The sequence below is a fragment of the Dipteris shenzhenensis genome, chromosome 10, assembly GCF_047967505.1.
Source record: "Dipteris shenzhenensis isolate YYH24624 ecotype China chromosome 10, Dip_SZ_1.0, whole genome shotgun sequence".
Classification (NCBI taxonomy): domain Eukaryota; kingdom Viridiplantae; phylum Streptophyta; class Polypodiopsida; order Gleicheniales; family Dipteridaceae; genus Dipteris; species Dipteris shenzhenensis.
The window spans coordinates 17,224,193-17,278,150 of record NC_141605.1 but is presented as its reverse complement, the minus strand read 5'-3'; the positions used below and the strand labels follow the sequence as shown (position 1 = coordinate 17,278,150).

General features: G+C 40.0%; 2 protein-coding genes across 2 annotated transcripts; one reads left to right on the top strand and one right to left on the bottom strand.

Moving 5' to 3' along the window:
- Positions 1-7,493: 7,493 nt before the first annotated feature.
- Positions 7,494-12,868, bottom strand: LOC147897489 (costars family protein). The gene is made up of 2 exons (XM_087380573.1): positions 12,608-12,868; positions 7,494-8,111 (listed from the first exon to the last, which is right to left on the bottom strand). Exons 1-2 carry the CDS (start codon positions 12,686-12,688, stop codon positions 7,947-7,949), a joined length of 246 nt encoding a protein of 81 aa, XP_087236699.1. The 5' UTR covers positions 12,689-12,868; the 3' UTR covers positions 7,494-7,946.
- Positions 12,869-34,442: 21,574 nt separating this feature from the next.
- Positions 34,443-36,181, top strand: LOC147897488 (fructose-bisphosphate aldolase, cytoplasmic isozyme 1-like). Its single transcript, XM_087380209.1, has 2 exons — positions 34,443-34,564; positions 34,967-36,181. Exons 1-2 carry the CDS (start codon positions 34,537-34,539, stop codon positions 36,013-36,015), a joined length of 1,077 nt encoding a protein of 358 aa, XP_087236335.1. The 5' UTR covers positions 34,443-34,536; the 3' UTR covers positions 36,016-36,181.
- The last annotated feature ends 17,777 nt before the right edge of the window (positions 36,182-53,958 follow it).

Below are 53,958 nucleotides of genomic sequence, written 5' to 3'. Positions count from 1 at the left end.
CAATGTTCTATGCCCTGGATTTGCTACGAGACTTCCCTTTTTCTTGGGACTTCCCCCTGAACTGTGATATGCCCCTTTGCACATTTAAGGCTGCATCCTGCTTGTTGCCATCCATAGACTTCCGTCTAATCTCCTCGGCCAACAAGCTACCTACAACATCATCAAATTTCAGTACTCCACTAGGTGCAGAGTTATTGACAGCTGTACAGAAGGTATCCCATGAGGATGGCAATGAACATAAGAGAAATATTGCCTTAGTCTCCGCATCAAAATTCATCTTCTAAGCCTGAAGCTAGCTGAAAATAATGTTGAATTCATTCAAGTGAGAAGCAATGGAGACCCCTTCCTTCATCTGCAGCTCAAACAACCTCTTCATGAGGTAAACTTTATTAGAGGCAGTTTCCTTTTCATAAGTGGCACACAGTTTCTTCCACAAATCTTCCGTAGTCTGCTCATTTCTGCTCATTTACTACTATGAAATAAACTGACTCTGCAAGATGAAGTCTAATAGTAGATTTTGCTAATGCATCCAACTCATTCCAATCATCCTCAGACATATTTGCAGGCTTAGCTTCAATCCCTACCAAGGGTTTAATCTGCTTCTTTTGAATAAGCACATCCCTTATTTGTTCTTTCCACAAAGAAAAGTTTGTCCCATCAAACTTTTTAATGCTAAAAAACTCCTTTTCAGACATGGAAGAGGATGCCATGATGCAAATGAAGCAAAAATCCCAAATGCTAGTGCCTACAAGAGAGAATCACACCAAATACCAGGTGCATCCAAATGTGTATGCCACAATAGAGTGAAATATCACCAAAACTCATGTCTCAAAGCATCTGACTCATGTGCATATACTATGCATCCATATGAGCAAATCTGGCCCAAAAGAAAATGCCAACTGCAATGGCAATCCAAAATGCCAATAAGTGCCAAATGGCTCAAGCATAAACACTGTCCATGGGCATATGCATCAATAATATCTCATCCAAGAGAGCATAACACTATCAGTGCATAACTGCAATGTGTCAAAGCTGTCCCTCAGCATAAAACAGCATCCATGTGCAAAGCGTCCATAAAAATAGCATCCCACAAGGCAATATGGGCCTATCAACGCATCCAATAAGGACCGCAATGCATCCAAATGGCCTATAAATCATCCACTGCAACCCAATGCACACCACGAATGAGCGCACACTACTCAAACTACTGCAACCAGAGTGATCTGCATAAGGTATGCTCAAGAAATCATAGTCCCACGGTAATGACCGCTACTAAAAATAAAACCTGAGATGCCTCAAAACATGGGCGCCATTGCATAATCGGACTCAGCAAGAAAATCTGCAAATATCTCTCTTCTGTCAGAACTCCAAAATCCCAACCGATGAGTGAGAAATGGGAGTCAACACTTATCCACTGCCATGTGGCATAAATCTAAGGTTTCAAAACCTTAGAATGAAAAATGCATAACAGAGAGACAAAATCGAATACACAGAGATCTATAACTCTGAAAATCCTCCACCGAATCGCGTAAGAACTGACAGGTAGGGGTTTTTGGGCGTCCGAAACGCAATGGGACAGACGGTTTTGAAAACCGTGGTCTCAATCACTGTGTCCAACACACGGACTGAAAAACGTTTTTGGGAATAGAGTTGTTTGTAAACTCCACCGAAGTGCGAATGATGAGTAACATAGAAGTTTTAGGACCTCCTGAGTCCACCGGAACTTACAGATCTGCAAGTGGTTACTCCAAACTTGAGTTTCAACACCCGGGCAGAACTGACACAGTGAGTCAGAAATCCAATGAAATGATCCCAGATTTAAGAATGAAGGTGTTTCTAAGCTCCTGAAGTGAAGTGGACACCAAAAGCAAGCAATAGTTGCCTCTACAAGTCAATACAGAGTCTCTGTCATCGAACAGAACAGGGAAAAGCTCAAAAAACGACTTTTTCTTTGAAAACACTTAACAGGCTCTCAAAACCACTTCACAAAACCAAAGTGACTTTTCCAAAGGTTCCTCCAAGGTCTTTACATACTCAGATGCAAGTAAAGTCACCCACAAAGCTTCCCACAGAGCTTCTCCTTCCTCCCACAGAGCTGCTGAGCTTTAAGCATTCACGCACACTCAGCTAGATCACCCGGGCTCTGATACCAGTTGAGAGTGCTCTCAACGGAAGCAAGAACAGAAGAGGGAGAGAGAGAAAACATAGAGCCACACAAGTTTTGGTGGGTGCAAAGCACCCTAATCTTCTTTTTCATTCATTTATATATGTGTTTGAGTATTGTACATAACCGGGGTAAAGGCATAGTGACCTTTAACCCCCACAGCAATGCCCAGGCCATAGTCAGGGAATCAAAGCTCATGGAAACATAGAGTATCGGGGATACACTAGTGTATGAAGGACCAGCATAGACAAGAAAAACTAAATCTTGCCTTGGATGGAGAAGAAGAAAAGTTGATGGAATACAGAGATTGCATGGCTTGGTCCTACAAGGAAATGAAAGGGATTTTGCTTGAAGTTGCAGTACATACCATACCAATTAGGGAAGGATCCAATCCTAAGGTATGTGGACCCTACATGACAAATCCCAAGTACGGCACCCTTGTCTATGAAGAACTAGAAAAGGTACTAGATGCAAGTTTCATTTATGAGATCGAGCATATCGCGGTTGGGCGTCACCAATAGTGATTGTTCCTAAGAAAAACAAGAAGCTCAGAATATATGTGAATCTCAAGAACGTCAATGCAGCAACAATCAAAGATCACTAGCCCCTACCATTGACTGAAATAGTTTTAGAAAGGGTAGCTGGGTTTGAAGTGTATAGCCTCTTGGATGGAATCAACGGGTACAACCAAATACAAATTGCACCTCAAAATCAGGCAAAGATATAATTTGCCACATAATGGGGCATTTTTGCATACAGAGCCATGCCATTTGGCTTATGCAATGCCCATCCACTGTTCAAAGGGTCATGTACATTGCCTTCAAGGAATTTCTCAAAAAGTTCCTACAAGTCTTCCTTGACGACTTGTGCATGCACTCAGTTAAAAGGATCACTTTTGCAATGCCTGGAAAGTGTACTGAAGAAATGCATGGAGTATGGAATCTCTTTGAATCCTCTAAAATGCCAATTCTTGGTCACACATGCAGTAGTCTTGGGACACATAGTCTCTTGATATGGAATTGCAACTGACATGGACAAAATAAAGATCATCATGGAACTTCCCCCCCACTAAATGCAAAGGGTGTCCAAGTTTTATAAGGCTCATACTTAGGTATTCCATGATTGCAAGACCCCTATATAAGCTCCTAGTAAACTTCATCTGGACAACCAAATGCGAACAAGCATTTGAAACCCTCAAGTGGAGATTGATCATAGCCCCTGTCCTAATGGCACCAAATTGGGACATATAATTTCATGTACATACTAATGGTTCCAATTATGCAGTAGGGCGTGTGTTACGTCAACTTGGCAAACACAACAAAGACTACCCAGTATACTTTGCAAGCAGGTAGCTAAATGATGCGAAAATGAATTACACCACAATTGAAAGAGAAGCTTTGGCAATGATCTACAACGTGAAGAAATTTCGACATTATATATTAGCTCTACTAACTTTATCTTCTACACAGATCATGAAGCCTTATTATTTCTTGTGAATGGGCCATGTACCATAAGCCGGATCACTCGATGGCTTCTATTGCTACAAGAATTCAATTTCAAAATCATGGGGTAAGAAAAGGAGCTCAACATTTCATTGCTAGTCACATGTCATGATTGAGAACAAGAGAAGAGCTAGAAGGAATAGAAGATGACCTACTAGATGCCACATTATTTCAAATTGATGCTGTGCCTGATTGGTGTGCAGACATCCTTGGGTACTTAATGACAAGAAGACCACCCCCTGAAATGAAAGCAGTGGATACCTGAAAACTAATTCTAAAAGCTCCACCCTATCAACTCATGAAAAGAAAGACTCTACCAATTAGAGAAGCCATATAGAGACTAGATTAGTTTCCTGCCATGACATGACGATAGAAAAACGAAGAAGGAAGGCATGGTTTGACAGAAATCTTAAAGGGAAAGACATCAAGGAAGGTGACTTGGGTTTTCTATACAATGCCAAAGTCCACAAAGGCAAACTAAAATATCTAGGTCAAGGACCTTATAGAGTCAAAAAAATGAATCCCATTGGAGCTGTGCTGCTAGAAATACTGGATAGAGTCCAATTCACCACAACAATAAACGGGAGCTGATCGAAGCGCTACTACTTCAACATGCAATCCATCCCTGGCCCCAAGTCTTCCATAGGTAGGATTAGTTAGAAGAAATCGAGGCAGATAAATTGATTATGTAGGATGCAGGTGCAGAACATCTTGATGCCCAAACCAACAAAGAGCTAGCAACAGATGAAACAATATAGCTTGTATGGCCATGAGTCTCAACATTTACCATATCAGTCGATGCATATAATTGTAGTCAAAGGGTCTAGGAAATATTTTTGAGAAGCTACAATCCTTCTTACCAACACCTACTATGACAGAATACATTTGTCAATTCATAACATCATATAAAAGCAGAGAGTTGGAGAAGGATAAGTATGGCATAGTAACGTATAATGAAAAGCCCTTATAGATCTATTTTAGTAGATCCACTAGCAGGAAGCTTTCTCATTCCTAGAGGCACAAGAAGAGTATGCAAAGAAACATTTGGATGCAAGATTATCTGAGATTTAGGATTTATTCCCACCTAACACAAAGTCACAAAGTGGGGGGATACGCCATGATATAATTCTGAATCCCATATGCAAAGAGGCACCAAAGTTTTTGGCTGACATTTTCAATCATACAGGAGAGAAAAATTACATGTCAGTAAAAAATCTTACACTCCTTGGTAGGAAAAAGCTACAAGACTGGGCTCAACACATATCCTTGCTACTAACCAACTATGTATCCACTACACAATGGCAAATACTACATTGCCCATATTGGGTTTGCAATACAACAAGAGGAAGACTCTACACCCCTCTCAACACAAGATATAGAAGACTTTGAAAAATTGATATTATCGTTGGAATGGGAATTAGAGCCTCGACCTACTCTTAATGTGGATAACATGGATGGATGACAATCGTTGACGACTCCACAGCAGCTCTAGAGTCACAACCCCCATATGTCTCTAGTGGCACCATACAACAGCTTATTGTTCAAGAAATAGATCAAAATTACACATGGGTGCATGGGAGTCAATTGTATGTCCAATACAAGCAAGGCAATAGCACATTCTATATCATACAGCATCACAGTCAATAGTTACAACAATGGTCACAGCAGTTATTTCTACCATGGCATCAGATGAGAAGGAAAGAGAAATGGGAAGACAGATGCTCCCATCACTCCAAACCAAGTTGCAAAGTGTCAAGACTGAAATTCATAAGCTCAAGGAAATCATGGTAGAGAAAATGTAGCAACAACTTCTTGCACAAAATGCTTTAGCAAAAAGTAGAAAGGATGCCTTACAAGCCACTGTTTTTCTCCAAGAAAAACACCTACAGCTATCTGATGCCTTGAATAGAAAGGAAGAGATCGATTTATTGCTCTCCCAAATGCAAGTCACTTGATATCTAGAAAAAGAAACGGCACAGTTAAATGCAAGCCTACTCCTTAAAGAGGATGAGCTCCATGCCACAATAGACATAAACAATGAGCTGCAGAACAGCCTCAAAGAAGGTAAACATCAAATTCAAGCACTAGAGAAGGAATGCATAGCATCAAGGGAGACACTTGTGAATGACAAAGAAGAACTGGATGCTCAAGAATAAGAGATAATCAAACTCTGCGTGCTTAATGATCAATTTCCAAGGTAGCCAAAAGCAGCTCAACAGTTCTCTAAAGCTTGCATACACCTCAACACAGGGTAAGTATAAATAAAAGTGCATAGAGTTGCAAAATCAAAAGGAAATAATTTCAAAGTTGGAACTCAACTACTAAGTCAAGCCGATGATGATGCGGAGGGGTTAGCACAAGATCTATTGCCACAAGGCATCACTACATTATACCAAAAGCTTGTTGCAATCCTCCAGCAAGAGGATCACCTTGAAGGAAGAATACACATATGTGGATTCACAAAAAACTTCGCGACCCTCTAAAATCTTATGCAAGGCATAAAGAGAGAAACTGCCAAACTTGAATGCGTCGTTTTAAAATCGGGGCAATAGAGGCCTCCAAGCAAAAGGAGGCTCAACTCTACATATTTCTTAGGACCTAGAGATTGCCAGTTCAAATATTACATCCTGAGCTTGAAGTATTTGCAATAATTTATAGAGGTGTACAATGGATTGAAGATATTGAGCTTTCTTTGTATTCTTTATGCACACACATGTACACGTAATTAGTATACACTTCCACAAATCCTTGGCAACCTTCTTTTGAGAGCACTTCAAAATATCGCATGGCGATGTTTCAAAATCGATGCTAGTGGATCCAATTGGCTTTGTCAAAAGCTTTAAGTGGAATATGGGTATGTCCTTTTACCATCTTGTGGGGATGCCCTCATGGAAGGATGAGTAATGTGAAAGAGGTAGATTGCGAGGTAGGTAGCATTTCAAGGGATGAATATAACAAGGAGTGGGGATTATTGAAGATGTGATTCAAAAATGTGTGCCTCAATTTGATGAATCAATATATATTCAATCACATGACGTGAGAAACCCAAAACACAATCCAAGGCTTCTCCTTTTATGGAACATCCTTAACGATGTATAGAATTTGGTCGTGACACATGAATCATGAGAATTCCACAAAATAATCCAACACGTCCCATTGTATATAATATGCTTGAAAGACGTATGATTTGATTAACACAATCTTAAATTTTTTTGCCATATGATACATGCTTACAATTTGTATGTTTTAACCAGACATAGAGTAGCAAGAATAAAATACAATTCAAGACTTCATACCATATAGTATGTGCCTAGAAAAAGTATGAATTGATCATACATGAAGCATGAAAAAACTACAAAATAACCCCCCGAGTAGCAAGAATAAAATACAATTCAAGACTTCTTGTCATATACTATGTACTTGGGAAAAGTAGAATTGATCATACATGAAGCATGAAAAAACTACAAAATAAACCCCCCCTCCCAAACCCCCCCCCCCCCCAAAACTTCAAGCCTTACACAAGATACTTGAAGATTTAATCGTGTTAAATAAGTATGACAAAACATAACATAATCTAATTGAACAATGTGCTTGAAAGATGTATAGTCAATCACATGTAAAACCACAATGTACTCCAACATCTATTGCCATTGAAGGCTTGAAACAGGTATGCTTTGATTGCATACGAACCATATACATCATTGCTTAAAAGATGTATGGTTCATTTACAAAAAGCATGCCAACTACCTTTGCCCCCCCCGCAGTTCTCACACACACTAAGAGTTGAAAAACTACTGTAATAGAATTCAAGATTTACTAGGGGGATTCTTTTTAGTGACTTTTTAAAAGCAACAAGCATGTGAGTGTCTGTCCCTTGCAGGCACCAAATAATTATGATCATGAATGAAAGACAGATTGCACCCACCACGTAGTTTCATTTTCCTCTCCTAGATGACAATTTTGAACCATATCCTTTGACTTGTTTTTATTGCCTAAAAAAGAAGCTTTTAGTATTTTGATGAAACTCATGGTGGATAACATGACTGCATGCTCCAGATTCTTGCAAAACACATTTCTTATAATTTTTATGGCATAATGCCATCTGAGCTAGCTCTGAAAAAGTATATAGGTCTATGTATCATTGCGTGCAGAACTGTCTGTACACACATATGCATGTACAATGGCCTTGAATCCATGTTGGTGTTTGTTATTCCAGCAGCCCATCCAACAAGTCCAACAGCTTCCGTGAAACCAGAACTCTGTAGAAGAATGATTGAGCCTTATGCTTTCAATAGAAATATATCCACATTGTCATGAACCCCTTGCAGGAGCAGCTCACCATCAAACTTCACGATCTTCCTTTTTTTGGCTGCCCTTAGAGTACCCACAAGGGCCTCAAACAGATTTGCACACTTCTCATCATTGAAAAGCACACCAAACTTCACCTATGAAGAGAGCACAAAAGATGTTAACAATTCGAGATTCCAGGCAACAAAAGCATCTCACTTCTTAGCACTCTACAAAGACCAATGTTCAGGTGTGTCTCTGTTTCTGCATCTAAAATGTTCTATTTCATGACTAAAATCTTTTTCTAATAAGTTCATTTTCCCAATGTTAAAGCACGGACCACAATATATTTATATACAAACCATGGTATTCCAGTCACGAACTGGAGGAAGTTCAAATTTACCTGGCTGCTTCATGGTTATGTTAAAACACAGACCACAATATATTTATATGCAAACCATGGTATTCCAGTCACGAACTGGAAGAAGTTCAAATTTACCTGGCTGCTTCTATGGTTATGTAGACAACTTCGCAAAATAAACGATTCCAACTCTCGAGACATCAATTTCCAGCAACAGAATTCTGTCTTCCTAAACAAGTTAGATACTGATCCAATGCAACAAATATGATGGTTTCCTGGCTTAAATAATAATGAGTCTTGAAAGAGAGAATGATCTGACACACAATCTACCTCAGTAACCATCACAAGTGCTTCCTTTAACACCTATACAAGACGTCCAGTGCATTGCCCAACCAAACATACTGCTGCAAATCTTATCACCGACTTTGGATAGTAGTGATGCATCCAGTACTAAAAAGTACAAAGTTGGTTATGGCTGATACTAGACCCAAACAGTACTAAGAACATAAAGATGACCAGGAGTAGGATAATCAGATCATAGAGATGCCTCCCCTGTGAGGATGTTGCTGCAGTAGGAAAACAACATTGGGAACATAAAAAGAAGAATCAGTTGTCTGCAGAACTTATCGGCCTTCACTGGGCAGAGTATCAATCAAGAAGATAGATTGTGCAGATGCTTAAGGTTGCACTCTGAATGCATCAGCTCCCTCCCAATATGCTCTCATGTTTTTTTTCATATGAACTTGTTTGATTTTACTTCTCTTGACCCTTGAGTGACCAAGTAGTAAGATGGCCAACAAAAGTTGCAAACCTGGAATGTGATGTCCTGCAGAAACTATGCATGATATTCTCCGTAAACAGAACAATTATAGGAAGTAAAAGACTTGTTTTAAGAACAAACAACAATATGCATAATATGCTTGTTGAGCAAAGCAAGCACCACATTACAAGATACGTGTTTGCCAAAAAATATAGATCTTAACCCATTTTGAGAAACATGTGTGCACTAGTTTAGTTAAAGGCTAGATCTGTCTCCTTACTAAGAAGAAGCTAACTCCTTTTTATAAGCGTTGGTTGAGAGAGATCTGTTGGGCCAATGAATGTTTCATATCTCTGCATGCAGTTTTCTAAAATTTAAGAATATCAAGTTCCAGCACATATGTGTGTGTGTGTGTGTGTGTGTGTGTGTATACATGTGATCAACTCGTAGCTAAGGCACATTGCATGGTTTGGAGATACATGGCACCAAGCCATTGATAGCCCAAGCATATGCTGATGACTCTTTTTTCTTTCCCAAGAATACAGAAAGGGATCTCTCATGCCTTATGCATGCTTTATTGTTATTTGGTCAGGCTGCTGGTCTGAAAATAAATTTTCAAAAATCTAAGCTTCTTCCACTTCACGAGAAAGCTTGGCATCATATCTTATGGCCAGGGGAAATAGTCTTACCCCCACAGCATGTGTGTTACCTTGGGTACCCTTTGGGATGGAAAGTCACTGCCAATGGATTGGGTCTGAAAATCGGAAAATTGGAAGCTGATCACTCGGCCTCTACATGTCCACTATCGTATTGTGCAATCCATTTTGATTGCTTATATCCAGTTTTACTTGCCTTTGACGATGTTTGCAAAGCAGGATATCTCTTGCTTTATGTCTCATATTATGGAGCTTTTCTGGTAGTCTCGTTACCGCCGGAAAGCCCCTGCGGCTGCTTTCAGTGGATCATCTTTGCTCGCTTAAAATGCGTGGGACTCTGAATAATATTGACTTGCATATTCTAGCTCAAAAGGGGAAAATGATTTATAATTCATGCAGGGTGACCAGCCATGGATTTACATTACGCCACACCTGGTTTAATAATAGTATACTGCTGCCTTTGGTCATGACAGCCCACCCAATGGGACTTTATTTTAGGGCACATTGAAGGCAGAGTCAAGGGATGCCCTTTTGTCACTACATGCTTTCTGATCGGAAGTATATACTTTCCCACCTTAAGTGCAATGGACGGAATACTCTTGCAGGAATTTCGTTGCATGCTGAGAGCCTTCATTGATCAAAGGTGTTCTCCACCCCGCTGGCTTTACAAGAACCTCACCCTAATTTGCTTTGGTCGAAAGGCATATGCTTTGTGAATGATGTCCGAGATGCTACTGGTATCATGATTTCTTTTCCTACAGCTGTCAGGCAGGATTTGGGGCAGCATTACAGGCCTCTATGGTTTTTATTATCACAGATGCTCCATGACTTTCAGCCAATACCTCGTCTTGAGATTGTGGACCACCTCAAGGTGTCTTGAGATTGTTGACCGCCTCAAGGACTGGGTTCTTCAAGGCTGGCAGTACTGTTAGATGATATCACGGTTGCACCTTTGTACAAGGTCTTGCTGCCTCCCCCTTGGGTTTCGCTTCATGCCAATCGCATCTGGTTCATGAGATGCACCTCTCGATGGTGGCAAAAAAGATTGCAGCACATTCGGGATTCCAAACCTCCCCTTCGGCAAAAATTCTTCTTATGGTGGGTTTTGCTTGGGGTTCTTCTTTGGACAGATTTTAGCTCATGTCGTATTGCTCCTGCCACTTGTTGACATGTCTATCTATTCGGGAGTCCTCATCTGTTTTGGCATTGCCCAGAGTCACATGATTTCTTGCTTCTTGTACAGCAACGACTTCAGGCTCGTTTCCCAGGTGCTTCCTTTGGCAAATGGGCACTTTGGACTTTATGGAAGGACCGCAATCATTGGGTCTTTGGTGATCCCCCTTTGGCTAAATATCACTTCTTCTGAGCCTCTCTACAACAATCATTTCATAATTGTCTGCACACTCTGGTATAGATTATCCTGCCTTCTTGTCATATAATGACATCTTCTGATGTTTGTAGCTGGCTGTCCCTTCCTTTGGGACTGTCCATTGTAATATATGACAAATGGATTTCACCCCCCAAAAAAAAGTGTGTGTGTGTGTTCATATACATATCTATATACATGTACATGTCCGTGTGTCTTTGTGAGTGTATGCACGCGTTCAGGAAACTAGATGCCAAAGAGCTCAACCATGTTTATGATCAGGGAATGTTGGTCATCCTACATGCCTTAAAAAAGTGGCATCACTACTACTACCAGAGATCATAGAACACTCAAATTTTATCTTCCGCAGCCCAACCTATGGCAAAACAAAAGTAGTGCAGTCATTCTAAGAGATGGTTGGCTTTAGTGCAGTCATTCTAAGTAGTGATGTAGTGAAGCACAGATGCTTAAAAGGGTCAATAATCATTGTTAATTATTTCAATTATCACTAAAGAAACAAATCTGATAGCAGAGCCATTCTAAGAAATGTAGGTTCGGGAGTATCTAGTGTTTCCATTCACAGGTTCACAGACTGCTTGCCATGCATTAAAGTTCTCCAATCTTACAATTCTTTTAATAAAATGAGCGAAAGAACAAAGAGAGAGGAAAAGAGAGAACGGAAGAAGGGAAACAAATGCCTCTTTTGTAGGGATCGTGTGCAACAGTGTTGGCCAAAACTTACACAGAGAGGTCAGATTAGAAGAGTTTAATAAAAAAGCCAGGTAAAATTAAGGAATCTGTTTTCATGGAACCCCTCATTCTCCTCTCTTTGATGTCCAACCCTTGACTTTCTCTCTGCCCCCGCTGCTACTTCCTTATTTCTAATTCCTATTTCTGCCTACGTCTGTTCTTGTTGAAGGCATTTGCATGTCTATCTATCAGACCCAAACATCACTATAAACCAAATCATCCAACTGCAAAATCCATGAACTCTGCTATAAAGGAGCTCTGTTATAAGCGGTACATCACTTCAAACGTTCTTTGGATGCCCCGACTGGAAGTCATATTTGTCAAGGTTTTCTCATCCAGTCTCTATCACATCCACTGACAGTCCTTTCAAAGAAGCTTAGACCTCTTACCAAATGCAATGAAACAAGGAGGGCACGGGGGGGGCACGGAGCGCTGCTACCTGGTTGTGGACTAAGATAGTCTCTATCACATCCACTACCAGTCCTTTCAAGATGGTTAGACTCTTACCAAATGCAATCAAACAAGGACGGGGCGCTGAAACGTAAGAAGACCCTGAAATATGATTTGACAGCAAAACGAAGGCCGACCCAACTACACCCTTCTCTCTCTCTCTCTCTCTTCTCTTTTTGTTTCACACACACAGGCACACAACGTGCGCGTGGGGAAGCTATTCGACCGCGCCTACAGAAACTGTGCAAAGCATTGCAAAATGCACGACATTGCCCAATTCTCTTGAGGTGAAAACGTTACGAGATGCTCACAGAGTATGTTCCATCGGCCTGGGAAACGCCCAGGCGCTTGATCTCTTCTTTGAGGCGCTCGATCTCTTCGTCCACATTCATGGTGACGGCCAAAGGCAAGCTGATCAGACGTCAACGCAGGTTGGCCAAGCAACACATTTCGCTTTTGCCATGGGGAATGTGCTTCTTTTATAGAATGACATGAAAAGAATAACACAAGCATGCTATCATGCAGCTTAGCATCTAGCTAGCTGGTTAACATTTCGACTTGGTTGGTCCATTCCTGTGGTTGGAATCTCAAATTTGCTGTTTTGATCAGGAATCTGGCGAACACTGATCATGACTTCATCTTAGAGAGGACTCCCACGATATGCACATGCTCCAACCCGACAAATTTCCCATTGCTAGGTGCTTCAGGTTGGCACCATTATTGCCTTGAAGAAGACCACTGAACTAGCCTTGCTCCATGGGCATTCAAGGGCTCTTGAATGCAAGAAGGAAAATACCATATATATGAGATCCTAGAGGAAGGGAAGTTTGGGAGGTGTCAGACTACAAAAGAGAAGGCCTTAGGTGCATAGTCTAGCTTACCAAAGGATGCTTGACATTGCCTGTGAGTATAAGTAGGAATGCTCTCTTATTACACATGTGGTAAATGCTTGCATTACAAGTGTGATGGTGGGCCAAGGATAATGGCCTTACTTTCTTTGGCAATGTCATTATCAAATTGTTGATTAGGTTAAGCCAAACCAAAGTTTGGACTAGTACATGCATATTGGATACATGTAAAAAAAGGAGAAACAAAATGTAAAGTGCAAGAAACGAGGCATTTTAGAAAGAGAGAAAAACATCCAAAAATGCTCACAAGGACACAAAGATGCTTACTCACATGCATCAAAATAAATGTAACTATTTCACATGTGTTAAAATGTGTTTCAATGACTCAAACCTAATGTATTTAATCTAATGAACTGGACAATAAAGTTGAAAAGAAGCAAACAATGAAAATATAAAAGAAACAAATGTAATTATTATTTGTATACTATGCTGTATTGGAGATAAAGATGAATACATATGGGATGATAGGCTGTAATCCTATTTCAATTCCTTTGGAGCAGAATGTGAAGTTGAGCGCAGATGCACGTTACTTGCTCTGAAGGAAATTTAAAGTATTTCAACTGAGTTACCAAATGCAGACTTGTTTGCTTGCCTATTAGCTGTGTAGATATTGAATATGATGAGTTGATGCAATATCTTGCTAAGGGAACCTTTTCGGAGCATATGACCAAGGATAGGCATGGACAGTTAGCTTTGCAAGCATGGCATTACACCTTGATTGGTGGTATTTGTATCGATAAGGAGCTGATGGCATATTTATGCGATGGGTTTTGCCACATCAACGAGAAGTAGTTCTTATCGAGGCCCAATTCGAACCCACTGGTGGACATTTTGGCGGAGATTTCACAGCTTGGAAAGTACTTCAAGCTGGGCTGTGTTGGGAAACCTTGTTTAAAGACTCTTATGCTTGATGTGCCAAATGTGATGTATGCTAGCGATAGGCCAAATGCTTCCAAAAGATGATATATCTCTCTGTCCAAGTCAACCTTGCAAAGCCTTCTAGAGATGGGGCTTAGATTTTATGGGTCCGCCGTTCAAGACCACCCAATATACACATAATAAATATGTCTTGGCAACCATAGACTATGCAACCAAGTGGGTTGAGGCCAAAACAACGAGAGAGAATTTGGCCCATAGCATGGTCAAGTTACTCTTTGAGAATATCATATGCAGATTTGGATGCCCAATCAAGTTTGTTAGTGACCAAGATACTAACTTGTATTTGAATCCTTGACTAAAGAATCCTTGGTATTACACTGTATTACCTGCATTGCAGTGGTCAAAATTAGTCTTCTAATAAGCTCATCAAGCTCATTATTAATAAAACAAGGAGTACCTATCGGTGGGATTGGGACACCAAGCTCCATGCATCCTTATGGGCTTACCACACTGTGTGCAAAGTCACAATAAATTTAACCCCTTTCAGAATGGCTTTTGGATTGGAAGCAGTGGTTCCTCCAAAGTTCCTGATACCAAGCCTTTGGGTTGTTGCTGAGCATCACATTTGTGAACCAGAAGTTATTGAGAGATGCTTGCACTGAGCTTGCACTAGTTGGCAGTGATGAATTACATCCCCAACACTCTAGTCATAACAGATAATTCATCATCAACGTAAAGCTTGGCATGACTAGCACATTGTGCCCAAACACATTAAGAAAGAAATGTTGGAACTTCTTTACAATGCCAAGCTCAACTAGTTAATGTATATGACAATGGGACATTTGTTGGAACGTGGGGGAGAATAGATGCACTATGGCAAGAGGAGTGAGAACACAAAAGATGTAGCAATGGGTGTTCTATTCATTGTGAGAGGGAAGTCCCTCTTTTATAGAAATGGAGAGAGGGTGTCCTAAATCAATGGCACCTCTCCTACATCAGTGGAGGTATCTCCTAAATCATAGGAACTACACAACCATAGGCACCACCCCATGTGGGGGCCTTTGCATTACATCATCACCTGTGTCATGGTTTATGGCACTAAATGTGCCTCTTCTACACACACACACAACCATATGACTGCTAGTGGATGCACACATGCACCTAGCAAGCCCTTGATCACATATATCCCAACATACCCCCCCTCAAGGGTTCGCCTCTTGCTATGTCAAGGATACATCTAGTCACATAGTTTCTCATGCCATCTCATGGTGGTTAAGAATAAATCTATGGCTAGGATCTCATGCTAGCAAAGGTGCCCAAGGGTCAAGGTTTACAAAAATGGGATAGACCCCCATAAATGGTTATCTCTCTTGCATGTACAAGGATTAATCATAGGCTTTTGTGTGGACCTAGTTTCTCATGTCTGTAAGAGGTACCATGGGAGCAAAGACATATCACATGGTCTACATCATATGGTGACTAAAGGTGATTTACAAAGACTATATGGACTAAAGCAGAACCATAACATTATTTTTGAAGTACTAATCCAGGCAGAGAACCTCGAAATTGACTACATGACCAAGTGATGACCAAAGTTCAAAATATTAGACTTCAGAAAGCCCAATCTGCATCTACCACAAAATTTGATTCTTCATTTGCTGATGGAGTTCTTCCTTTAGCCAGATTTGCTTTATTGTTGATGTAGCCCTTCTTCACAAGATATGCTTCACTTTCCTTGGAGTTGTAGTAGGAGTCATTTCTCTCCTCTTCCAAAAGAGAAGCTTCAATATCCACCAAGTTGGATGTAAAAGTGTTGCTATACTCTTCATCTAGAAGACTTTTGAGTAAAACTTGTGCACCAAATACCTTTCCAAGTTATACCCAAGCTTCATGTGAAGTCTCACACCCATCTATGTGATGAATGTATGAGTCACTAAGCCCCAATGCTATGATAGCAAGGGCCTTTTCATATTTTACTGTCCATGCTATTTCACCTTTTCTTGTTGAAGGTTTCTTCTTCTTTCCACAAGCAATATTCCATAGACCTTTTTCATGAGAATAAATTTGGTCTGCCAAAAGTATGGAAAGAATGACCATCTATCTTACTCATGTTAGCCATTAGGAAGGTATTACCACTTACAAGGAATTGTCTATTCCTTCACAAAATAGCATTCAAACATATTCAATTCAAAATATATCATAAATGCATCACGAGCATTTACCAAAACTGTCAAACTACTGCACGACGACAGTGCTCCAAAGATAAGACTGAAAAATGGCTTATATCACTTCCAATGGTCAAACATCCAAAAGACCAAAGATAGCTGAGATAATAATGAAACTTTCTAGCACTTAACCATATTCAATGGTTCATATTAGATGCATATATCACTGTTACCCCCAAATAGAATAGTATGAAGTTGGAGGATTCAATTGAAGCTGAAGATAAAAGCTTTGAGAGGGCTTTTAAAGGCAAATGGAAGTTCTTATTGACGGCTACTTCCAACAGAGAGGAATGGCAAAATTTCGTGTTGTGTCACCGTGGAGAGATGCGCTTATTTCGACTAGTTTTTTGACGTTTTCTCCTTTTTCCAGCAAGCATTGGTGCTCAAATTTCATCAACAGCAAGCTCATAGTGTCATCCAACTATGACTAAGAGGGTTTTGCAAAATTGTCTCCCAACAGGCGAAATTTTGAGCTAGATTGGCGAGCAAGAATGAAGCGGCATGGCTGCTCATAGTAAAATTCCGTCAATCCCAATGGTGAAGGGGTGCGCCTAAAGTGGGAATGCTAGAGCCAGAAGCATTTTGTAAGTTAACGGTTGGATCTAGAGAAATTGATGCTGCAAGATTCATGTAGAATTGGGAAAAATGGGAGAGATATGGAAGAAGGTTGAAGAAGATGATGAGGTGGCAGCCTAGGAGTCTAAAAGCTCACGGAGGATCATGGCTCTGATACCAAATGTTGGAATGTGGGGGAGAATAAATGCATTGTGGCAAGAGGAGTGAGACAAAAAAGATGTAGCAATGGGTGTTCTATTCATTGTGAGAGGGAAGTCCCTCTTTTATAGAAGTGGAGAGAGGGTGTCCTAAATCAATGGCACCTCTCCTACATCAATGGAGGTAGCTCCTAAATCATAGGAACTCCATAATCATAGGCACCACCCCATGTGGTGGCCTTTGCATTACATCATCACCTGTGTCATGGTCTATGGCACTAAGTGTGCCTCTTCTACGCACACACACAACCATATGACTACTAGTGGATGCACACATGCACTAGCAAGCCCTTGATCACATATATTCCAACAATAGTACAACTTGTGGATCTCCAAGGATAGGTGATTCCTAAGTAAATCAATCGGAGTAGAGTCAAGCCTTACCAAGTGCAAGTGCGTTTGGTGGCTGCTCTCGGGTCCAACATACAACCTACTCAATGGACACATCAGTGTAGTGGGGTAATTAATGACCATATTGTGGTGAATCATGGGATCAATGTGGGTTTTATAGAGTCCAAAACTGCCATTATCTGTCACTTAATCATAGCCTGGGAATCTAAGGAAATCATTGTAACATGCAAGCTAAAACACATCAAGACCATGAATTGCTTCTCATAGTTGCCATACTACTTTCTCTATTGCATTACTTTCTACTCTCCACTTCATCGTCTTGGTTCTTGCTCCTCCCGTATCCTCGATGCAATGGCATATACGACTTCCTCTGACTCCTCATAGCATGAATTTTCTCAGTCCAACCCCATTATTTCCACTTCTCACATAGTCCATGCTGCTTCCGCTCTCACTCCCTTTACTTTGCGATGAGTTTGTCCATCTTTCCAATCACCACATTCCATTGATCCTACTCAGGAGCCTCTTTGCTTATGGTTGTGGTGGAATCACATAGGTCTCGGTCATTACCACAACCCAAGTTTCTCGTCCGTGTCTTTGTTTGCTTCCATGATAGTTGCTGCCTCCACCCCTATTCTCTCTACTTCAATTTCTGTTGCTATCACTATTGAAGTCTCTTTGTTGATATTTGTTACCACTACTACTACAACTTCGATACCCATTTTTGTTGTTGAGTCCATCCCTACTTCTAAACGAGTTCCTAAACTTGAGCCAATTTTGGCTTCTGTCGGTTGCCACTTCTATGCCTCTCGCTACTACTACTGAGCCCTTGCATCCTTTTCCTAGGTTCGATGTGGATATGGTGGTTTACTTAGAGACCAACACATCTAATGTAGCCAATGGTATTGCCACTACTGTCATTTTCATTGAGTTTGTCATTGTTACCGAGGTACCTCATATGTATTCACCCCCATTAGTTTTTAATGGCTTGATCCATGCTACTGATTTCTTGGATGTGGGCTTGGAGTCCCCATTCACTCAGCCTCTTCAATTGGGGGACCACCCTCAGATGGGCAGAAGAATCATGTCCACATAGGTTAGCTTCTCCCCACCAGATTCTTCAGGGTGCTAGGGAGCCAATGAAATTTTCTTTGGTGATGACTCCTCCTTGTCCATGGACTAGTATGCAATGCTATAAGTACTATGTACCATGTGTCGTGCTACTAGGTGCCTCCAAAATTCATCAAGATTGCGCAATGAGAATATGTTGCAAGCAATTAGGTGTAGCAGGCCAGTCATACTCACCTCTCAATGGACTACGGTGCATTGTGGGTCAAGTTCCAAGCATTGATGAACAACTTAAGGTAGAGCACATTGCCATATAGCTTTAGTAGGATGAGGACAATAAGGTGCTCTCGCTAAGACTAAGCAGCGGATCAATACTCTCAAGGACAGGAACCGAGGGAGGCAGCAGTGCATGTGATATCTTGAAGCTACTCAAGCATTAGATGAAAGGGCTACTGTATTGGTGCATCTGCAAGCCAAGAAATGTGGAGTTCATCAATAAATTTTGTAGTGTGAAGATTGCCTCTTCACTCTCAAGCGTATTGAGAAGCCAATTCAGCCACCTCCTAACGAGCATCGTGCTAAGAGATCGAGAAGGGACCTAGAGGAGGACGATGATCAAGTAGGCCAAGGAGGGTCAACTTCTGACCCCCAATGAAGGCGAAAGCCTTCATTACCCCAATCATGATGATGCACGTTCCTTTCACACATGCTTGCACTATGTTTGCTTACCACACTTAAGTCCTACGTCTCTCACTGGAATATGACCCAAGGTCCTAAGCTACACTTATACTACAAACAATGACACCGATACATTTGCAGGTAACAAAAAGCCTCAGAACCTTGCATACTAAGAATACCCTGCTCTTCCTGCAGAAGCCGTGGGAAAGAGCCACCAACCCCTTTGCTCTTCTCAACTCCCATGTCCTTGAACGTTTGGAAGGTCCCAACTATAGATTATGAAAAGGAAAAATCCATATAATACTTGAGGAGAAAGAGCTTTGGAAAATTGTCACCAGGGAGGAACAAGATCACAACGGCCCATCCTTGTAGACATCGGTAGTGGTTGGACCATTCCAATCTCAAGTCACGAAGCCTGTAGTGGCTCCAACATCCTGGACACTACTCAGCTCATCAATTAGCCACAGCCCTACAAATCACCACCTAATGTATCTTGGATACAGCAACGTTTTGAGAAAGGGAGCATCGAGATGGATTAATACTCTACTTGACACTTAGAGACATCTTGATAAGCCAAGTCCAAGAATGCAACACAACATGCATCAAGCATGGGAAATGCTTCGTGAGACTTATAAGGAGTGCAATGTTGATAGCATCCTCACTCTCTAGTGTGTCCTCAACTCTGTCAAACTAAAGAAGAGTGACCCCCTTGCCCCACATCTTGAGAAAATCAAGCACTTGGCTCGACAAATGGAGGCTAAAGAAGCACTCGTCCCTATGAATCAACTCATGTTCACCATCCTCGGAAGTCATATGATCCAATGATCATGACCATCGATAAACATGGGGAAACTCTCATGGTTTCCAAAGTACTAATCACCTTCTTCTAGAAGAGGCCCATATGGAAACGCATGACTCATCTTAATGGCTCTCATCTCATTGATCAAAACATCGGTTTCAAGAAACCCTATTTGTCTAGGAAGTCTAGACAGCCCAAGCAAGGATCCGGGGACCATCCACACAACACCAAATGCACCAGTTGTTGAGATGGGCCACCAAGTTTAGAGGGAATTTATTATTATACTGATGATGTAAGACATCTCGCACGAGACTTCCCCAAGGGTGGAAGACGTAAAAATGAGGAAGAAGGTGCATGTAGATCTTGTTCAAGCCAAAAGTGGCTCTGACATTCCCAAAGCACTGATATCCCCACTTTAAAGAGGAAGCACCCATAACACTTAAGTTTTCTGTCGCATCCCAATGGGATGAAAAAATATTCAAGCTTGCTCAATTAGCACTTGCACCTAGACTAAGGTGCCAATGGCCATGTGTGTTTTGACTTCCATGCATTTTCTTCATACCTTGACCTCCATTGGGAGCAAAATCTCATGATTCCTGACAATGGCTCCATAAAAGTCATTGAGGAGGGCATGATTCATATCTTGCTTACCATAGGAGAACAAACCATGATTTATTATGTTTGCCACGTTCCCCATTTGGTTAAGAATTTAATGTCCATCAAAGTCCTTGACATTCGTGGCCTAGAAGTTCTATTCCAAGGAGGGCATTGCTTCCTCATGCATTATCACTTTGTTTTTTCCACCAGCACTGAAGCGGTGGATTATACAAGATAAATGCCACCACTGACTGCAACACAAGCCCTTGCAGCAACAAGTCCCAAAGCTTGCCACAATGAGATGTGGAACCATTTTTATAGCCATCTGAGTACCTCCAAACTTGATTGATTGGTTGGCAAAAGTTTTTGATTATGACAAGGGCATCGAGTTAGCACTATGTGGGGGACCTGTGTACTGGAAGGATCATCAAGAACCTTTCCAATGACATGGTGGAAATCAAGTAGTAGGTATACTCAACCTTTTATATAGGGATGTGCATGGACCCTTTCCAACACTTTCCCTTGGAGGCTCAAGTTATTTTGTCACCTTCATAGATGACCATTCTTGCTTCACATTTTATTGTTTTCATCATGCACAAAGATGTTCTTGACAGATTCATCAAATCAAAAGCATATCTGAAGAATCAAACCAGAAGGTGCATCAATGTCTCTGATTTGATCATGGTGAAGAGTACTACAGTCACCAATTTATATGGTTTGACACTGGCACCAGAATCCATAGAGAGTTCATAGTTGCTCAAACGCCAGCACAAAATGGTATTTTTGAATGTAAAACCAAATCATTCTTGAAATGGCTCAGTGCATGTTGCATCATGAATCGGTTTTGGCTTTTTCTTTGGGTTGAAACTACATTTGACGGTAGTGTACCTCCTAAACCATGTCCCTATAGCACCCATTGGGTTGATAGATGCCCTATCTGTCCATCTTCCTATTTCCCTGCCACCACAGCCTTAGGACACCTGCCCTCTCTTTAGCCACACTGCTTTGCTGCTGTGATCCTCACACCTCCATCCCTGTCATCTATACCCCTTTCAAGCACCAATGCCTCCAAAGATCTTGTCTTATGTCATACTGCCCCATATACCAACACAGACCCCCATCAACACCTAAGCAAGGCCCCTGTCATCTCTTTCTACCCCCCTCTACACCCAACTTTGACTTGCCACTTTGCAAATACAGCACCTCAACTATCCTCTTTGACATAGTCTCTAAGCCTTGCCTTGACCAATTGTCCACTATATTGCTCCATCCCACCCCACGTCTCCTTCCCTTGAACTCCATTATTCCACTTGTGTTTGCCATCCACCTTCTTGCTTTGATGATTCTACCTTCATCATCCATGCGCACATGTCTATAGAGCTCTCCACCCTCACAGAAGCTTGTGCTTCACATGATTGGCCCAATTGGGAGGCAACCATGGGAGCTAAGTTGCTCTCCATTCAAAAGAATCAAACATGGGATGTTGTCCCTTTGCCCTTGGTTGCACCACAATCATCTGCAAATGGGTACTCAAGCTCAAGTTTCTACCAGATGGCAAAATCTTAGGGTATAAAGCCCACCTTGTTGCTCATGGCTTCACAAAACATGAAGGCATAAACTACAGGGACTCTTTTGCCCAGTGGGCACTCGAGTTGTATGCATCACTTCTATTTTTTTGCTTCTTGCTTGGGGCTCTCTCGACAAAATGCATATTCATTAACTTGATGTACAAACCACCTTCCTAAGAGCATGGGGATCTTGATGAAGACATTTATCTTCAACATCTACTGGTCTTCCACATGCAGGTGGAACTATGTGAAAGCTGAACAAAAACCTCTTTGACCTCAAGCAAGACTCAAGGTATTGGTACCTTAAGATTGATTTATATTTTTTGAATTGGGGTCTCCAACACTACTACTATAGTGAGCCCAGTCTCTAATTCTATACTTCATCTAATCTATTCTTGGTAGTTGCCCTACACGTCCATGACTTGATTATCATATGTTGACCTCCAACGTCTCGTGACTTGTTGAAACAAGATCTTTAGTAAGAGTCCTCCATGGCCAAATTCGGTCCCCTTGACTATTGTTTGTGCATTCATGTCCATGAGAATTAAGCATTTGGCAAAACTTACCTCCACCAAGAACATTATGTCCATGTTGACCAAATACAATATGACCGACTATAATAGTGCCCTGAGCCCCATTCATCTCAAATGTCAAACTTTCTTCTCAAATGATCTATAGTTCTTATCGCATCCTTGTCGGCTCAATAATACCCAACATCTCGATCGCTATGAATAAGTTGGCCCAATACGTAGGGAAAGTGGGGGAGGGCCAGCTTTCCCTGCTAGAGAATGGTGAGCAAGCAGCATAACATGCATATTGATTTAGAATTAGTTTTGATGAGCTTTAGACCTACAAATTATGGATGCTTGTACATTTGTACTTTCTTTTGTTTTATAACATTTATTGCTAGGGTTCATGGTTCTCAGCTAAGTTTGTGTTGTCCTCAGCTAAGTCATGAGTTTAGTGTCAATGCAATCGGCAACAATCCTTTGTAGAGGTGAGCCACAATCTGTATCTTTGATTCAAGGAATACATAGGGTATTTAGAGTCTTTACTCTGTCACATGTTTCTAGTTTCTTTTTTATATTTTATGCATTACTTTGGACTATAAGAGTTTTGTCAGTAATTTGATTGATTGCATGTAAAGATAGGCAAACCTAATTTGCATCATCATTGCATATTCTATAATATACCATCGGTATCAGAGCCAGGTTTTAGTGGACTTGAGAGGTCTGTGAAGTCTTGTAGTTGGTGAGGGTCTGAGTGATTTTAGTTAGAGATTCTTGAGAGTATCTAGAAGATTTGTGAACATATGAGCATGATGATTTGGAAATCATGTAGGATTATCAGATTGAGGAAATCTATGGAGTCATCATCGATAAGAGATTCATGATATTGAAGAAATGTAGAAATTGGGATAGCTCGTTCAAGTTAAGCAAAGGGCTGAGATTCGCCATCGGTTGAAGCACTGTAGATGATGATCTATGGTAGCATCCACACTAAGAAAGATGGCACAAATTTTTGCATCCAAGATGGCTAGAACTTGTTGGCCCCAAGCAACTGGCACCCTTTGAGCCATTATACACAGCACACCTTCGATGCTTCAATGGCTTGGACTCTATTAATGTTGGATGAGCCAAACACTCTCAGGCAATCCCCCACTCAGGATGGACCTTCAACATCAGTCGACATTCTTCTGGAGGTACTCCTACATCATCCTATCATTTTTTGGGGCCTTTGTCCCCTTCCTTGGAAGTTTTACCTATAGCATTGTTTACACCAATGGATATTTTGTGTGCTATCCCAAGGAAGGAGAATTTTTAGGTTACTTATAGGACAATGGACATTGGTACTAGTCTCCCTCCATAGGCCTAGGTGTTGTATGAGTTAGCAACCCGTGTCATTCTCTTGGAATATTTACAAGCAGAAGTATCTATTTACAACTAGGCTATTCACGAATTTGATAAGCAAGTAAATGCAAAGGTGGTCTCTCCATGGGCGAACTACAAGATCGAGCATCGGGCAATTTTATAGAGCATATAGGAGTTACCCCACCCAACAGCTTCCACCTTGCTCGAGTACTTTAAGTCACTCTTATGATTGATCGAGAAGTTATTGCAAGTGGCTGCATCCAAGAAAGTCAGTTTGTCGTAACATTTTTCCCAAGTTTGTCGCTCATCACTTGCCAAGTTTATCGAGTCACAGTTGCAAGAGAAGCGCTATAAATACAAGTTTGCGCATCTTGGCATTGCAAATCCAGACATGGTCTAGGTAGTGGAGCAATGGAAGGAGGAATTGAGGATCCACTGTGATGAAAAACTTGTCAGTATCAATACCTTGCACCTGTGGTCACCAGCCCCAATACCATAGGTCGCCTTGATCCACTTCATGTCTATCACCGCTCGATTTTTTGTGCTCTATGTACTCGTCACATCACACACACATTTTGGCACAAGTATAACCCAATTTTGAGCCTCGATGATAAATCCACTTCTTGCATGCACATCAGCCTCTACATTGATGCATCTGACCCATCACCTAAAACGAACAAAGAAAATGAATTATTTGCTACTTTTTTCATCGCTCAACGGTTGGTCTAGATCTAGTTCAGAGTACATTAGATCATCTATAGTGGAGAGAACTCCAAAGCAACCAATCGAAGCCATGCCCAAAAATTCCTAAATAGTTCCTACTCGGAGTTAGTCCCTTCTCTCACATGCGGTTTCACATCATCACATTTCTTGAAACCCGATTTTCCACAGTTAAGTGAGTAGAATTCAGAGTGTTTAGAGGCATTCATTGATTGATTAGAGGGCATATTGCATATGATTTGATTTTATACACATGCCATAATTGTAAAGCCTAGTTGGCTATTTTCTGGCATTGTGCACATCATTTAAGCCTTGTAAAGCCTCTTGGCTATTCCTGGCATCATTTGCCACAAGCCTTGTAACATATTAGATTTTATATTGTAGTTCTATCTTCACCGATAGTTCAGATTGCATTTGATATAGACAATGTTTTGCAGTTGATTCAAACAGTGATTTCACAGACACTTTGAGTACATTTCTTGCACGATGTCTACCACTAGCAACCTCAATTTGGAGGCATCTGCTAAGCTATGGCACATGGAAAAATCGAATGGAGACCATTCTTGTATTTCAAGAAAAAAGGGAGTATGTCGATCGGTCACACCTAGACCATTGGATGATCCAACTACCAGCAGTAGCTCCACTCCCACTGTTGTCGCAGCACCATCAGCAGGATCTACAGCTACACCACCAGTGTTCGCACTTGTAGTAGATCCTGCCATTGCCTGAACACAGGCAGAATGGGACAAGAAAGATAAATATGCATATCATCTGATGAAGCAAATTATGCAAGATGTCATGCAAGACAGCTCACCACAGTCAAGACATCAAAAGAAGCATGGGATATGTTCATAGCTCTTTACGAGTCCAAGAACACTTCCAGGATTCTCACACTAAGAAACCAAATCAACCAGAGTTTTTGCAACCATAGTGAAACTGTTCATGCTTACGTACTCAAAATCAAGGATTACAACAATCAACTCGCAAGCAACATGAGAGACCATGAATCTCACAGAAATGGTTCAACCTTGGGGCACCAACTCCCTTTAGTAAGAAAACCTATCAAAATCTTGAATATGAGATGAATTTAACAATATGCCATGAGTAGAAATTAGTCAAATTAGCACGGTTGTGTTCTACACTAAAAGAGCTTCAAATATCTCTTTACGTGTTGAAATTTCAGTAACACATAAAAAAGTTACATTAGTTTGAAACGACATGGGTTTTCATATTTTAGCATATTTTTTGTTTTAACCCCCCTCATCCAAAAGACCCGCCCCCTTCGGCCTCACAGATTATGAAAAATATGTATACCTTATATTTTGTGGGAGGGGGGACATGAGATTTTCATAAATTTCCCTTGAATATTTGCAATTTTTATAGAAAATCCAAGCATATTCTATATGGACCTTGTCCCTCCATACCTTGGATTTTGGAGAGGGGTCGTAACATAATACATATTGAGTTGGTGCCCTAGGGGTTCAAGTCATCCTAAATGGACTAGGAGAGGGATACGAGAATCTAGTCCAGAGTATTGCCATTCAACGATAAATTCCAACACTGGGAGAGCTACAGTCAGTTTTACTTGGTGAAGAACTCAGGACTTAAGCCATATTCACACACACAAAGGTCATTCCAATGATCAAGCATTCACAACTTTAGATAGAAGCAGAGGCAGAGGTAGATCATTTTAGCGAAGTGATCATCATCAGCAAAATCAACTTCAACATCATCCTCAGTAGCATCAACATCAGCAAAACTAAGAGGAAATCATTCCAACCGATGAAGATTCCAAGGATGAGGGAGTGCATCTACCAATGCGTCCAACATTCAGTGCAAGTATTGTCATAAGCTTGGACACTTTGAAAGAGATTGCCACAAGAAGTAGTACAACTAAGGCGGTCAATCCAACAGCAATCGAGGGAATTTCCATGGAAGAGAAAATCATCACGGTGGACATTCAAGTCACAGTCATTATGCCAATGAGCTTGAGAATATGTTCCTTGCAAGTGAGGATATGCAAAATACTTTAGCAGTGTATCTTGGCATTAATTGTTGCAGTTCGAAAGGGGAATGCAGTTATCATGCCAATCAAGCAAATCAGGATCCTTGGTACATCGACAGTGGTGCATCATCTCACATGACAAAACATCAGGAATGGTTCACAAAGATGAAGCCATTAGAAGGAAAAAAGAATGTTATCTACACAACAGATAACACACTAAATCTAGGTCAAGGGAAAATGACGGAATACAACTACCGAGTCATCTTTGATGGAGATGAATGCATGATCAGAGACAAATCCAGAGGATATCAGCTAGTAGGAAAAGTAGTCAAGGAAGGATGCTTGTTCATAATGCTAGCTTCCGTACCAGATTTACATGCCATGTCAGTTCAACTACAACAAATGCCACTTTTCGTAAGATGGCACGAGAGATATGTACATGTCAATTTCAAAAGCTTGATTTAGCTTAGAAATCAGAATATAGCAATTGGAATTCTGAAACTATAGTTTCTTGGATAAGTTTACGAAGCATGTTGCTTTGGTAAACAAAAGCGAACCAATGTCGACATAAGCCTCTTGAGCTAGAGGTATTCTTGATTTAATTCACACAGATGTATGGGGTTATGCCCAAACCTGCAACATCAATGGTTCACATTACTACTTGACTTTCATCAACGATTACAGTAGATATTGTTGGGTCTACTTTCTGAAAGAGAAATCTGAAGTCTTTTCCAGATTTCAAGAATTCAAGACATGGTAGAAAACCAGACAAGCAGAAAGATCAAAGTCATGAGATCAGACAGAGGAGGTGAATACATGTCTTCAACATTCATGAACTTTTGTAGAAGTTATGGCATTCGAAGATAATTCACATGTGTAGATACTCCTCAGCAGTAGAATGCAAGAGCTGAAAGGAAGAATGGTAGTTTAGCAGATAGTGCTTGAGCAATGCTCAGTGAGAAGCATCTTCTGAATCAGTATTGAGCAAAAACAATTGACACTGCAAACTACTTGCTTAATCAGCTTTTGACCAAACCAATTCAAGGTTATGACACCTTATGAAGCATTCACTGGGCATCTCCATAGAAAAGCATACAAGTTGTATGATCCCATCAATCGAAAGGTCATTACTCCAGAGATGTAATCTTTGATGAGGAATCAGAATGGAAAACCTCAAATACATAGGAGATCGACACACTGATTACTCAGTCACCTACAGAAAAGGTTGATGAAGAAGAGCAAGAATTTCCAGAGACACCTCGAAAAGAGAAACAACAACTCAGACGGTCTACTAGGGAAAGCAAACCACCAGTTAGATTGACATATGCTTAGAAAGGAAAAGCAATTCAAGTTGCAACTGCCATTTATGCTCTTATGACTACCATCATGGCTACAGCAGAGCTAGTGTACTTCAAAGACGCATTGACAAGACAGAATGGCAATCTACTAGGAATGAAGAAATGGAAGCTTTGTACAAAAACAATACTTGGGAATTATGCGACCTCCCACCAAGAAAAAAGGCCATAGCAAAAAAATGGGTTTACAAAGTGAATTACAATCTAGATGGAAGCATTGAAAGATACAAAGCCAGACTAGTTGCGAAAGGACTTGCACAACAATATGGTCAAGATTATGATGAGACTTATGCTCCAGTAGAGCAAAGATGGATTCCATACAATTCTTAATATCACTAGTGACACTCATCAGATGGAATGTGTACTAGCTAGATGTCAAGAATGCTTTTCTCAATGGTTACCTAGACGAGGAAGTCTACATGCAACAACCAGCAGGTTATGTTGAACCATGGAAGGAGGATCACATTTGCCATCTCAAGAAAAGTCTCTATGGCTTAAAGTAAGCACCTAGGAGTTGGTACAGTAGAATTGACACGTGTTTTGCTAATCTAGGATACATAAAATTCAATGCAGATTGTACTCTCTACTGCAAAGTTCAAGGAGAAGATAAACTGTTTGTGACCGGAAGCAATGATAGCTTCATCAAAAAGATGAAACAAGACTTATCTGCTGCAAAGTTCGACATGGACTTATGCATTATTGTCTTGGAATTGAGTTCTGGAGAGATTCAAACAACACCTTCATGAGTCAACTAAAATATGTTGATGGTCTCCTGAAGAAGTTTCATATGGCAGATTGCAAGATTGCATCCACTCCCATGGAGTAAAGTTTGAAACTTACAAAAGATTCAGAAAAGCCTATAGTCAATGACAAGTACTATCGACAACTCATCAGATCTCTTATATACCTAACTATCATATGGCCAAATATTTGTTATGCAGCACAGTAAGCTCACTAGCACAGTGTATGGCAAATCCAAAACAATCTCATTAGAATGCAACCAAAAGAGTCTTGAGATACATTAGAGGTACAAGACATTTTGGAATAGAATACAGAGGAAGTCATCCAAGGTTGCATGGATATTGTGATCGTGACTATACCAAAGATCATGAGACCATGAGATCCACATAGGGATATGCATTTTTACTTGGTCAAGGTGCTATATCATGGTTGTCAAACAAACATCCAACTATTTCTTTGTCTTCAACCTGAAGTAGAATATAGGGCACTCGTTGCAACAAGTGCATGTGAGTCTATATGGCTCATAAGACTATTGTCTGAAACATATTACTTTGATGAATCAAAGCCAACACTATACTGCGAAATCAATTAGCTCAAGCATTAGCCAAGAATCCAATATATCACTCCACAAGACAAAGCAAATTGATGTCAGAGAGCACTTCATCAGAGAAAGAGTAATATGTGGTGGCATCACACTACAACATTGTGATAACAAAGAGAATGTTGCAAACATCTTTACCAAACCACTTGGCAAAGAGCTTTTTGAGAAGCACCAACAAGCTCTTGGTTTTGACGCAGAGGAAGGAAATTCACATTAAAGAGGTGTGTTGGAATGTAATGCTCAGTCCTTCGATGATTCCCCAGAATCATCATCTTGAGGGAAGGCCTACTTCATGATGTTGATCTTGAAGGAAGGTGTTGAGAAACCATCTCAACATCATGTGTTCAATATTGTGCATAGCGCTAACACATAGAATGCTATAAAGGAAAGGGTTAAAAACCCTAACCCTAACCCTAACATGTTTGTATATATTCTACATTTTCAACTAAATCTAGTGTACAATTAGTCATTTGTTGTGTGCTCTCTAGCTGTGCCCCCTCTCCTCCTCTCCACTCTTCTGATCTCCTGTCTTCATATTTGTTAAACCCACTCCACCCCCTCTTTGTTGTGCCCCCCCCCTCTCTCTCTCTCTCTCTCTCTCTCTCTCGTGCATGCGCACTCGTGCACGCACACACACACACACACACACACACACCAAACTAGACTCCCTGTTCATCCTACCCCCTTTTACTATGCATTCATCTAGCATCACTTTTGGCTCCATACCATTACAAGAGCTCCTTCATTCCCTTGGGATAACCCTCTCCCTCTCACATCAAACTAGACTCCTCGTTCATCCTAGCCCCTTTGACTGTGCATTCATCTAGCATCCCTTTCAGCTCCCTCACCAAATACCCTTGCAACCTCTCCTTCACTCCCTTGTTTTGACTATCCCATCATTCTTCCAACTCCAAGCCTTTCGCCTAGTCCCTTTCATTTTGGTTCCTTGTCATCCCTATTAGCACCTTTTGGCCTCCTCTTTAGCTTTGTCCTTCTTAAGGATCGGTTCTACCACACCCTTCCTATTGCTAATCCCTTAGGTGGCCTCACCAATGACCATCTCTTACATTTATTTCCCCCCCTCACTTCAAAATGACTTCATTCCCCCTCCCTTATTGATTTGCTAGTCATCCAACTTGTCATTCCTCCAACTCCTAAACTCTAGAATAATTTTTTTCCACATGGATTCCAATCCTTTCTAGCATTGTCCTCCCTTGCTATATGGAAAGCCTAACATAGCATGAAGGATTGTGTTCACATACTACAATATCCTTAGCAACTATGCCATTTATTCTCTAGGTTGTGAGGACATAACCAGAGGTGGCAAAGTTTCAAAAAACTTATGGCAACATTTGGGAGACCATCGCTAAGAGTATGTTAATGAATGCATCATTCCAATGGTAAACTAGTATATTTTTGCATTTTGGGATTCTAATTGTATTTTGATCACATTTTGCTACCTCATACTATGCTTCATGTCTACCTAAGTTGTGCCAAGCAATTGGGGGCACATCTTAAGAATCGTTTGTTTACTTGCTCCACACAAAGGTTAAACTTGTAGGGATTCTATGATTGCATAATCACCTTTTCAAACCATTAGAATACAATTTGTTAAATAAAGCTTATTCTCTCATGAGCTTTGGGGCCTCGTTTCTTGATAATTTGGAACTTGGCCACACATGAGCCTTCCAACCTCATGAGAAGAGTATCTAATACATTCCCAATCTCAATTTCATGTTGAATTGACTTCTAGTGCCAAAATATAGACGGAATACAATATGGCCTCACATAGACATTTAGCCTTTAAATGTGTAATTGTTGTTTAAGTCCCTGTAGTTATTGGCTCTTCATGGATGAGACACTAAGAGTATGTGAGAGTATTCTTGCTCATGAAATGAGGCTCATGCCCTAAGAGTACATGAGATTATTGGCTCTAAGTGTACGCAACATTATTGGCTCTAAGAGTACATGGGTGAGACCCTAAGAGTATGCAAGATTATTGACTCTTCATGGACAAGACTCTAAGAGTACATGAGATGATTCTTGTTCATGAAATGAGGCTTGCCATGACCTTCTTAATCAGGTGCCTTAAATAGAAGTTGTGTATCAATCTTAGCAATAATGTTCATGGTGATCGCAAGCACCATATATTTCACAAGGATTACTCATTTTTGAATGGTGCTTCTTAGTAGAAGAGCTTTGGATTCTCTTCAAAGCATGCTCTTTGCTAGGGTTTTAGATACCCCGCTCATTATCTGCATAATATGTCCCAGTTTTTGAAACTTTTGGCAACACTAGTGGGGCTTTTAACTCAAACTTTCCCGTCCCTATTCTCGAAGACTTCTAAATGTGTGGCTTCCAAAAAGAGAAAAGATACTAGTGATCATCACCACTCAACAAAGAAATCTCTTGGAGACTCCAAGAAGGAGCACACTTAAGCATTACATTTTAATGGCAATGATTTATCTGGGGGTGGTGGCCTTCACCCCTCATATGCACGTGAATACCATATGGTCTAATTAGCCTTAGTTGAGGTGGGGGGCACATTGCATGACATGTGTACATTTGAGTATTTAATCCCATAAGCAACTATGGACTTGTGTGGCCCATGAATACATTGGCCATTGAACCCTTCTAGAGTCATCCCTCTTGGGACTTTTTGCGGGGCTCTCATGGAGGCTCTAGCCTAGCTATGGGGTGGGTTTTGGGACCCTCGCACCCGAGGCTGCCACATGGCTCCATCTTTGGAGCCAACACTACCTTTATGGGCATTACGTTTATTGGCATTGGTTCTATTTTTATTGTTTGTTTTGATAAAAATATCATGCAAAGGCCAACTCCCAAGTTGCATTGACTATTATATGCAGGGGAATGCCCATTTAAATCTTCAATAAAGTAAGGAATGCATCAAAACTTTGTTTAAAGTTGACCATGTTGATGAAGTTGATTGGATAAAAGAAAACTTCCAAAGAACAAATGTTTCACTTGTGAAAAAGTTGGTTGTTACCAAAAAAATGATTATGCATCTTCGAGATCTTTTGGTACTATTTCATCAAGTCCAAGAGAGGAAATCCAAAATTTTTTGTTTGCACTTGTATACTGTACTTGGTTCATGAGATCTTTTGCTGATGATATTGTTGAAAGGTTTAACAACCTTTGAAAGGGTTCTTCCTACAATGGTTATTAAATCATTTGAATATGTATGTTAAAAGTATTCCTTAATCAAGTCTAATGAACTTTGACATGAAATGTATTAGGTTAATACTAGGCTTTAAAGGTTCCCTATCTAAATTTTATTTCAAATAAGAATTTTGACAACACTAGGCAAGGAAGAATATGCTAAACTATTAATGCACATGAAAAAATGGTTTTATTTATGCATACATAAAATGGCCCTTCATTATGGGTAAAAATGTATGCATCACGTAAATTGTTTCTCACCAAAAGGGAATCATGAATTATTGTAGATTTGATTTATGAAATCAATTTCCATGTTGGATGATGTCGTACATGAGGTTGGGGGGTGGGGCATTAAAAGATTCGTTGAAGAGAAAGGATGTTTGTAATGGTTAACTAAAATACAAGATTGGGATGTGTGTCATGGTCTTTATATGGAGAAAGTACTTGTAACATCAGTGAAGTGGTGTTCACATGGCTTGCAACTAGGGTTTAGGGGATTAGGATGTTATTGTCAAAGTTTGAGGAAGTTGGTGGCAAGTGGTGTTCACATGGCTTGCAACTACGGTTTAGGGGATTAGGATGTTATTGTCAAAGTTTGAGGAAGTTGGTTGCATTCGATGCAAAAATTGAAGCTACGGATCACCTAAAATAGATGGTTTGGAGGCTTGCATTTCAATTGCTAGATTTAAGAAATACACATTGGATTGAGCACCTTCTTGCGATGGTGCCTTCACCCAACTCAATGCAAAAAGAGAAGTTTAAAAAACAAGGTTCTCTTTCCTGAGAGGAAAAGTTCAATTTCTTTTATATTTTTATTTCTTATTAAAAAAAAAGGTGTCATAGGTACGTTGAGAGAAAATTGTATGGAAATGGACAGGCAAACAACTGTAAAGGCATATCCCTAGAGCGGCATTGTCCTAGTACTATTACTACCATTCTTTCACTTTCACTTTGAGCCACGAGTCAAGGTAAGCGAACCTCTCGTGAGTGAACCACGAGGAGAGGCAAGCCAACCTCTCGTGAGTATGGTACACATGGAGCAAAACAAATTTTTGAATTGACTAAAGAGTGGTTATCCTTGACACCAAAGTGGTTGAGTGGTGTTGGGTCGTGCTCTAGAGCGTGCCATTGCATTTTCTTTGCAAGACCGGCTCAAAGCCGATATTTTAGTTTGGGCATGAGCGGTTGGGGCATCCTCCTCGTTGGGGGCGAACATTGAGCTTTGACTTAAGTATCACAAGTGATAAGGGGCCTTTTAGAGATGGCTATGGAGAAATAAGGAAGCGCCCTTTGGGAGGGCCTTCCAGAAAGAGAAGAGGGCCTTTTCGAGCATACAAATCATCTTGAAGGTGATGGACAACAATGTGCCACACGATCGCACTCTGCCGCAGAGCAACAAGCAACCTGGAGTCGATGGTGACTTGGAGAGGTGTTGCCCCACAAATGAAAGGCTATCCATCGGATCGGCTATGTGGAAAGAACACTACGGATCAGCGCTGGAGGGGACCCACTGGTGCAAGTTGGGCAAGGCCTAGGCCAAGAGAGGGGGCAAATCCAAAGAGGGCCTACGTTGGATTACCCACCGGTGGGTGTAGGATTTGCCGTCATAAATGATTTTTAAAATAAATTATACTTTTTTTAAAAAGAAGCAGCGATGTTATTAAAGGAGTTATGTGGCGGGTGTGACACGTGGCGGGCGGGGAATGGAAGGGATGGGAGACACGTCAGCAGGGAGGGAAAGATCGGACGGTGGAGGGATACCGGGATGCCAAGGTGCTTGTGATTTAACGGAATGCAATGAAAGAGAAGAGCAGTATTTTTCTTGTGTAGAAGAAGAGCTCCATTTTTCTGTGTAGATCAAGAGCTCCATTTTTCTGTGTTGTTCAGCTTCTTTCGGCCTTCGGTTTCTCTTCGATCTCTCGCCATGGCCTCCTTCGTCGGCAAATACGCAGGTTCCTTCCCCCCTTTGCCTTCCTGAAGTGGCGCGTCTTGTACGTAGCTGGCTACTGTGAATGCCTTGATCTCTGTGGTCTAATTGATCTTCCTATTGCCTGCATGGCCGCCGTGCATTAAGATATCTCTATTGTTTCCTCTTCTCCCCTTTGTCGTGTAACGCTGTACGTATGTTACATTCCGTGGCTAGTTTTGAATGTTCTAGGACATCCTCCAAATGATATTCAGTCGTTCGAAAACACGCACTGTCGAGCCACTCATCCACGAGTTTTTATCTGTGAAGCAGTGGTAGTTGTAGTTGGATTATTCAGAACGATTTTCTGCGCAAAATGGCTTAAGTTTAGATTGCTGCTTGCTGTGTTCATAAACCTGAATGTTGTTTTGTTGATTGTTTCACGCAGATGAGCTTATGAAAACAGCCAAGTACATAGCCACTCCGGGGAAAGGCATTTTAGCAGCAGACGAGAGTACCGGAACTATAGGGAAGCGGCTTGCTAGCATCAATGTGGAGAACGTGGAATCCAACAGGCAGGCGCTACGGGAGTTGCTTTTTACCGCTCCTGGTGCGTTGCAATATTTAAGTGGCGTTATCTTGTTTGAGGAGACTTTGTACCAAAAGTCAAGCAGTGGAAAACCATTCGTGGAAATACTGAACGAGGGTGGAGTGATCCCTGGGATTAAGGTGGACAAAGGCACAGTGGATTTGGCAGGGACGAATGGGGAAACTACCACCCAGGGTTTGGATCAGCTAGCCCAACGTTGCCAGCAGTACTACAATGCTGGTGCACGTTTTGCTAAGTGGAGAGCTGTCCTTAAGATTGGCCCAACAGAGCCATCACCCCTTGGTATTTTGGAGAATGCCAATGGTCTTGCCCGCTATGCCATTATCTGTCAAGAAAATGGTTTGGTGCCTATTGTTGAGCCCGAAATTCTTGTGGATGGACCTCATGATATTAAGAAGTGTGCAGCGGTAACAGAAATTGTCCTTGCTGCCGTTTACAAAGCATTGAGTGATCATCATGTGCTTTTGGAGGGAACTCTTCTGAAGCCCAATATGGTTACACCAGGTTCAGACTCTCCCAAGGTATCCCCTGAAGAGATTGCTAAGTACACTGTCCAAGCCCTTCAAAGAACTGTACCTCCAGCAGTCCCAGGTATTATGTTCCTGTCAGGTGGGCAGAGTGAGGAGGAAGCAACTCGAAATCTGAACGCCATGAATCAGTTGGACACTATCAAGCCGTGGACCCTGTCTTTCTCATTTGGCCGCGCCTTGCAACAGAGTACACTGAAAACCTGGGCTGGGAAGAAGGAAAGTATACCTGCAGCTCAGGAGGCACTCCTTTCACGTTGCAAAGCCAATTCTGAGGCTGTTTTGGGCAAGTATGCGGGTGATGCAGTAAAGGGTGTTGGCACTGGAGAATCCCTCCATGTCAAGGACTATAAATACTAGCAAATAGTATCTGCGTATATCTCATAAGTCTACACAGAATCTTTTGGATTCATGTGTAACAGCAACACAAGTTTTGCCAAGTATGTTCTTTCTTAGACTGCGACATTAAATGCCACAATGATGTGGTGGCTACTTCGAATAATTGTTGAGAAGTACTTGTTGTTTAGGAACCGATTGCTTATCTGAAGGCCGTGCACTGTGCATGCCACTAATCGCAGGTTTATTTCTTGGTCAAGGAATTTGTTATAAACAAGTACACAGGTTTAACCAAATCAGAAAACTGCATGGATCTTAAGTATCAATTTCTGAGAGCTTCTTGACGGCTGGCTTCTTGCTTGCATGGTGGGATTCGTCTATTAAACCTTCTGATTTATGGCTCCATATCTACAGTTTCCTTCAGTTGGTCCTTGATGCCTTGATACTAAGTTTTCCTTGATCGTTTATCTCCAAATTGTGTCAGGCCTGCAGCTATTTTAACATTACTGGAATTGTTTGGATTTGTGGAAGTTTTTGTTGATTGCATGAGGGCCAGCCTCTAATTTGCAGCGTGATTCTTTGTTGCCAAGGCTGAATATAAGTGTGGATCTGGAGCTTTGTAACGACTCTATTTGTGCCGCCTTTGTGGCAGTCCCAATGCTTGTGATCAAGAGGCTGAAGCTGGTGTACAGTTTCAGGAGGTGGCTAAAAGCCAGATAACAGTCTGATATGCAGCTGGACTGCACACTCCTGGCAGAGTAAAAGCCAGATAACAGTCTGATATGCAGCTGGATGCACACTCCTCACAGACTGTCAGGAATTAATATGAGGAAATTAATAGGGGCTTTGATGTAGTTATTTACTGTAGCAGGTCCAAGCAAAGGTGGAACCTGCTGATGGTAAATTTTAAAGGCCACCTCATCTTTGTTGTCAGTTTATATTCTTGAATCTCAAATTATGTTTGTAATTATCCTAATGAACTGTGCTACATGTAATTATGTTTGTAATGCAGGCTCCATAACTTTAATGTACCTTGTAAGGTTAATGTAGTTCCCAAGAAAGCATAGGGTCATTCTCATGGTCTCATATATAAGTGTATTAGTTCTTGAGTGGTTGGGGTTCAGTCTCCCTTACCTTGAGTGTACCTTGTAAGTTTGATGTAGCTCCCAAGAAACCAAGGCATGTTACATGATCTTCGAATAGGTTCTCTTTATGGTCTTATGTAAAAGTGTTAATGTCAAGTGGGATGTAAGCCTTAAGTCTATATGTATGGAGTCAGCCTTAAGTCTATATGTATGGAGTCATATATTGTACGTCTATCTTTTGGAGGCTGTGCATACAGCCCTCTAATCCTTGGGTTCAGAGCTCCACTCGGGCCTGAAATCTTAATGTGTTTATCAACTACAAAATCTACCAAAACTCTTGACGAGGAGAGCTTGCACATGCTTTTGGAGTCATCTCAGGGTGAGGAGAAGAGCCTTCGAATTGCAAAAATGAAAAGGGCCTTCAAAGCAGCAGCCCAATCCAAGTATGCTGCAAGCATGGGGCAGGGGAGGTGCAAAGCTCCATACATGTATTTGGAGGGGGCAGGGGAGGTGGAAAGCTCCACCCCATTCTAAATTTGGGGTAACAACAGTTGCTGCACAATAGCAGGAGACTAAACCAAGGCACTTCCATATCAAGCGGGCCTGGTAACAAGAGTTTGGGACTGTGCACAAATAGGTGGGACAGCCTGGAGCAATAGCAGCACCAGGGAGCTTTACAAGGTGTGAAAATCAGATGAGGTTATACGAGAGTCTCTTGGTCTCCTATTGCAGAATTGTGTGCGAGACATCTGGTGAAAATGACCTATTGATGTCTAGGAGTGCCATGTAGCCATCGTTGTAAAGGTACTTTGTGAGAAGTTATGTCATGTCAGTCACAAAAGTCTTCCATGCAAATCAGCTGCTAATGTTCCCATTCATCCTCGTGTGGCTCTCAACTTAGAAAATGTGAACGTGCATGTGATTTTGTGAAAGGATATTTTCCATTTTTCAATGTACATTAACAATAGGGATGCTTGTGGTGGAAGGAGTATAATAGAAAATAAATTTAAAGGGTACAGGGGGTATCATTTGCTTTTCCATGCAAGATTCATGCAGGGGGTTTATTTTTATTTGGGTGAATGCATGTAACAGGGATTTCTTTCACAATGGGATCCTCATGTCCATTCTGTCACCTACACCTACCAATATGCCACTGCTCAACCAAGTTAGTTCTTCGTCATGTGCAATGCTTTTTTTTTCAAGGGTCCCCCTTTGGAAAGGTGGCATACATTTGGTGGCAACCTATATATCTTTTGGAAAAACTATTGTTTTACACTATTTTCCATATAAGTCTAGTATAGTCTCAGTCTAGTACAAGTTTGGCAACAACCTGAATTAAAATGACTTCAAAGGCTTATTTTAATTGATTTTTTGACGATATTTTTATATGTCGGGCCAAAATACATCATAATTTTTCTTGGGGTGCCAAAATTTTGCCCCCCCAAAAAAAAAAGGCCATGTGTCCCTTGTCTTGCCATATAAAATATTGGCCATGTGTCCTTGTCTTGCCATATGATGATGTTGCCACATCATTATTGCCCTATATAGACTCCAAGATCAATGACAACTAGTTGGTTTATCTAGAGCTACTATTTAGATGACCGTATGTGCCAGATTATTTTTCCACTTTTTATGAAAAATCAAAATTTCAAAAAGTCGGTAGCTAATTTGATGGTGACATCAATTTTATTTTACAAAAAATTTAGGTGCATTAAGAACCGTCGTACAATATATTGGGACAAATCTAAGCCAATATTGAAGACATTTAGTGTGAAACTATTTGAAGCTATATCAAGGCCAAATCGAACAATCTTGATGCAAAGTTTATGAGAGAGGTGGCACTAATCAAAGGAAAGACTTTAGAGCATTTAACCATCAACTTCAACCTTATGCCACATCTGTAGACATGAGAGTTTTTGAGACATGATCTCCCATGCCACAACTACGAGTATTAGAAAATTTGAGACCATGGTCTTTCACAACAATAGTTACCACAGTTGGAAGTGTACTGTTAATAACTTTTTTGTTGGTAGAAAGTTTTGGAGCAGTGCTTCAACAAGTTGCTAAAGACACTACGAAAAGGGAAGCGTACAACAAAATGCTAGGATGATCAAGTCTGATTTTTATTGTAGAACATAAAGATACACAACTTGCCAAGAATACACCTTAAATTCTAAATTGGGTTATTCTAATTTCAAGATATCCCTAACCATAGTGTGATTGTACAAGTAAGCAAAACTTTTGTGATTGACATGACCAAAATGAGCATGCCAAAGAGCACTTTGGGATGCATTTGACACCACTATAGCATGATATAAAAATGGTTTTGTGTCAAGCTTGTAAAGCCCCCCATCGTATGTGCTTGTGGCAACCAATGCATACCCTTTCTTTGGATATTCATGTTGAAACATCCAATATGTGCTACTCATGGACAATAAATTGGAGTTTTCCTTAAGTTTGGAACATACCATACATCACATATATATCGAGGCTTTCCATTGGCCAAAAGAATGGGAACATTTCTCACCCTTGTGATCTCTCACAAAGCATCATTGGCACATATAACTTGTCTACCATAAATAGTTTTTATGCTATTGAACCATTCCTTGTGAGGACTCATGTGCTTGGAAGCACCGCTATTAAAAAACCAAGTATCATGAACTAAAAATGAGACATCATGTGTAGAATTTGCATCTATAGATTGTGCATGTGAACTTAAAATGAGACATCATGTGTAGAATTTGCATCTATAGATTGTGCAATTGAATCCTCCCTACGAGAGAATATTCCTACACAAAATGGTCTTGTAGTTGAGAATTGGAATTCTTTATTGGAGACCCTTTCCCCCTCCAACAATAGACCCACTAGTTCATCAAATTAGATAGGAGTTGCCTTATGAAAATACTCAATGAAACAACAAATACTCTATATGAAGGTAGGTCCAAATTGTTGAGATTGAGTGAGACCAATCTTTTGTCAGTGGTCTCACCAATATTTTGTCCTCAATGGTGTCATCAATGGTACTAAGTTGATCTCTTATGTATGAGACTTTGACATGTTCTGTGATGGTCTATCCATCATGAATATTAAGCTCCTTAAGTTGATTGGTAGAAGAAATGACCCGTGCATCATTCTTAACATGATACATATTTATTCTTCATAATCTGTCTCTTCATCGACAATGGATCAAAGACAAAGCTTGGGCATTTTGATGCTCAAATTTACTTTGGACCTCTATGAGAGGGGAGAGGGAGGGGTGACCTTGTAGATGAGGCTTGACTACTTGCTATGCTAGTCACAACTAGAGCAAGAGGCCGTACTTCATCCTGTAAAACATAGTCCCACATTCCTTTGCCAAATACGATATTTTAAAGCATAAAGGACCATAGGGAAAGTTGGGGCCACCTGAAAGCTATGTGAAAGAGACATATTTGGTATTGCACCAAACGCAAATAAATAAAGAAATGTCTTACACTACAAATATGCAAACTTGACTGCACTGCACTTCATTCCCATAACTATTTGCAGGTGCCCCAAATATTGGCAATGTGCCCAAGACAAAATGGGTTGTAATGCTTGTCACCAAAATGGAATCTCCTTCTTATACAATGCATAAATGTGGCTATTTTGAAAGAGAGTAGCTACAATGTAAGGACAACCAAGTCACGAGCCAAACATGAGTTGGATCAGCCACACAAACTTGCAAAATCAAACCCTAGGAAGTGAACAAACTACCATGTACTTACAAAAAACGACTTGAAACTACCATAAATGTGAAAAGGAAAACCACAAATCGTAAGCAACAACAACAAAAATTAACTAGAAACAAGTGAAAATTCTCCACGAACTGGTGCTTGCTTCACAAACTATTTGAAATTGATTTTGCCTTTCTATGGAGCAAAAAATAAGCTATAAATAGTCATGAATGGTGGCAAATATTCACAAACTGATTTTCTTTGTTTGGAGCAAAGAAAAGCAACCTCAATTTCTTGCTCAAAATGAGCATGAACAAGCTTTAGACCAAAATTCCTGTCTCTTGAGTAAACAATGTGCAAGGCAAAAAAATATGTCCAGGAACTATTGCAAGAACCAAGTGGCAGAGTGCTCAAAGCAAAGAGCAAACCAATACTCTGATACCAATTTTTGGAGAGCCACAAAGTGGAAAGCAAGACAAAGGGTGTATTCAACAAGAGAATTTGATGCAACTAGAATGTTCCATTGAATAGTTACAAATGAAAAAACAACTCTTGGGTTATCTATGAAATCCGCATATGTTGGAACAAAATAGACTAGCCTAATTAAACTTGGATTGGGCCTACAGAACCATACCATTGCATATATTCCTACAATTTCATGAAAATGTACATATTTTCCTCATATGAATTTCTCATACTTGATGTTAGAATATAGCTAAATAGTTACTCAAAATGATTGGAATATGTTATGCAAAATCATCTTCAAGATTGGAATCTTTAAATTCCAACATATGGGAGTGCACATATATTTGCTTTTGTCAAAATCACCCCATGGGGGGGAAACTTCCACACAAAATGTGCTTGGGGGATGTATGATTCAATCGCTAATGAAGATTCATAAAATGACATGCTCGTCTATTTGACATGCTTGAAAGAGGTATAATTCAATCACACATTAAGCAAAAAAGGGCACAATGAAATCCATGATTTACTGCCATCTACAATGTGCTTAAAAGACATGTGATTCAACATACTAGGCATGAAATAAAAACAATGAAATCCAAGGCTTATCACGATATGATGTTCTTCAACAATGTATGATTCAATTACACACAACATGAAAAACCCACAAGAAAATCCAAGATTTATCACCATATATATCTTGCTTGAAATATGTATGGTTGAATAACACAAAGTGCGAGCAAGTAAAATATCATCCAAAATGATTCAATGTGTTTAAATGATACACAATTTGATCACACATGAACCATGATAACTCAAAACTATGTAATAGTTATCATCATATAGATCATGCTAGAAAGACGTATGGTCTAATTACACATTAAAAACGAGAAAATGGCTACACAATCCAATAGATATTGTCATATATGTGCTTGAAAGATGCACATCATGGGAGAACCACCACATGGTCCATTACTTATAGTTACAATGTACAATGTGGTCCAAAGATGTATGATTACATCACATGTGCAATGTGCAAAAACAAGAACACAATCCAAGGCTTATGGCCATATAATGTTCTTGAAAGATGCACAATTCAGTTATGCATGAAGAGTGGAAAGACAAAAACACAAGACTTAAAGACGTATTCACCATGCTCCCATTCCTTAGAAATGTTGGGAGTTGGCTATGACATATGATTATTTGATTGAGAACTGAGTTGGATTCCAGTGCCTCATAAGTCTTCTACATCTTTCCATGCATTAAAGTACAACCTCTAATATTATAACCCAGCCACATTGTGTATTGATATTAAGAGGCTATTATGGGTCTCATATGCCTCCCCTTGTGGGTTGACATTTTAATAAAATGGGGACTGGTAGTATCGTATACAATTGAGGCCTAATAATGGCATAAGGTAGATGGAGGAGGGAAACCATTTTTAGAATACCACTTACATCTTCTTAGGGTGCTCAATCTCTTAGGGGATAGGCATGTGAAGCTCTTTACATTTGGTGGTTATTATTGTGATACTTGGTGTCAATGATTGCCTTGACTTGGTATCAAAGCTTCCTTACCACTACTTGTATGGCAATATGAGTGCATTCAAAGCTTCCTTCTAACTTATTATAGCAACATGCATTGGCATTCATGATTGGGAAATTAGTGTGCTATGATGGGTTGATTGTTTTTTTGACATAATTTTGCATACACTCATGAACTAATGATGTGTGGTCAATGAAAGATGCATGATTCAATCTCTACGTGAGGATGTATCGAGAAGGTGTTGCAAAAAGCATGGGATATCACAAAAAATCCAAAACCTTTTATCACATGAAAATAGTATACAAAGTGCTTGAAAGATCTATGATTTAATCATACATAAAGTGTTTAAAAAGCTATGCCAAAGCCCAAAAGTTCAATACCTTAACATCTTAAAACTAAATGGTTCAAAGTAAATGAAAATTAAAGCACCAAAAAATTTATATTTATTAAACTAAATGCTTTCATTATTTACATAATATTAAAAATGTTTAACAAAATTATATTTTAATTTTAAAGTGAGATTACATAAAATTAAAGGATCTTAGTAGCAAACTACAAATTAGTAGTAATATTTTTTCAAGCCTCCCACAAAATCATAGCTTTATATGTTAGTCATGATGAGGAGGTTGCAATAGGTGTCATGCGCTATTATATCTATCTATTGTTAGGAAAAGTATATTCTTATTACAAGAAAATCCTTGCATTTATTATTTTCTTGAACATATTGAGAGTCTTGTTTCATTCTTGAAGTAAAAGGATGATATATAAAGACTCTTCTTAGAGATATTAATCATAGTGCCTCATTTGTTTTACACTATCGTTGGGGTTCTAAACATTAATGTATTTCCCCAAGATGCACTTGTAGTTTCAAGCATCATTAGAGAGGATAGCATGATTTGGCCAAAAAATTGAGCCAAAAATGGCAAAATTCAAATTTTAAATGTAGAAGCAATGGCCTATTCAAATAACTACATAGGTTCTCACAATTACTTGTGGTATGCCCAAGTCTTCTTGAACACTAAACAATGTATGTAAAAGCTTTAGAAAAAATGTGCTTAATACAAAAAATACAAAGTACCTAATGTAGCATAGATACTCATGGGCAAACAATACATGGTCAATAAGTGAGGCTTGTGGGTTCCTTTTTAAGAATCAAAGAAGTGTCAACAAATGATGCTTATTTAGAAGTAAGACAAGTTTTGCAAAAAATTGCCCTCATTATGGGGTGTAAGCAAAGCTATGTATCGGGCATTGCTATTTTATTGCTTGTAAAAGTTTAAAAAGGTCATTTTCAAATCATGCACTACTAAATTGATTTTTGAAATATTAAAAGATTTAAAGAACGTGCCCCCATGCACTCCCTTATAACTACCTACTTGTCTACCACTCTCTTGTAACTACCTACTTATTTCCACCTCTCTTGTAACTATCTACTTATCTCCCACCATCTCATAACTCTACATGTCTCCCACCCTTTTTAAATCATGCAATGCTAAATAGATTTTTGAAAAATTAAAAGATTCAAATAGCATGCCCCACTCCCATTCTATCCTCCCACCTGTCAACCTCTCCTTCTACCTCTCAGCCTCTCCCTCCTTGCCTAGCCTCCACTCTCAAAGCCGCATTATGGGCACTCAGAGTCACGACCATGCTCCAAAGTCCAAAGCTTTGCCATTTTGCTTTGTTTTACCACCACAAAGTTTGTCACCATAACAAAGAGACACCAGGTCAATAATTCGTAGGTCACTAGCTTTCCAGTTTAGTTTGTAGGTGAATAGTTTGTCTCACTTTAGTTTTTCTCAATTTAGTCCAATCAATTCCCCTTTTTGAATTCAGTTCATCACATAACTCTAGGTTGGGCTAGACCCTTGACCCAACCTAGAGGATAGGCCATTAGTGAAATCCATGCAAGCCAACATGGTAGCCTCTCAACCTCCCAAGCTGAAGTCATGTGCTCCCCCAAGCAAGCCTTCATACTCAGTCATTGTGGCATCATTGAAACCCACTCCCTATGCAAAGAATTCTTCAAGGTAGAGGATCATCTCAGGCATACAGGAGAAATTTTATTATTTACAGCAAAAAATCGGAGAGCTCAAGCTTTAACTTGTAGCCCTTGGGAGAAAAGTGTAGGATATGGAGAGTAGTAGAAAGCATGAAATTATTCCAAAGGTCATACACAACTCTAATGGATTCCCACTGGCACCGATACTGGTCTTCATGGTTAAGGATATGATCACCAATCAAGTGAGCTCAATCAAGTGAAAGCATGTGAAAGAAAAGTGTGACGAATTAGCAAGAAAAAGTACTATAAGGGAAATTGAAGCAAACAAAAATTTGAAAAGGGTGCTACTTGGTTGGAAGGGAAGCATTGTTTATTTAGAGATCATCCTAGATTCCTTGGATCTTATTGTACTCAACATTGGATGAGCTTTCAAGCTCAACATATTCTATGAATAACATTGCTATCAATTCATCCAAAAGAATTGGTTAAATTGTTTTCATTGGGGTGAGATTTCAAGCTAAACATCTTCTGTGGACTAGGACTAGTATGAATTCTTAGAAGTCTCCCTTCTTTTTCTTTCTCTATGGTGGTGTGCTAGTCAATTAATATATGGAAAAGAGGCTATTTTACATATATTTAATTTCTTATTTTTTGTGTTTTAATTATGCTATTTTACCTCTATTGACTTTCTTTGAACCTGTTTTTTAGATGGCACTTTATTTTTTATGCAAATTCAAGCTCCTTTGTACACATTTCGGAAGCTATGATTGATTCAAGCTATGCTAATAGCCTACTAGATGAATTGGGAAGGTTCTCTATATTGCAATGTAAAGGTAAACATGCTCTCAATGATAGACATATAGCTTTAAACCAAGGATAGGAAAACTTGTGCAAATGTTTGATCCAATCTTCCTCACATTGTCAATATGTGCACGATCAGAATAAAGTAATAGAGTAATCCAAGAAAGTCACCTTGAGGGGACCCAAATATGTAGCACTACATTGCAAAAATTAATGATCAACAATGAGAATAGAGATGTAATTGCTACATGCTAGATGGTTGCATGCTAGATTGAAGGTATCAGTACTTTTTATCTTTAGTTTAATTTAATTTACTCAATCACCTTTGATGATATTATGCAAGTTGGAGGCTGAGATACCCTTAAATTTCAAATGATATACTCAGAGTTAAAAATACAACATCACTCTTTTGAGCCTTGAAGCCTTTTTTTGTAAGAAACGTCAAAGAAAGATATACATGAGCTGGAGTTAGGAGACTACTGTTATTATTATTATAGTTATTGGATGGGGGCACCATGCACAAGTTTGGGAATTATAGCTTCATTGAGCCATATTTTTTTTATTAGAGGTCACCACTTGACTTTTTAGCTTAATAAGGCCATATTTGTATATAAGTGACCTATTTAGTGCTCTAAAAAACCCAATTTTAGAGCTCACTAAGTGAAGTTGAGTGGAGAGGATATGCTCCAAAAAAAAGTCCAAACCAAGAGAGAAAGTCCAAAAATTTTGAATAGTGCGTTTAAGAGATTTGGTGTAGCCTATACATAGGCCTAGTATAGCTTACACATAAAAATACAATCATTTGCATATAAATTAGCTTTAACAAAAAATCAGTGTATTGATTATTGATGCTACTATAGCGACAAGGATGGCCAAGAAACATGGTCAACAATGCCATATAGATATTCTAATCTAGATCCCTATCGGTCTCACAAGATTTAATGTTGGTTTCACTTGCCAAACAAGGTCGAGCCTGGTTCAATTGGCCTGCCTTGGAGGTTTATTAGAAGGTTGGGAGTGGTTGTCGATGTTGTCTTTTTTCGTGGCAATTGTTTTCTTGTTAATTTGGATTTTAAGGAAATGAAAGTGTATATGCATGAGTGGTCAGACTAGTATATGAAACTTGTTCTGTGGTGGTTTTCATTTACTCTTGAGGTGGCCCATATGTGGTCTAGAGTTGTTCCATGGATTGTTGTGGGTGCTGTGAGGACTTGCCTCATTATTTTTGTTTCCATAAATTGTATGAGGTGTTTTTTATTGGTGGACTCCAAGTAGTGGTCAATAATAAAATCACCTATGATGTACGTTTGAATTCCATCTAGTATTTTCTTGTGCACATCTCGTAATGTTTTGAAGAGGATACGATTTCTAGTTTGTGGGGACTTGTAAACATTTATTATTGCTATTTGGTCGTGTCTTTTTGTAGTTAGTATTGTGAGAAGGCACTCACAACCGTGCCTGCATGCTGACATAGTGTATGTAATTTTTATGTTTTCTTGGAAGTATGTTGCAAGGCCCATTGTGTTGTCATGATATGCTTTAGTTTTGGCAATGTTGTGTTAGTTGAAGGGCTTGCATGGGTCCTTGTAAACATAGGATTGTTGTGTCAAGCAATGTGAAGGATTGTAAAATGTATTGTTTGTGGCAGTTATGAACAATCTCATGTTTAGGCTTAGTAGTGTGGACTTAGTGCTGATGTTATGTTTGAAGAAGGTGTCCTTGAAAACCCATGCAGATTCCGTTTGTAGGCATTTTAGTTCTTGTACAACGGGCAAGTCTACTTTGATGTTTTGCTACTGCAATTTTTGAAGGAGGTATAGGTTTGTTGGGGTCACGTATTCGTGATGACAAAGCTATGTAAACAAGGCCCTGTGTTCTAATGTTTGAAGGATCAAAAGCTAGTGATTCCATGGTTAATCCTTGGGAGTGGCGAATGGCTCGTGCTAATGTGGGTTGAATTGGAAATTGTGTCCTTGTGGCACTTGTTGCCAACTTGGAACTCCCTCATGATTTGTAGTATAGGTGTCCAGGTGTGGGGCATTTCGTAGGTGTACCTATTCATGTTTTCATTATGTGCTTTAGATCCCACTATTTTGTCGGTAAGTTCAATCCAAACTATCACCTGTTTCCTAGTTGTAGACCCTTTGAAAATTCCATCTGTGCCATTTACAATCCTATCGCTGACATCAAAGTTTCCCGAGAAATTTTTGATTCTCATTCCTTGTTTTAGTCTCAACTCTTCATGCAAACCTCCTGTTTTCTTAGCGTCACTTGGGATTTTGAGTTTCTTGTTGCATGTTCTATGTTTGTGGTTGATCCTTGTAAGAATGTGTGGGTTTCCTTGCATTGTTTCGAACACCTAGTTGTTGTGTTATTCCTTGGCTGCGTTTGTGTAAAACAAATGCGAGATTTCATTGTTTTGTTCGTACAGGTCTTTTGTACAAGTTGTTCAATAGTGAAATGTGGTCAAGTGTTTGTGCCCCTATGCGAATTTTGTTGAGGAGGTTAAGGAAAGGGCCACTTTGTTGCCTCATAAGTTTTTTAAGTTCTAAGTAATGTATTTTTGTTCTCTAACAAGAACCAAGTATTGATGTTTGTTTTGGTGTTGAGAAAAGACCGAAGAGTCTTTTATTGGGCTTGCTTGGCAAAGGTCATCCAAAAGCAAGACATTGACACCACCAAATGTTATGTCGTGGTTGTGCTTTATTTCACGCATGTGCATGTCTGCTAACACAAACATGTTTATACCAACCATTGACACTTTGTCAATGACCAATAGCTCTACGTTCTTATATTGGGCGGATAAGTTTTGAAGCTTCTCTGCCGAGAGTGTTTTGTACATGCTAGTAAATAGTGGTAGGTGCAGCACAGTATGTATTGTGCTCCCCCGTACTCCTCTTGCTACCTTCCCAGTGTATGCCAATTAAAGAGCTCATGGCAATTCACTGTCACTAGCCTGTTTGTGTGAGTACATGCGTTGTAGCGCTTGCATAAGTTGAAACAACAAGCATGGTAGTAAATGTTTTACCAGACCCTACATTGTCGGATAGGAACAAGTGTATCCTTTCCTCTGGTCTTAATCTTTTCTTTAGGAGAATGTCATCAAGTATTGCACAACATTGCTTAGTTTGCTTGCCAGTACATCTTGTATAGAGCGAGTTTGGCAATACATTGTTTAGATATTGGTGGTTTTGTTGAACTAGGTTGGAAGTGCTCTTCATGTGGATCTCTCTATGTAGGTCAAACTTGCTTGTCTCTGTAGTGGTTGTCATCGTTTGTTAAGGACGTGGATGTAGTGTTGACGGTGCTACTTTTTGAAACGGTCTTGCATGGTGAAATCTTGCTAAAACGTTGTTCATTTTGTTGTGATTGCGACAATGTTTGCCACATATTTGTCATGCCAAGTTGGATGAATGTTATCAAGTGAGTGTTCTAACAACTAAAATGGGAGGGATAGAAGGCATAGTTCCCTGTAATGGTCCTTTGGTTTTGTGTTCTTGTTGTAGATATTGAAGCATATTACTTTAAATTGCTTCCTTTGTCTTGTGATGCCATTCTTGCAATTGAATTCACTAGCGAATCTTGCAAGGCATGTGCTTTTCATGGTCTCGCTAATGTATGTGGACACAATGTTGTCAAAGAATATATCTGTGCTTTTTGGGTCCAACTTCAAAAGCTCGTACCATCTTTTTAGTAGTAGTGTTTGTTCATCGAATGGGCTTGTGTTTATACGTGATTGTTGCTTTGACATTGTCATTCGTCTGTTTATCAATTTTTGTAATGTAGGATGTGTAGTAGGAGGCTGCCCCATGAGGGTTCATGACAAATTGAATACATGTATTTACTTCCCATAGTTTTGAAATTGTTGGGTTGAAGTTGTTTGTGTATATGTTTTTTGGTTGCCTTTGTAGAAACAATGTTGGTTTAGAAATGCTACTTTGAAGAGTGAGAATGTACTCCTCCACCATGTCTAGCTTCGCAAGGAATGTGATGAAATCAATCAGCATTAATTTCTTTGTCTAATAAACTAGCTAAAACTATTTTGAAGTTTCTTTTGTGTGTGTGTTTATATGGCTCGCTTCGTAGGGGAAGCAACAAATTGGTTTCTTTAATGGGTGGTCGTGGGAACCTGAATTGATAATTTTTACTATTTTTAGTACATGTTTTCCTATGCCTATGTGTTTGAATGTCTTTTAGATGTGATGGAAAGTTTGTGCTATCTATTGTGATGTGGGTGTGTACAAAGTTTGCAATGGCATTGTCATCACAGTGGCCATGCACTGGTGCATTAGTAGCCCATAACAATCCACGATCATGTTGGCTACCCCTGTTCTAAAACTTTGTAATGAAGAAGTCGGGCCTAAAATGGTGTCATCTTGCCATAGTAGTGTCTTCAATGCCCGGAACTTGTGTGCGTAGTATTGTGCAGTCATGATTGGGTATGACCTGATGATACATTGCAAATCATCCATACTATCTGTGGTCACATTGTTGGTTGTATAATGCAAAGTTTGCACAAGCAAGACAATAGCGGTTCCCACTTCTTTTTAGTTGTTGAGAAAGTCACGAAAAAAGTCAGAGGACCAAGCTGTCTAAGCATTGCAACTACGCTTTTTTTGAGTTTTTGCTTGTAATCTGCTAATGTGCGCAAACAAATGAAGTCTCTATATCCTATTCTGGACTTCAAAAGTTGTTCTATCTTTATATCCACAAGTGCTTTTTCTGCCTGTAGGTTTAGTCCTTTCAGTTGAGCTTTGTGCATTCGCACCCCGCTTGAGGAGAGAATTTGGGGCACAAGGACTTTTATGGTCTTGAAGAACAAGTCCTCGATAGAGAATGTGAATTGCCGATCTTTGTTTTTGAGCTCCCACTTCACAATGTCCTGATAAGTTGTGCTTGATGGTGTGTTGCAATCTCTCTCTTCTATAGAAAAGTGTGGGAAATCCTAGCTCTTTGCATTTCTTGTCATAGAACAAGCTAAGGGGTTTGAACCCTTGTGATGGGGCAACCACTATTGTTTTGTCTTCAAAATTGACTACTTGTTGTGATGTGTATATATCATGAACCAATGTTTCTATTCCTTTGTCTTGCTCCATGTACTCCTCCTCTGTGTTGTTGATGTACATGAGGACTTGCTGATCCTCTTGCAGGAGGTAGTGACTTAGGGTGCCACTTCATTCCTCGTAGGGGTAGTAGTCAAGGTGTCTGTGGTCTTGATCCATCTCCTCCCAATCATTAGGCACTTCCTCTACCAATACTAGGTAGTGGAGGTTGAGGTCCCACTATGGGTGGCTATAACGGAGCCTGTTGGGCCCTGTATTGGTTTGAACTAGCCACAAGGGCACGTTGTGCATTCATAGGATTAGGTAGAGCTATAAGGGCTAATGGGGGTCTCGTTGATACATAGGTTGGGGCAGGAACCTCGAAAATCAAAATTGGGAGGTATCGTGGTTTCCCCATCTATGATAGTGTGCACAGTAAAGGGTTAGCCTTGCCCTCAGGTGAGGACACTCATTGGAGGAATGGTTGCTTTGCTTGTCCTTACTTGCTTGGATGTTGTTAATATGTTGCAACCATACTGGATTCACTTGGACATTGTTTTTTTTGTCGAGTGGGCTTTTCGACAACTCGTCCAATGCATGCATGGTAATGTTTGGACGTACCAAACCGCTAGTGTAGTTATGGTTGTACCGTAGTCGCTGCTGTCATCAATAAAATGAGGCAACAAAGTTTGGGCTCGTTCAACATGAACACATTTATAACACTACCATGCAAGCCAAGTTGGATTTCATATGGTAATTGATAGATCTATGCAAAGGGTATTCTTATAGAGATAAGTCATTCCTCCACTTTGTTTAACGAAGATGCATACTTCATACTAGCAGAGCAAATTGCATTTGGAGCAAAATTTAGGTGTCTTTTGTATTTTGATGTGGTTGTGGCAGAGAGAGCAGAAGTATTGCCCATCCTTTGTTGTGGTTTGCCCTCCTGTTGCATGAACAATTTGTTGTCGCTATTTGTGGGTCTCATCTTTGTTTTGGACACAAGAGAACCTCAACATGAGCACACAAAGCTAGGCGTGTCTTTGATTTTTATAAAGTATTGTGATTGTGCTTTGTTTATTATTGTTTCTTTCATTGCATGCTTTATTTTGTGACCACTAACATTGGGGATTGAAAGGTCTTTGATGTTGGATGCCGAAGCAAAATCTTTGTGCTATTCATAAAGATGGCCACAAAAAGCAATGCTTGCCCAACTTCTATATATTTTGTTGCAAACGCTCTTGTCGATGTATTTTGCAACAATGTTCTCGTAGGAAAGTGGTTGCAATTGCCCTTGCATGCTCATTGGGATATGCTCTCATCACTTGGGCCAAGCCTTCTTCATCCTCTGTCACCCATGTGTTGTACTTGCGCTTTTGTTTTTTTGGAAGCAAAGGCATGATTGTCATTGTTGGCAACCTTGATTTGTCTAGCAATAGTGTGTGTGTGCTATCCTTTTTCAAGTTGCGGATGTTTATTTCTTCAAAACCTAGCATACCCAGTGAAAATTAACACCCTGAAGCAATCCCCAAATTTCCCATTAAAAATTGACAAACAGCTAGCCAATAGGGTGCAGGACTGTGTGCTTTTGTGCAAAAGTTCTGTGATGGCATGTCTACAATTTTTTTCATTGATCATCTCCCTTGTGGAGTTGTCGGGGTCACAAACCAACATTGTCATGGGAAATGTAGTCTTGTACCATGTCTAATAACGCAGCGTATTCATATGTTGGATAAAAAACGACCAAGCAAGCAAGGATGTCTATGTTGCCAGGTCTTCGGCAAATGAATTCAATGTCTAGCAACAAATTGTATGGGCTAATGTAAGGTGTAGATTATTTTTTTTTGGGGGTCTTCCATTGGCCTCTTTGGTTGCTATCCCGTACAATTGAAACAAGGATGTGCTTGTTTTATCTCCAAAAGTGTTTTGGCCTTGGTTGAACTATTTCGTGCGTGCAAACTCCTTGGAAGTTGTCAGCATTTGCTTTTGCTAGTTTGTTTTTTGAAGAACGACAAGCACAATGTTAACAGTGCAAGTTTACAAACATTTGGCTCTGGAAATATAATCACAAAATTAAAAACTTGCTTTATTTATTGATTGCCAAATTTTTGGATACTGACAACCATGCAAGCATTGATAAGCTGTTCAAGATCGGTGCTGAAAGGAACAACTTCAGTACAAGCAAAAAACATATAAAAGATTATGCACAATGGAGGTGATCATGCTCTCCTTGTCAAAGGCTTGCGGCAAATGCTATCACAAATCTGCTGTCTCACGAACCCGACACTGTTCACTGCTGTGAACTCTCCAGAAGGTTTTTTTTCGAATAGTATGTTGCGAGTTGCGGTAACACTTCGACTATGAAACTCTATGAAAGGGTGCCGAAGTTTCAGAACATCGCCAACATGGGTTCCGTGAATTTGTATGGCTATTTGTGAACCATCATGATCCACCACACAACCTTTCAAAAATGGGATGTGCAAAATGCTCTGCGTAATGTCGCAAGTGTAGCAAAAAGGGCGCATGGGGTCCCTACTCTACTAACACGCGAGCTGCCACAACTACCACACTGGAATTTGACGAGCGGGTTATTTAGGCTAATAAAGTGAAGAACCCCGTCACCTGTGCAAACGCAAAACACTTTGTAAGTGTGATTACTTCTATGCAGTAAACTGGGCCAACCAAGCGAAACTATACATTTTTGTCGTAGCCTAGTTGAGAAACCTGTTTAGTGAAAGTGACATGTAGTGATGCTCGAAGATTGGCCTCCGAAACTGCGGCGAGGATGGTGAAATCAAAAACTCCAAGGGCATGTCAAGCATGCATAAAAGAGATGTTTTTAGCAACATACATGACAATGCCTTCATTTATGAACTCTTGCACCAATCTTGCATGAGTGTGTCTCCTCTCTGCAACAAATGTATAACAGCCTGTTTTTCAGAAAGGGTATTGCATGCGTACAAAACACAATGCGTCGACCCCTTTGTTATACACTCATCATGGCACGATCTTCAGCATTTGGCCTGTCCATGACAATGATTTGACCAGATGGTGGCCCGTCCATGTCTACTTTGACAACAACAAATGCTATAGTTTCTATCAATGACACAAATGAAGTTTTGGTTGTCTCCACTTGGTTTGCTGCCCAAAGTGCATATATTCTAATTAGTTTCTCAGGAACAAATGATATAGTTCCATCAAATGGCTCGCCCTTGATATTGCGTCAACACGCAATGATATAAAGGAAGTCCCACCTTCTCCTATGGTTCTTTTGGTAATGGTTGGACCCTCTATCCTAAAGAAACTATCAACTTGCAATACATCCTTTAGTTGCA

Bases quoted from the DNA above. Each gene is read 5' to 3' on its own strand.
- LOC147897489 (XM_087380573.1), bottom strand. From the start codon at position 12,688: ATGAATGTGGACGAAGAGATCGAGCGCCTCAAAGAAGAGATCAAGCGC. The intron at 8,112-12,607 runs GTGAGCATCTCG...CTCTCTTCATAG, and splicing joins AGGCCGATGGAACATACTCT to GTGAAGTTTGGTGTGCTTTT.
- LOC147897488 (XM_087380209.1), top strand. From the start codon at position 34,537: ATGGCCTCCTTCGTCGGCAAATACGCAG. The intron at 34,565-34,966 runs GTTCCTTCCCCC...TGTTTCACGCAG, and splicing joins CTTCGTCGGCAAATACGCAG to ATGAGCTTATGAAAACAGCC.